The following is a 72,089-nucleotide window of genomic DNA, read 5'->3' as shown; positions in this document are numbered from 1 at the left end:
CTGGTCCATCTTTGTGCTTTTCCATAACTACCTTAAATCTTACAGAGTTATGGTTACTATCCCCGAAATGCTCCCCTACTGACACTTCTACCACTTGTCCGGCTTCATTCCCTAGGATCAGGTCCAGTACCGCCCCATCTCTTGTAGGACTTTCTACATGGCTCAAAAAGCCCCTTTGCACATTAAGAATTCAGCCCTCTTTAAGCCTTGTGTACCAAGACTATCTCAGTTAATATGGGGGAAGTTGAAATCCTCTACTATTATTACCCTATTATTTCACACCTCTCTGAGATTTGCCTGCACATCTGCTCCTCTCTCTCCCCCTAACTATATACAGGCCTGTAGCACACTGCCAGACAAGTGCTGCCCCTGTTTTGTTTTTAAGTTCTACCCAAATGGCCTCATTTGAAGAACCTCATAAGATAGCATCCCTCCTTACTGCAGTAATTGACTCCTTTATCGATGCTGTAGCTGCCTTTGTGCTCACAATTTATATTTCAATCTCCTCTGTCATCCTTCTGTAAAACAGCAGTATGTTTTGTTATCATTATCCAAACTCTTTGCACAGTCTCACTAAGTAAGTTTTCTTCTTTATGGTTTAGAAAATATTAGGTGGAATATTAAATTTGCATCTATTATAAATGACTTGACTTCAATTTTATAAATAAATGATTGCCTGGGGATAAGATCTGTTGTTTTTCCTCTAATATCAGTGGCCTCGGAATTCATTAATATGAGTTTCAGTTGAAAGAATATCAGAAAATTTGCCAAAGCCTATTTTAATTTAATTTGTTTAAAATGTTACGGAAGTGTCTCTATGTTTTGTTAAATATATTTTGTGAGGATTAATTTTGGAAATATTGAAGAAAGGTAAAACTTTGGGGTTTTCAAACGGGGTCATGTAAAAGTCACTTGACTTTGCAAAAACAGTCCCTGGATTTTTTTTTAACAAAAGGGCACTGAGAGGTCTTGTGAGGAAAGTAAGACTTTCCAGGAAACCACTTGACTACCAGCAACAACAACAATTCTTTCCAGGAAACCAGCGAGAAACAGGGCTTTCGGCCCAACGGGGCGATACTGTTGTTTATGAACCTCAACAGCCGCTCTACTTCCTTCAACCGTACCATCATATCCTCCTATTCCTTTCTCCCTCATGTTCACAGCTAAGTTTGACCTTCAATCCATCTATAACATCGGCCTCAGTACTCCATGTGGTATCAGCTTCCACATTCTGTCGACCCTCTGGGTGAAGAACTACCTCCTGATTTCTTTAGTGCATATGTTGAATCTATCAAATTTATAACACGCTGTTGTGAATATGTCACTGGGCATGATTTGAAGAAGAGTGCATTATATCAGGAGGAAATTATAGTTTGCAGGTCTGTTGGCCGACGAGTTAGTGTAGACGACCTAGTCGGTCCCTGATTTCCATCAAGAGGATTACTGACACTGCCAATCAGCTCAGTGCTGCGAGGCCATGGAAGGAAGCACCGGCCAAATGTCGTGACGTGGATCCTTTATATCTGCTCCATGCTGGGAAGTGAGCACGCGTCATCGGAGAGTGCAGTTCTGCCAATATCACCACTCAGGCCTAGCACCCCCCTAACATTAACGTATAATGGAGTGGTGTTTTCGGGGATGGAGTCGAGAGCGTCCTCGGGAGATATGGAGAGAGAAATTTATGTTTTTTTTTAATAGGCAGTGGATATTTTAATACATGTATTTTAAGCCATTACTTTGGTTCTGAGTTACTATCCGAATTGTCAGTGGCTGAGTTCTTGTTTTTTTGGACTGAAACGCCTTCATTGTGAAGCCACCAGCTTCCATTGCGATACAAACGGGCTATTATTGCTCTCGCTAATAGAGGCCATTGTCAGAATATGTTCTGAGTTTTCATTCTCCATTCCAATCTGCTTCTGGATTTAAGTCGCTTTGTGATATTTGGGAGCCTGTGTGTGCTATCTGTAAAATTAAACACTTCTGGTGAATGATTCAGGCAGTCTTTAGCTCGAGGAATCTATGTTAACTCCACTTCCTCTTTCAGTGTGTTGCAGATGAGCACACCTCTGAAATATAGATCTTCACATAGGCGGAGCTAATGTCTTTCAAAACACAATGCTACAGCTCATATTGTGCACAGGATGCATCTCTCAATCTCCATTTACTGCAGTCACAATTCCCACCGTTAATGCCTCCATCCATTCAATAATAGAGCTCTGACACTTGCATTCCAATTCTGTTTTGTGGTGTGGCCTCATGTGGGGACAAGGAAAGCGGTTCATCATTCACACACACACTACACACAAGTGCTTTCCTTTATCTTTCAATGAAGCTTTCCACTCAAGCTTAAACTGAGCCTTTTGTGCATTCCAGCAAAATTCCTGCGAGTTGCTGTCTTCAGCACAGGAGCATTTGTTGATACTTGCCATGGGTTGCTGATTATTATTTACAAATCAGAGAATTACATAACATAAAAGGAGGCCATTCCCTCTTGCACCAGTTCTGGCAATATGAAAGCGTTACCCAATTTAGTCCAGCATCCCAACATCTTACGCAAAGCTTTTCAGTTAGCCCTCTTCAAGGACATGACCAATTATTTTCTGAAACCTCCCACGGCATCTGCTTCTAGCACTCTTTCTGGTGTGCTTTCCGAATCTTAACAACCCTTTAGGGACAATTAATCTGCACATTTCAGTTCTGGTCCTTTTGCAAATTACATGTATGACGTCTGGTTAACCATCGACTTGCCATTGCAAACAGTCCTCCATTGCTTCGTATGTGAAACTCACTACCATAGGATGTGTTGGCACTAAATATCTTAGCTTGCAATGCAGGCTCTAACTTGGCCATCGGCAATCCAACAGGCTCACATATCCTGCTGATGGAAAAAAAACCATACTGGAAATCATGTCCAGTCACAAAATTCAACACGGGGTTATAAAACTGATAGATCAGCAGTTACTTCAAAGTATCCAACAAGGAATTCAGGAGAAACTACTTCACAGAGTAAGCAGAAAGTGGAGCCTGATAGCACATGGGTTAATTGAGATTGGGAGCAGAGATGTCCTTAAGGGGAACGTTAGTTGTGAAGGTGAGGGAGAAAGGAATAGGACGATATGCTGGTAAGGTTGGATGAAGTAGAGCGAGGAAAAGGCGAATTGGAGCATAAACAATAGCATAGACCTGCAGAGTCGAATGGCATGACACTGTGCTATAGAATGCATATCATTCAGTTCAATATCAGGCTGATGGTGACAGGAAATACTGTAAACAGAATTTTTTTTTTTTTAATTTGTGCTTTCAGTTGAGAAGTGCTTCACCAGTGACACAAGTAATTTATCCCTGACAATAAGAAAAGCCAAGTTCTGTTTGAACACATTGAATGCGAATAGATTATGGCAATATTTCTGATATTCTTTCAACTGCAGAAACTGTTAAATCATTCTTGGAAGGACATCAGTTCAGGCCGAAACAGAGGTTAATAAACGTTTAACAAAACTTCCTTGTTTTATGTATTACCTACTTTTTTTTTTAAAGTCCAGTATTCCATACATTTTCGTAACTGCCTTATATAGTGCGGCAATGCAGAGCTATTGGACACAACCTTACATGACTCCCTATAAAGAGAGATATCGACAGAGATGTTATGTGGAATATATAGCAACTTTTTGTACTTGAAGTTCTTTCTTTTGGGCCTCCTTATCTCGAGAGACAATGGATACGCGCCTGGAGGTGGTCAGTGGTTTGTGAAGCAGCGCCTGGAGTGGCTATAAAGGCCAATTCTGGAGTGACAGGCTCTTCCACAGGTGCTGCAGAGAAATTTGTTTGTTGGGGCTGTTGCACAGTTGGCTCTCCCCTTGCGCCTCTGTCTTTTTTCCTGCCAACTACTAAGTATCTTCGACTCGCCACAATTTAGCCCTGTCTTTATGGCTGCCCGCCAGCTCTGGCGAATGCTGGCAACTGACTCCCACGACTTGTGATCAATGTCACACGATTTCATGTCGCGTTTGCAGACGTCTTTATTACGGAGACATGGACGGCCGGTGGGTCTGATACCAGTGGCGAGCTCGCTGTACAATGTGTCTTTGGGGATCCTGCCATCTTCCATGCGGCTCACATGGCCAAGCCATCTCAAGCGCCGCTGACTCAGTAGTGTGTATAAGCTGGGGATGTTGGCCGCTTCAAGGACTTCTGTGTTGGAGATATAGTCCTGCCACCTGATGCCAAGTATTCTCCGAAGGCAGCGAAGATGGAATGAATTGAGACGTCGCTCTTGGCTGGCATACGTTGTCCAGGCCTCGCTGCCGTAGAGCAAGGTACTGAGGACACAGGCCTGATACACTCGGACTTTTGTGTTCCGTGTCAGTGCGCCATTTTCCCACACTCTCTTGGCCAGTCTGAACATAGCAGTGGAAGCCTTACCCATGCGCTTGTTGATTTCTGCATCTAGAGACAGGTTACTGGTGATAGTTGAGCCTAGGTAGGTGAACTCTTGAACCACTTCCAGAGCGTGGTCGCCAATATTGATGGATGGAGCATTTCTGACATCCTGCCCCATGATGTTCGTTTTCTTGAGGCTGATGGTTAGGCCAAATTCATTGCAAGCAGACGCAAACCTGTCGATGAGACTCTGCAGGCATTCTTCAGTGTGAGATGTTAAAGCAGCATCGTCAGCAAAGAGGAGTTCTCTGATGAGGACTTTCCGTACTTTGGACTTCGCTCTTAGACGGGCAAGGTTGAACAACCTGCCCCCTGATCTTGTGTGGAGGAAAATTCCTTCTTCAGAGGATTTGAACGCATGTGAAAGCAGCAGGGAGAAGAAAATCCCAAAAAGTGTGGGTGCGAGAACACAGCCCTGTTTCACACCACTCAGGATAGGAAAGGGCTCTGATGAGGAGCCACCATGTTGAATTGTGCCTTTCATATTGTCATGGAATGAGGTGATGATACTTAGTAGCTTTGGTGGACATCCGATCTTTTCTAGTAGTCTGAAGAGACCACGTCTGCTGACGAGGTCAAAGGCTTTGGTGAGATCAATGAAAGCAATGTAGAGGGGCATCTGTTGTTCACGGCATTTCTCCTGTATCTGACGAAGGGAGAACAGCATGTCAATAGTCGATCTCTCTGCACGAAAGCCACACTGTGCCTCAGGGTAGACGCGCTGGGCCAGCTTCTGGAGCCTGTTCAGAGCGACTCGAGCAAAGACTTTCCCCACTATGCTGAGCAGGGAGATTCCACGGTAGTTGTTGCAGTCACCGCGGTCACCTTTGTTTTTATAGAGGGTGATGATGTTGGCATCGCGCATGTCCTGGGGTACTGCTCCCTCGTCCCAGCACAGGCATAGCAGTTCATGTAGTGCTGAGAGTATAGCAGGCTTGGCACTCTTGATTATTTCAGGGGTAATGCTGTCCTTCCCAGGGGCTTTTCCGCTGGCTAGGGAATCAATGGCATCACTGAGTTCCGATTTGGTTGGCTGTATGTCCAGCTCATCCATGACTGGTAGAGGCTGGGCTGCATTGAGGGCAGTCTCAGTGACAGCATTCTCCCTGGAGTACAGTTCTAGGTAGTGCTCAACCCAGCGGTCCATCTGTTTGCGTTGGTCAGTGATTATGTCCCCCGATTTAGATTTGAGGGGGGTGATCTTCTTGATGGTTGGCCCAAGAGCTCTCTTCATGCCATCATACATTCCTCTGATGTTTCCGGTGTCTGAGGCCAGCTGAATATGGCTGCATAGGTGTTGCCAGTAGTCGTTTGCGCAACGCCTAGCTGTTCTTTGTGCAGTACTTCTGGCTGCTTTAAGTGCTGCGGATGTTAAATCGCTGGGGGCTTTCTTGTAGTTCAAAAGTGCAATGCGCTTAGCGGCTATGACAGGTTCCAGCTCTTCATTATGAGATTGAAACCAGTCTGCATTTCTCTTCGCACTTTTTCCGTAGGTGGTCAAAGCTGACTCATAGATGGCGTCTCTGATGTGGGCCCACTTGGCCCAGTTACTTGAAGTAACTGGAATATAATTCTATTTCTAAATTAATGTATGGAGATTCAGATTGCTTCTGCATTCCAAGTGGTGGTTTTCCCAATCATTAGATGTTTAATTAATCGTTTGAAAAGATGAATAATAAAGAATGCCACAATATACATTCAGTCAATGACTTTATACACATATTTAGTTCTGAAGCACTGTTCTTATGTCAAAGGGATAAATGCCTTTTTGTCTCAGGTGAAGCGCTTCTTAGCTGAAATTGCAGGTTTCCATTTCAAGCACTATCACTCACCGTAAACTGTAATCTGGTGTATTGTCAAATTCTTTAACCATCGGTGTTTAGTTGATCTTCCCAATCCATGCAGCCTTCATCTAATTGTGATGTTTGTGACAGTTGGGAAACTTACTGTTGAAGGATTGGTTTCCAGTGAATTCAAACTCCACTCAATACTAAATATTTAGATGGCACTTCCTCCTTTAATCTACTGAATTTGGACATATCACTGAGACAAGGATCTGGCCCTTGAATAAACAGAGTGCAGCAGATGCCACTTATTCTCAACATTCATCACGTAATCCCGCTGATTTTCAATCACAATTCCTACCCTTAGTCCAGACATCCAGTCCATAAAGGAGCTCCGACGTTTGCATCGACGTTCCATGGTTCACTAATCCTGTACTTCTTTCCCGATTGTTAAGTAGCCGTTGCAGTTACAAACCAGACATTCTTGCTCCAACTATTGTTCTCCATTCTCTGACTATTCTACACTCACCTGGCTGTCTTCCCATCCCGCACCCCAGCAACACCAAAGGATTCCTTAAGTCATTCCATTCGAGATTTTAGCAGCCCACCGCGTGTGGAAAAATTCCCCTAATTTAAACACTAGTCCCATTAACCATTATTATGAATCCTTTAGCTCTGCTTAATGGCCCATCTGCCAGAGGGAGCCCTTTCGACCTAGTTGTTCCAGCAAACGCCTGATAGCTTTAAATCCTTCAGCAGATGTCCCTCTTAAGCTGCTCTGCTCTAAGGAGAACATTTGCATATTGATCAATTTCTCCACATAACTGAAATCTATCATCCCTGCCACCATGGCTTAAATCATCTTGGCACCTTCTCCAAGAGTTGACAGACATCCTTCCTAAAGTGTGGTGCCCAGAACAGGCCACAATACTCCAGATGAGGCCTAACCATTGATCTGCATTTCCTTTGGAATAGTCTCCATTTTCTTTGCACTCTGCACCTTTGGTTTTTTTATAACCAGAGACCCTATACATTTTTCACAGATTAAACAACTTTTCTCACCATCTTGCACTGTTCCTCTGTGCGAAACCTGTTCCTGACTGCCCTGGGATATTTTATCAATCAGTTTATAGCACCTCTACTCATTCGTCCACCTATAATTCATCCCTTCACATTTCTGTACATTTGATGTCATCTGTCATGTGTCTTCCCATTTCAATACTCTGTCTGACCCCACCTGAAATCTGCAACTGACTGATTAATACAATTGCAAATTTATTACATTTCCAACTGTGCTACAAGGTTACTTGCTTTTCAGAGAATATAAATGTGGAAACTGAAACGGAACACAAGAACAGAAGGAGGCCATTCTTCCCCTCAAGACTGTCCACCATTCAGCATGATGCTGGCTGATCTCTGACATTACTTCATATACCCGCCTCTGACCCACATCTCTTAATACCTTTAGTGAACCAAGATGTATTAATCTCAGATTAACATTAATAATTGATCGAACGTCGATTGACAAATGGGGAAGACATTTCTGAACTTCTACCACTCTTTGCGTGATCAGGTGTTTCCTAATTTCAGTCCTGAAAGCCCTAATTTTTAGACTGCGTGCTCGAGTCTTAGATTCAACAAACAGTGGAATTAATTGATCTCTATGTATGATATACGTTCCCATTTAAATCTTGAAAACTTTGAATAAATTGTCCCTTAACCTTCTGGTTTCCAGGGAATACAGTCGTTGTTTGTGTTATCTTTCCTCCCAGGTTAACGGTTGGAGACCAGCTATCAATCTGGTAAACCTACAGCACACTCGCCCAAATGCCATTGTATCATCCTTAAGGTGAGGTGCCCACAACTGCTGACAGTACTGATTAATACAATTTTAAATGTATTACATTACCAACTGTGCTGCAATGTTACTTGCTTTTAAGAGATTATAGATATGGAAACTGAAATGGAAGACAAAAACAGAAGGAGGCCATTCTGCCAGTCAAGCCTGTCCGCCATTCAGCATGATCCTGGTTGATCTCTGACATAACTTCATATACCCACCTTTGACCCATATTTCTTAATACCTGTAGTGAACCAAAATCTATTAATCTTAGATTCACATTAATAATTGATTGAGCATCCATTACAAATTGTGAAAGATATTTCTGAACTTCTGCCACCCATTGGGTGATCAGGTGTTTCCTGATTTCATTCCTGAAAGTACTAATTTTTAGACTGCGTGCCCCAGTCTTAGATTCAACAACCAGTTGAAACAATTTATCTCGATGTACCATATATGTTCCCATTTAAGTATTGAAAACTTCGAATAAATTGTCCCTTAACCTTCTGATTCCCATGGAATACAGTCCTAGCTTGTGTAATCTTTCCTCCCAGGTAAACGCTAAGAGAGCAGCTATCATTCTGGTAATCCGACACTACACTCCCCCAAATGCCACTATATCATCCTTAATGTGCAGTGCCCACAACTGCTCACATTAACTCCATTTATGATCTGCCGACGGCTCTGTTTAGCTTCCTTATTTTACTTTTTTCAGCTCCCCCATTTTAAAAGCCCAATGTTGCATACAATTTCTTAACTGTCTTAGATAATGTGGGAATGCACAAGTAGTGGACATAATCATAAATGTCCCCTTATTGACAGATTGTGGGAATGTATGTGGAATACTTAATAACTTTCTGCACTCGAAGTAACTTCATTTTTTTTCTATGAATATGTGAAGTTATGGCGATTCAGAATACCACTGCAGCCCAAGTGATGGACCTAACTCCTAAAACCTGGAAAAGAAGCCCCTCCCATTTCAAATTTGGAGAAGCCACCCATTCCACGTTTTAAGCCTGAAGAAGCCTCCCACCTCCCCCACATTCACTTTGTTAACCTGGAGGAGCCTCCATTCCCATTTTAAACCTGGAGACGAAACCCTCCAATTATAAACTCGACGAAGAGGAGGCTCTCCTCCTCTTTTTTCACCTGGATTAGCCGCCTCCTATTTCAAACCAAACTAATTCGTTCAGTGAATATCTCCCTCGAATTCCCCCTGGCCCCACAGTAAACACTCTCCCCTTTAGAAATACCCTTCCTTCCCGGCCAAAGCCCCTTCTCTACTAATTTCGACCCTGTATCATATTTCCCGACAACATCCACCACCCCCTCCCACGCTGTGCAACCCCCATTCCAGTGAACAGCCGCCTCTATATTTCCAACCTCCATCACTTTCCTAGGTGCCACTCCGTCTCCCGATAATCTTAATTCACCTCAATTCCAGTCCGGATACACCACTGAAATTCTCTGAAATGGCTTCCAGACCCCTTGGGCATCTTTTTCTCGTGTCTGGCCGAACACAGGACTGGGCATAGAGCATGAACCCCCAGAGGCTAACTGGCATTCTGAGCCTTTAATGCACAGGTAGATTCGAGCCCCAGACACATCACTCCCTGCATCAGGGAATCAGACAGAGGCCGGACACTCACACACACACTGGTTGGCAGATGGACAAGAGGAGTCTATTCAGCCCTTTGAGCCTGTCCCACCAATGCTATAGCATGGCTGTTCAGTCACTTTCCCCAATGAGCCACAAGACGACAGGCGGAGACAATCGGGGAGAAGATGCACAGAGAGGGGAAGAAACACTAGGCTAGACTTGGACTTGGTGGCAATAGTGCAAACCAGGGTCGGGCGGGTTGGTGGTTGTGAAGAGAGAGAGCGGGAGAGCGAGAGAGTGAGCCTAACACAACAGCATTATTCTGGAATTATAAAAATGCTTTGCACCGCTTCACATTTAGGACTTCAATTTCTGACACTCAAAGAATTCTTGTTTTTAAAGTTCTCATCACTGTTGCTATTTTGGAAGCACTGTCGGCCATTTGCTCACAGCAATATCCCACAAGCAGCCGTGTGATAACAGCTGGCTACCCACTTCCAATCCAATTCATTGCATGTTTGCTCACTCGCCTGCGTCTCCCTCCCTCCAGTTACTCTTATTGAGAGAGAAATATGGAGAAAGAGAGAGAGAGAGACAGAGAAATACATTCTCCGAACCTCACTCTCAATTCAAATAACTGCTGCACATTTCCTTCAAATTCACGGCGCTGCCCAAAACACCAGCATTATTCAGGAATTATACAGGCTTCAAACTCAGAATATTAATCCCAGGCGTTCAGGAGAGCTTTAAACGCAATGAATTCAATTCAAAAGTGCAGTCGCTGTTGCAATGCAGAGAATTCTGCAGAAAAGCAAGATCTCAATAACTGTGCCCCTTCCAAATTCAGTTTACCAAGGTTTTGAGTGTAGATTTATTTGTCTCTCTCCCTCTACTTCTCTCTCTCTGTCTTTCACCATCTTTCTCTGCCGTCCACCCACCACCCCACCCCCCACGCACACCCCACACACACACACACACAGCATTTTTAAAATACATTCATGGGATTGGACGTAACCGGCCAGGCAAGCATTTATTGTCCATCCCTAATTGTCGTTGAGAAGGTGGTGGTGAGTTGCCTTCTTGAACTGCTGCAGTTCATGTGAGGTAGGTATACCCACAGTGCTGTTAGGAAGGGAGTTCCAGGATTCTGACCCAGCGATATTGAAGGAACGGCGATATAGTTCCGCATCAGGATGGTGTGTGACTTGGAGGGGAACTTGCAGGTGGTGGTGTTCCCATGCATTTGCTGCCCTTGTCCTTCTAGTTAGTAGAGGTCGCAGGTTTGGAAGGTGCTGTCTAAGGAGCCTGGGTCCACTGCTGCAGTGTATCTTGTAGAAGGTATACACTGCTGCCACTGTGCGTCGCTGGTGGAGGGAGGGAATGTTTGTAGATGGGTGACAATCAAGCGGCTGCTTTGTCCTGGATGGTGTCGAGCTTCTTGAGTGTTGTTGGAGCTGCACCCATCCAGGCAAGTGGAGAGTATTCCATCACACTCCTGACTTGTGCCTTGTCGATGGTGGACAGGCTTTGGGGAATCAAGAGGAGAGTTACTCGCTGCAGGATTCCTAGCCTCTGACCTGCTCTTGTAGCAACGGTATTTATGTGGCTACTCCAGTTCAGTTTCTGGTCAAATGGTAGTCCCTGGGATGTTGATAGTGGGAGATTCAGCGATGGTAATGCCATTGAATGTCAAGGGGAGATGGTTCGATTCTCTCTTGTTGGAGATGGTCACTGCCTGGCACTTGTGTGGCGCGAATGTTACTTGCCACTTATCAGCCCAAGCCTGGATATTGTCCAGGTCTTGCGACATTTCTAAATGGAAAGCTTCAGAATCTGTAGTGTCACGAATGGTGCTGAACATTGTGTAATCATCAGCGAACATCCCCACTTCTGATCTTATGATTGAAGCAAGGTCATTGATGAAGCAGCTGAAGCTGGTTGGGCCTAGGACACAACCCTGAAGAACTCCTGCAGTGATGTCCTGGAGCTCAGATGATTGACTTCCATCAACCGCAACCATCTTCCTTTGTACTAGGTATGACCCAAGCCAACAGAGGTTTTCCCCCCTGATTCCCAGTGACCTCGGTTTTGTTAGGGCTGCCTTGATGTCAAGGGAAGTCACTATTACCTCGCCTCTTGAGTTCAGCTGTTTTGTCAATGTTTGAACCAAGGCTGTAATGAGGTCAGGTCCCTGGCAGAACCCACACTGAGCGTCACTGAGCAGGTTATTGCGAAGCAAGTGCCGCTTGATGGCACTGTTGATGACACCTTCCATCACTTCACTGATGATTGAGAGTAGGCTGATGGGGCGGTAGTTGGTTGGGTTGGACCTGTCCTGCTTTTTGTGTACAGGACATATCTGGGCAATTTTCCAGATTACAGGGTAGATGCCAGTGTTGTAGCTGAACTGGAACAACTTGGCTTGGGGCCCGGCAAGTTCTGGAGCACAGTTCCTCAGTACTATTGCCGGAACATTGTCAGGGCCCGAGGCCTTTGCAGTAACCAGTGCCTTCTGTCGCTTCTTGATATCATGTGGAGTGAATCGAATTGGCTGAAGTCTGGCATCTGTGATGCTGGGACATTCAGGAGGAGGCCGAGATGGATCATCAACTCGGCACTTCTGGCTGGAGATGTTTGCAAATGCTTCAGTCTTATCTTTTGTACTGATGTGCTGGGCTCCCCCAGCATTGAGAATGGGGATATTTGTTGAGCCACCTCCTCCAGTTAGTTGTTTAATTGTCCACCACTAATCATGGCTGGATGTGGCAGGACTGCAGAGCTTAGATCCGAATCGTTGGTTATGGGATCGTTTAGCTCTGTCTATCGCATGCTGCTAATGCAGTCTGGCACGCAGATAGCCCTGTGTTGTAGCTTCACCAGGTTGACACCTCATTTTGAGCTATGCCTGGTGCTGCTCCTGGCATGCCCTCCTGCGCTCTTCATTGAATCAGGGTTGGTCTCTTGGCTTGATGGTAATGTTAGAGTGGAGGATATGCCGGGCCATGAGGTTACAGATTGTGGCTAAGTACAATTCGGCTGCTGCTGCTGAAGGCCCATAGCGCCTCATGGATGCCAAGTTTTGCATTGCTAGATCTGTTCGAAGTCTATCCTATTTAGAGCGGTGGCAGTGCCACACAACATGAAGGAGGGTGTCCTCAATGTGAAGGCGGGACTTCGTCTCCACAACGACTGTACGGTGGTCACTCCTACCATTTCTGTCATGGACAGATGCATCTGCAGTAGGCATATTGGTGAGAACGAGGTCAAGTTTGCTTTCCACTCTTGTTGGTTCCCTCACCACCAGCTGCATACCCATGCTGGCAGATATGTCCATTAGGACTCGGCCAGCTCGGTCATTCGTGGTGCTACTGAGTCACTCTTGATGATGGACATTGAAGTCCCCCACCCAGAGTACATTCTGTACCCTTGCTTCCTCCAAGTGCTGTTGAACATGGAGGAGTACTGTTTCATCAGGTGAGGGAAGGCGGTAGGCTGTAATCAGGAGGTTTCCTTGCCCATGTTTGATCTGATGCCAGGAGATGTCATGGGGTCCAGAGTCGATGTTGAGGATGTATGTTCTGCACTTTGGAACTTTGGTCCTTCTGATGAGTATGGGTGCCACTTATGCAATGTTACTTTCGACCTCAGCTGAGCAGAGAAAGAAGGATCATGAACAGGACCAGCAGGAGCAGCACCAGCAGGAGCAGCAACAGCCTTATCCTCACCGACGTACAGCTCCATAGGAGTGAGGGCATCAGTAGAGATGTACAGCTCACAGGAGCCCATACCCAGCACAGGGACAAGAGGTGGCCATCCAGCCCTTTGAGCCTGTTCCACCAATGTTAGATCATGGCTGATCTGTCCCTTCGCCCATTGAGCCACAAGAAGACTGACAAAGGCAGTCAGGGAGTAGAAACAAAGAGAGGGGAAGAAACAGTGGGCTGGACTCCCCAGACAGAGGGACAGAGACAAATAAAGCAGAGATCCATGGATTAGGCGAGAACTGAGTGAGGGAGAGAGAGAGAAATAAATGGAGAGGCAGATGGAGAATGACAAAGAGGCAGGGTGTCAGAAACCAGTGAGAGAAACAGAGCTGAGAGCAGAAATACTGAGATAGATAGAGAGATGGAGAAGTACAGGGAGAGAGCTGGAGGTGTAGAGAGAGAATGCAGCAGCGATGTACATATTGAGAAAGATCCCAGGCAAGAGAAATAAGCAGAGTCAGAAAGATGTCGAGGAGCAGAGATACAAAGTTAGATGTAGATTCAGAATAGAGAGGGTGTCTCGGAAGGGAGATGCAGAGATAATCTAGCAGGAAGGGAGACGCGGAGATGGGCAGATTCAGTGATTTGGAACTGAGTCAGAGTGAAATGAACTGAGAGGGACAGATAAAGATGCAGAGAATCGCAGAAAAAAGAATGAAAAGAGAACCTTGTGAAACGAGAGAGAGAGAGAGAGAGACAGAGATATAGAGGAAGTTGTGAAATGGAGAGTTCAAGGACGATGAAAAGAAACAAAGATATGAACACAAAGGAAGATGCAGCAAAGAAATTGCAGCAAGAGATGGTGAGAGGTAAATCTACGGGATTACATTGATTGTTCTGGAGCAGCGCTTCATAAACTATTTGCTTCAGAGGACCCTCCATCCCTCTACCTTGTGGTAAAAGGGCCCCCCTAAAACACAAAATCAAAATACTGTGGATGTTAGAAATCTGAAACGAAAACTATGTTGGAAATACTGAGCATTTCCAGCACTATGTTTTTATATCAGCCCCGAAAACACAAGCTCTTCTTTTCTGTATCTAAAAATAAATTGGACAATAACACATATGTATTCATTATTTTCCTATCTGGTTGAAGCTCTTTTTCTGAGAATTCCACGTCTCAAAATATTCTCCCTTTACATCATCAACGTTGCAGCTTCTGAAAAGTTTCTCCTTGGGAATAAGAGCAATAAAATTGATTGAAACAAAGCAAATCATTTTTGAACATAAATAAAACAAAGCAAGAGCCCAGGGCTCTTTCTCACATTCAACAATCTCTCAGTGACCCCCACCTTACAAACACATGCTCCCATACAGAGCCAGAGAATGGGAAGTGATTGGAATGTGAGACTGGGTTTCAGGAGCTGAGAACCTGCCCATTGTCCTGTTAATCCCGGTAACAGAGACAGCTCTGAGCAGAGACATGACAAGGAGCTGCTTCCTGATGACCTGCAAACTTTTCACTCCAAACCCCATTGTGAATAACATTGCTCCAATTTACAGACAGACATTTGCAGCAATCAGCTCCATTCTGTTCCCAAACACTGTGAAATTCTCTCTTTAAACTCAGACGGAAATGCCAACACTTAATCACTGCCCCAGCATATAATTTAATTAAAAGTCAAGACACCCTCATGGGTGGGAGATGTGATTGGGCAGGATGGGGGGTAAGCTTCTCTACAGGGGCTGGGATCTGGGCAGTGACTAAACACTGCAGCTCCCCCACCCACCCCCAGCACCTGCGTTTCTCCCTCCATGTATACCCTGTTTTTTTTCCAGCAGTCTCTCACTCTCTCTCCATTTATCTGTGTGTCTCGCTGCATCTGTTTCTGTCTCATAGTAAAAACACACAAACACTGTTGACCCCCAGTCCCTCTCCCGTAGAAAGATAGATAGAAAAATCCACATTCTGGTCCCTGAAAATCTGATTTCAAACGGCATTTGTTGCAGTTAACTGTCAAATTCATCCCACAGCCTAAAACACCAGCATTATTCGGAAATGATAACAAGCCTTTACAGATCTTCACATTTCAGCCTTTTAATTGCAGATTCACAGAAGCATTTGTAAAAGAGTAAATTAAGTTTTAAAGTGGCCGTCACTGTTGCAATGTTGGAAATGCTGTCGGCCATTTGTAACTGGAGACAGGAGCGGCAGCAGGTGGACCTGGCAGGAGACGCATCCTGAGCGGGACCTGTAAAGGAGAGAGCGGGGCTCTAGGCCCTTGCCTACCTGAGGACCGGAGTATTGAGGACCTTAGATTGTAGTGGGTAGTGTTTGGAGTAAAACAAGGCCTCTAGTGCAATTAGTTCTTTTTCTTTTCTTTTGGGCCTCCTTATCTCGAGAGACAATGGATACGCGCCTGGAGGTGGTCAGTGGTTTGTGAAGCAGCGCCTGGAGTGGCTATAAAGGCCAATTCTGGAGTGACAGGCTCTTCCACAGGTGCTGCAGAGAAATTTGTTTGTTGGGGCTGTTGCACAGTTGGCTCTCCCCTTGCGCCTCTGTCTTTTTTCCTGCCAACTACTAAGTCTCTTCGACTCGCCACAATTTAGCCCTGTCTTTATGGCTGCCCGCCAGCTCTGGCGAATGCTGGCAACTGACTCCCACGACTTGTGATCAATGTCACACGATTTCATGTCGCGTTTGCAGACGTCTTTATAACGGAGACATGGACGGCCGGTGGGTCTGATACCAGTGGCGAGCTCGCTGTACAATGTGTCTTTGGGGATCCTGCCATCTTCCATGCGGCTCACATGGCCAAGCCATCTCAAGCGCCGCTGACTCAGTAGTGTGTATAAGCTGGGGATGTTGGCCGCTTCAAGGACTTCTGTGTTGGAGATATAGTCCTGCCACCTGATGCCAAGTATTCTCCGAAGGCAGCGAAGATGGAATGAATTGAGACGTCGCTCTTGGCTGGCATACGTTGTCCAGGCCTCGCTGCCGTAGAGCAAGGTACTGAGGACACAGGCCTGATACACTCGGACTTTTGTGTTCCGTGTCAGTGCGCCATTTTCCCACACTCTCTTGGCCAGTCTGAACATAGCAGTGGAAGCCTTACCCATGCGCTTGTTGATTTCTGCATCTAGAGACAGGTTACTGGTGATAGTTGAGCCTAGGTAGGTGAACTCTTGAACCACTTCCAGAGCGTGGTCGCCAATATTGATGGATGGAGCATTTCTGACATCCTGCCCCATGAAGTACTTTTTTTTAATTAAAGGGAATAACTCGCACCCATGATATGTTCCTCCAACGCTTCCTGTGTCCCTGACAACCATGTTTGCAGGAAGTGTATCCATCTGCAGCGACTGGATACCCACATTACAGAGCTGGAGCTGAAGGTGGATTCACTGTGGAGCAGCCGCGATGCTGATATTGTCGTGGATAGCATGTTTAGCGAGGTGGTCACACCGCAGGCAAATGTAGCAAAGGCAGAAAGGGAATGGGTGACCACCAGGAAGAGTAGAGGATGGCAGGTAGTACAGGAGTTCCCTCTGGCCATCCCCCTCTCTAACTGATATACTGCTTTGGATATTTGTGGGGGAGATGGCTCAGGGAAAAGCAGCAAGAGCCAAGTTCATGGGACCATAGTTGGCTCTGCAGCACAGGAGGGGAGGAAGAAGAGTGGCACGGCTATCGTGATAGTGGATTCAATCATAAGGGGAATAGACAGGCGTTTCTGCGGCCGCAAAAAGACTCCTGGATGGTATTTTTCCTTCCTGTTGCTAGGGACATTCTGAGGGGGGAGTGCAAGCAGCCAGCTGTCTTGGTACATACCGGTATCAAAGACACAGGTAAAAAAAAATACACCGTCCTACAAACTGAATATAGGGAGTTAGGACGAAAATGAAAATGGAGGACGTCAAAGGTAGTAATCTCAGGATTACTACCAGTGCCAAGTGGTAGCGAGAACAGAAATAGCAGAATATACCAGATGAATACGTGGCTGGAGAAATGGTGTATTGGGGAGGGCTTCAGATTCCTGGGACATTGGGACCTGTTCTGGGGAATATGGGACCAGTACAAACTGGACAGGTTGCATCTGGGTAGAACTTTTCGAAGACCTCCCTTCCTCCCCTTTCCCACTCATCACTTCCCACCTTCAGCATTGCTCTTTAATCCAAGCCCCTCCTTTCCCATTTTCCACCTCGCTCTTCCCCCTCATACCAAACTTCACCATTCAAAACATCCGCACCCCCTCCTGCTACCTTCCAAACCTCTTCTTTTCTCCATTCCAAACTCCTCACTCCTCATCGACAAAATCTTCCTTTCTGCTTATTATCCATCCCTTCTCCTCCATCCACATCCATCACTTCCCCTCCATCGACATCCCTCCCTTCCCCTCCATCACATCCCTCCCTTCTGCTCCATCGACATCCCTCCCTTCCGCTCCATGCACATCCCTCCCTTCCCACCTTCTGCACCTCCACTCTCCCTCCTGCCACACCACCCCCTTCAGCTCCTCCACAACCCTCTCTATGCCTTTCAAAAATCCTACTTTCCCCTCATCCAAACCCTGCCATTTATGTCCTTGCACATCCAAACTACTGACAACCACTTTCTCCTCCTTCCAAATACCATCCTTCCACTTCTTCTAAATCCCACATTTCCACTCATTCCACATTCCTCCCTTCCACTTCGTCCATATTCCTTTCTACCGTCCACTACGTTCCTGTAAACCCAACCTGTGCGTATTCCAGTTCGGAGGATATCCCCTCCTATCCTCATTTCGGACCACGTTATAACATTACATTCTGTCCGAGACTTTGTGTTATTTTTATCGGTCTGTGTTGTAGACACTGCACCTTGGCTCTGAGGATGTGATCAAGATTTATGGGCTACGAGATTGTGAAGCAGTGTCTGAGCCACGAGGATGGGCACCAGTGTCTCGGCCCCGAGGATGTGACACAGTGTCTGGGGCCGGAGGGTGTCAGCCAGTTTCTTACTCAGTTTCAGTGAACCTTCGGCAAATGTCTGAGAAACTGGGACTTTGCACCGTGCGAACCAAGGCTTTTACATTCCATTTATAAACATTGGGTCCCTAACGGGAACACTGAAGAAGAGAAGGAAATTGTTCCTCTCCCCGCTGAACCTCCCTGGTGCCCCTCCTTTTTCCCTCCAATTTCCGTCACGCAGGCCCGCGTCTGGTCCTCGACCGCAGGCGATCTGCCTGTGGAGGCACAATAGGCCGCAGTGTCTCCACTCCACTGTTAAACTGTGCTCTGAGGCCAAGTTCCAGATGAGCCTCGGACTGAGGGGCTGCAAAACTGTGACACATTCAATTCTGAGGACTTCTCTGCTTTGAGCAAACAGAGTAAGACAGAAATGTAACCAATACCAAAGTACAGCCCACCACCCCGCCCCCATTATGGTTTTCGTAATACTGGGACTCAGATGCAAGATTCTTTCACGTGTTGGAATGATGGAAACACAGCTATACTGTAATACAGTAACGATGAGGGTGGAATTCAGACCAATGCGTGCAGAGGTCAATAGATTCGCGGTCCAACTACTTTAAACCCTCAGCCATCTGAAGCAGTGTGTGCTTATGTGGTAGCATGGCCGAGTGGTCTAAGGCGCTGGATTTAGGCTCCAGTCCCGTTAGGGTCGTGGGTTCGAATCCCACTGCTGCCACTGTTTTGTGAGGTTACTTGAGAAGGTCGTGAAGAACAAATGCAGCAGTTCAGCCTCCGAAACTGCGTTTCGTCAAAAGAATCCTTCTTTCACGAGTAATAAAAGCAGAAAGTTCTGGAAATACTCAGCAGGTCAGGCAGCATCTGGAGAGATTGGTGCAGCGTTAACATTTCAGGTCCCTGACCTTCTGAAGAATCGTCACAGATCTGAATCGTTACTCTGCTTCTCACACAGAATAACAAACACATGAGTTAAGAGCAGGAGTTGGCCCATCGAGCCCGTTCGCCATTCAATCAGTTCATTGCTAAACTGCTTACTCCACATTTCCACCTACCCCCGGTAACCTTTCACCCACTTGCTTATCAAGAATCTATCTTCCTCTGTCTTAAAAATATTCAAAGGCTTTTCTTCCATCGCCTTTTGAGGAAGAGAATTCCAAAAACTCACGATCCTCTGAAAGAAAAAAAAATCTCCTCAATCCTGTCTGAAATGGGCGACCCCTGATCTTTAAGCAGTGACCCCGAGTTCTAGATTATCTCACAAAGGGAAACATCCTTTCCACATCCACCCTGTCAAGACCCCTCAGGATCTTATATGATTCAATAAAGTTGCCTCTTACTCTTCTAAATTCCAGCGGATGCAAGCCTAGCCTGTCCAATCTTTCCTTATAAGGCAGCTCGCCCTTTCCAGGGAATAGGCTGGTCAACCTTATCTGTCGCTCCTGCAACGCATTTACATCCTATTTTAAATAAGGAAACCCGTACAGTACACAGTACTCCAGATGTGGCCTCACCAATGCACTGGATTGCTGAGGCATAACCTCCCTGCTTTAGTATTCAATTCCCCTCGCAATAAATGATAACATTGTATTAGCTTTCCTAATTACTTACCTCACAGGCCTTGCCAACATAAGATGCTATTGCATTTTGAGGGAGTATTGCAATGCAATGTGGTATTGTATTGCATGTGGCTATTGTTCTCCAAAGGACTAATGCACTGCATGAAGCTGCACAAATGCATGGGAAATTGCATTGCAAGAGGTTATTGCAGTCCAAATTGCTATTTCACTGCAAGTGGCTATTACATGGCAAAAGGCTTTTGCATTGACACAGACTGCTCTATTCAAAGGACAATTGAATTGCTCTGAGCTATTGCATTGCAATTCGATTTGGCAAATCAAGGCACTATTCGACAGCAACTGGCTCTTGCACTGCAAGGGGCTGTTGCATTTTACGAGGGTTTGCATTGCAAGGGATCTTGCATTGCAAGGTGCCATTGCATTGCATGTGGCTCAGTACAAGGGACGATACGCTGCGTGGAACCTTTGCACTGGAAGAGCAATTGCACTGGAAGAAGCTCTTGGACTCAAAGGAGCAGTTGCACTGCAAGAGCCTGTTGTATTGCAGGATGCTTTTGCAATGCCGTGGTCTGTTGTGTTTATTGGGCTATTGTATTACTTAGGGATGTTACAGTGCAAGAGGATGTTGCATTTTTTAATTCCTTTCTGGGATGTGGGCATCGTTGATTAGGCCAGCATTCATTGTTCATCCCTAATTGCCATTGAGAAGGTGTTGGTGAGCTGCCTTCTTGAACTGCTGCAGTCCATGTGGGGTAGGGACACCCACAGTGTTGTTAGGAAGGTAGTTCCAGGATTTTGACCCAGTGACAGTGAAGAAATTGTGATATAGTTCCAAGTCAGGAATGTTTGTGGCGTGGAGGGGAACTTGCAGATGCTGCTGTTCCGATGCATCTGCCGTCCCTTTCCTTCTAAGGTGGTCGAGGTCACGGGTTTGGAAGGTGCTGTCTAAGGAGCCTTGGTGAGTTGCTGCAGTGCATCTTGTAGATGGTACACACTGCTGCCACTGTGCTTTGGTGGGGGAGTGAGTGAATGTTGAAGATGGTGAATGGGGTGCCATCATGCGAGCTACTTTGTCCGACATTTTGTCGTGCTTTTTTGAATTTACTTCGAGCTGCACCCATCAAGACAAGTGGCTAGTATTCTATCACACTCCTGACTTGTGCCTTGTCGATGGTGGACAGGTTTTGGGGAGTCAGTAGGTCAGATACTAGCCACAGGATTCCTTGCCTCTGACCGTCTCTTGCGGGAGTAATTTGTGGCTGGTCCAGTTTAGATTCTGGTCAATGTTATGCCCAGGTTGCTGATAGTGGGAATTCAGTGATTGTAGTACCATTGTACACCAAGGGTAGATGGTTACATTCTCTCTTGTGTGAGATGGTCATTGTCAGACACTTGTGTGGCATGAATATTACTTTCCTCTTATCAGCTCAAGCCTGGATGCTGTCCAAGTCTTGCTGCATCTGAACATGGGCTGCTTCATTAACTGAGGAGTCACGACTAGTGCTGAATATTGTGCAATCATCAGCGAACATCCCCATTCTGACCTTATGTTTGAAAGAAGGTCATTGATGAAGCAGCTGAAGATGGTTGGGCCTAGAACACTACCCTGAGGAACTCCTGGAGTGATGTCCTGGAGCTGATAGGATTGATCTGCAACAACCACAACCATCTTCTTTTCTGCTAAGTATGCCTCCAACCAGCAGAGAGTTTTATCCCTGATTTCCATTCACTTCAGTTTTGCTATGGCTCCTTGATGCCATACTCAGTCAAATGCTGCCTTCATGTCAAGGGCAGTCACTGTTACCTCACCTTTTAAGTTCAGCTCTTTTATCCATTTTTGAACCAAGGCTGTAATGAGGTGAGAAGCTGCGTGGCCCTGTCAGAACCCAAACTGAGCTTCAGTGAGCAAGGTACTGCTGCGCAAGTACCACTTCATAGCACTGTCTCCTTCCATCACTTTGCTAATGATCAAGGGTAGATTGATAGGGCAGTAATTAGCCGGGTTGGATTTGTGTGCAGGCATACTTGGGCAATTTGCACATTGTTGTATTGTAGCAGTGCTGGAACAGCTTATCTAGGGGTGTTAATGTTGTACAGCACAAGTCTTCAGTACTATTGCTGGAATATTGTCAGGTCCATAGCGTTTCCCGTATCCAATACCCTCAGATGTTTCATGATGTCACGTGGCATGAATCTGATTTGCTAAAGACTGACAACTGTGATTGGATGAGGAGGCATAAAAAATTACCAGAAAAAGCAAAGGAGGACAAAGATGTTTATGAAGCGGGGGAAGACAGCATATGAGAGTGAAATTGCAGGGAACATAAAAACTGACTTTAAAAGCTAATATAAATATGTGATGAGAAAAAGATTAGTGAAGACAAAGGTTCCTTACTTTCAGAAACGGGGGAAATTATCATGGGGAAGAAAGAAATTGCAGAACAATTAAGCACATACTTTGGTTCTGTCTTCACAAAAGAGGACACAAATAACCTCCCAGAAATATTAGGGAACGAAAGGTTTAATGAGCGGGAGGAACTGAAGTAAATCAATATTAGTAAAAAAAAACTCGGAAAATTAACGGGGATAAAGGTCGACAAATTCCCAGGGCCTGATAATCTACATCCCAGATTACTAAAGGAAGTGGCCATGGAAATATTGGATGCATTAGTGGTCATCTTCCTAAATTCTACAGACACTGGAGCAGTTCCTACAGATTGGAATGTGGCAAATGTAACCCCACTCTTTAAAACAGGAGGGAGCGAAAAGAAAACAGGAAATTTCAAACCAGTTAGCCTTACATCAGTAGTGGGGAAAATGCTATCGGCTATTATAAAGGATGTGATAGCAGACCCCTGGAAATCAAAACCGGGATTGGACAAAGTCAGCATGGGTTTTTGAAAAGGAAATTATGCTTAACAAATCTACTGGTGGTTTTTTGAGGATGTAACTAGCAGAATAGATACTGGTCGATCAGAGGATATGGTGCATTTGGATTTTCGGAAGGCTTTTGATAAGGTTCCACATCAGAGGTTAGTGTGCAAACTTAAAGCACATGGGATTGGGGGCAATATACAGGCATGGATTGAGAATTGATTGACAGACAGGTAACAGAGAGTAGGAATAAATGGGTCTTTTTCTGGGTGGCTGGCAGTGATTAGTGGGCTGGCAGGAATCAATGCTTTGGCCCCAACTATTCACAAAAAATATTAATGGCTGTGATGTAATGACAAGTTATCAACATATAATGGATTTTATTGTAGTCGTCGGTCCACATGTCAGTTGTCATTCCCACATTCACATCCTTCAGTATGTCAGTAATCTGAGTAATTAGTTGATTTCTCTTTCCTTCGTCCACATCACGACACCTTCTTGAAACTGTACTTGGATTTGGTAACACACTTGATGCTGATACTCGACCGTATGTCGCACCCACATTGATAAGCTCTTGTGCGAGCTCAACAAACCCTTCACCAGTGACAGCTCAGAAATGTCGAATATCCTTACAACAGAGATTTGTAATTTCAGATTTCTTTTGAGCATGTATTTTTTTCCCGCTCGTCTGTGTAAATGAAGTTAGGTCCAACTGATATGGCCTTGCTGCGGGTTGAGTACAACATTTATCAGTGTGCTGCTTCCAAAATGAATTTCCAATCTTTTTGCTGTCATATTTTTGTATAAGTTTGTAAGATTTGCAATGTACAAATCCACTTGCAATTTTACTATAACGAAAAACAACAAAATTAATATGTTTCCCAATGGAAGATTTACTTTTTCTGGCGACAGAAATTTCCACTGCTAAGCATTCTCCAGTAGACAGCTTTCGTTTTATATCCATAGTGTATTGTAGTGTGGAATCACCTTTCCATGCATGGAAGCAACAGCATGAGCGTGCGATGACGTCATAGAATCGCTCGCTGGCTCACTGCAGAGTGCGGAGTCGAGACTGCACGTTTCCCACCTTGACCTGAATGTTCAGTTAAATATTACTTCCCAGAGCAAGGCAGCACTGTACACGTCCATAATAATAAAAGCAAAATACTGTGGATGCTGGAAATCTGAAATAAAAACAAGAAATGCTGGAACCACTCAGCAGGTCTGGCAGCAACTGTGAAAAGAGAAGCAAAGTTAACGTTTCGGGTCAGTGACCCTTCTCACGTCCAGCCGCCACGACCCGAGCCCAAATGCTGGACTCGAAAGACAGACCCAACCCGAAGCCGACCTATTTCGTCGGGTCTGGTCAAGTAGCCAGGCTTTAATCCAAGCCTCCCTTCTCCAAGGAAAACATCCAATCTTTCTTCATAACTGATGTTCCTCATCTCTGGAACCATTCTTGGGAATCTTTTCTGTACTCGCTCCAATACCCTCACATCTTTCCTAAAGTGTCTAGCCCAGAACTGGACGCAATACTCCAGATGAGGCCGAACTGTTATCTTATACAAGTTCAACATAACATCCTTTCTCTTGTACTCTATTACCCTATTAATATAGGCCAGAATATCAAATGCTTTATTAACTGATCTCCCAACGTGTCCTGCCACCTTCAATGATGTATGCACATATACACCTAGGTCCCTCTGCTCCTGCACCCACTTTAGAATTGTACCCTTTATTTTATATTGTCTTTCCATGTTCTTCTTACCAAATTGAATCACTTCCACATTTCTCTGTGTTGAAGTTCATCTGTCACCTAACTTCCCATTCCACCTACTTGTCCACATCCGTTTGCAGCTCTACATTATTCTCCTCGCAGCTCGCAATGTTTGGAAGCTATGCATCACCCACAAACTTTGAAATTGTGCCAGAGGTCCAGATTATTAATATATATCAGGAAAATCAAGTCGTCCCAATACTGATCACTGGGAAGCTCCACTACAAACCTTCCTCCAGCCTGAAAAAAACATCCTTTAACTCATACTCCTTGTTTCCCATCACTCAGGCAATTCCATTTTCATGTTCCTACTTTCCCTTTTATTCCATGATCTATAAGTTTGTTCACACGTCTGTTGTATGGCATTGTATCAAATTCTTTTTGAAAGTTCATGTGCACCACATCAACAGCATTGATCTCATCAACCCTCTATGTTACCTCATCAAAATCTCCAGCAAGTTAGTTAAACATGATTTTTCCTTCAGGAATCCATGTCAGGTTTCCATAATTCACTCACATTTTTCCATGCGACGATAAATTTTGCCCTGAATTATTATTTATTGACGTTTCCCCACCACCTAAGTTAAACTGAGTGGCCTGCAGTAGCTAGGCCGATCTTTGCACCCGTTTTAACTCAAAGATGTAACGTTTACAATTCTCCAGTCCTCTGGCACCACCCCGAGTCTAAAGGAGACTGAAGATTTATGGCCAGTGCCTTGAAATTTTTCACTCGCACTTCCCTCGTTATTCTTGGATTCTTCTCATCCTGCCCTGTCGTTTTATCTACTTTAAGTACAGACAGTCTATCTAATAATTCCTCCCATCAATTTTAAACTCCAGTGTCTGAATTATCTCCACTTTCACCATTCCCTGAATTGTATCTTCTTCCTTGTGTTATGAACAAGGCGGGAAGAGTGCACTGTTAATTCAGTTGCACTTCTCCACAGGTCACAACGTAAAAAAAAAAAACACCTACTGAAACAGTCAATAGGATACACTATTTTCCCGAGAACAGAACACACTAACGAGATGTATTTAAGAAACAACAAAATTAACAGTTTGTTATAAAACAAGACTTAACTAGCTGCAAAAGAAAACACCAGCACACAGATCAAAATTTTAAAAATCCAGCAATCCAGTCCCCTTTCCATCTTAACCAAATTTTAAAGTTCCTTTTTACCTTAGTCCCTTCACACACATATATACACAGGTTAAGCGAAAACAGCTTTAAAAACGGGATTTTTTTTTAGATCAGAGCTCTGTTACAGTAAATAGCATTTGGGTTAACTACTTGCTCATTTTTGAAGGAAACAGCAGATGAGATGTGTTTTTCCAAACAGGCATACAGTTTGACGTCTGAGCACACACGGACAGGTTACCAGACAACAGTTCTCTTCAGGCGACATTGAGAATTATTTTTAACAGGCTTTCTTCAAATACAGGAAACAAGATGAATTGGCACGGTGGATTTCACAGTGTCTGTTGTAGAATTTCTGGAAAGCGAGCTTGGTTGTGGTCTTCTCATCTTTCTTGACTTTTTCTTCATCTTTATCTCCTTCCAGAAGGTAAAACCACACACACACTGACCGATACACAGAATGTTTGTCAGTTTTTCTGCCCATCCCATGTGTACTCTGTTACGACTGGGCCTGTCAAATCAAAAGAGCGCTTGTCACTTTTCTGCCTCTGTTACCAGGGATACAGCTTCATCTCCAACTCGAGCCATGTGACACCCACCAATGCAGCTGCCAATCCGTCTCTCTCTCAGTGTTTGACACTGGCCAGGACCTGGTGGACGTCAATGCTTCCTGTCCCCAGCAACCCCCCACCCACCCCCCACATGTCAGTCTTTATACCCTCTATCGTGCTCTTGACCAGAATGATCTGCTTTTTCTCTTGTTTTAACTTCATGGAACCTGAGGCCAGGAGAACTTGTTTAAGGTCATTCCCTTCCAATTCAGAGTACGTGGCTTAAAAAAACACTTTGGTATAATATCGAAAGAACTGTTGCTGATATCCACCATTCCCAGTTCATGCTTTTCAGCCCTTTCATCAACGGGGTTAAGGGACCTATGTGTGGTTATGGTGGTGACATCTCCCTCACTGTTGCTAATGTTGTCCCCTTGTTTAAGAAGGGTAGCAGGGATAATCCAGGTAATTATAGACCGGTGAGCCTGACGTCAGTGGTCGGGAAGCTGCTGGAGAAGATACTGAGGGATAGGATCTATTCCCATTTGGAAAAAAATGGGCTTATCAGTGATAGGCAACATGGTTTTGTGCAGGGAAGGTCATGTCTTACCAACTTAATAGAATTCTTTGAGGAAGTGACAAAGTTGATTGATGAGGGAAGGGCTGTCGATGTCATATACATGGACTTCAGTAAGGCGTTTGATAAGGTTCCCCATGGCAGGCTGATGGAGAAAGTGAAGGCGCATGGGGTCCAAGGTGTACTAGCTAGATGGATAAAGAACTGGCTGGGCAACAGGAGACAGAGAGTAGCAGTAGAAGGGAGTTTCTCAAAATGGAGAAGTGTGACCAGTGGTGTTCCACAGGGATCCGTGCTGGGACCACTGTTGTTTGTGATATACATAAATGATTTGGAGGAAAGTATAGGTGGACTGATTAGCAAGTTTGCAGACGACACTAAGATTGGTGGAGTAGCAGATAGTGAAGGGGACTGTCAGAGAATACAGCAGAATATAGATAGATAGGAGAGTTGGGCAGAGAAATGGTAGATGGAGTTCAATCAGGGCGAATGCGAGGTGATGCATTTTGGAAGATCCAATTCAAGAGTGAACTATACAGTAAATGGAAAAGTCCTGGGGAAAATTGATGTCCAGAGAGATTTGGGTGTTCAGGTCCACTGTTCCCTGAAGGTGGCAACGCAGGTAAATAGAGTGGTCAAGAAGGCATACGGCATGCTTTCCTTCATCGGACGGGGTATTGAGTACAAGAGTTGGCAGGTCATGTTCCAGTTGTATAGGACTTTGGTTCGGCCACATTTGGAATACTGCGTGCAGTTCTGGTCGCCACATTACCAAAAGGATGTGGATGCTTTGGTGAGGGTGCAGAGGAGGTTCACCAGGATGTTGCCTGGTATGGAGGGCGCTAGCTATGAAGAGAGGTTGAGTAGATTAGGATTATTTTCATTAGAAAGACGGAGGTTGATGGGGGACCTGATTGAGGTGTACAAAATCATGAGAGGTATAGACAGGGTGGATAGCAAGAGGCTTTTTCCCAGAGTGGGGGATTCAATTACTAGAGGACACGAGTTCAAAGTGAAAGGGGAAAAGTTTAGGGGGGCTATGCGTGGAAAGTTCTTTACGCAGAGGGTGGTGGGTGCCTGGAATGCGTTGCCAGTGGAGGTGGTAGATGCGGGCACGATGGCGTCTTTTAAGATGTATCGAGACAGATACATGAATGGGCAGGAAGAAAAGAGATACAGACCCTTAGAAAATAGGCGACATGTTTAGATAGAGGATCTGGATCAGCGCAGGCTTGGAGGGCCCAAGGGCCTGTTCCTGTGCTGTAATTTTCTTTGTTCTTTGTTCTTTGTTTGTTAGTGACTGTGTTTGGTTGCTCACTGACCTCATCTATGTCAGTCTTGTTTTTAGAATAGCCTGTAGCTCTGTTCCCGGTTGCAACACACCCTAATGTTTTCCCAGTTATCTTTCTGTTTCCTTTATGGAGGAGGTGAAGCTGAGGTTGGGAGGCTCTCGAACACGTCATCCCAAAAAGAAACGAGGATCCCACTTTGTGTTTGGAGACAACAGACACTTCTCCCCACTGTTGACTGATTGCATCTGAAACTGTCGGATTTCAACTAAACCACGGACGTGGTCAGCTTCAGGGGAGGCAGAGCTTTAACATTGGTCTAATTCTCTCAAAGCCCCTCCTCCGTTCTTCTACCTCCTCGTCTAGTCTGATGTCTTATGTCTATAACTCAATGTTTTGGTCCAGTATTTGTTCTAATTTCCTCTGCTGATAATGTCGTCCATCATGTGGCTCCTGTTCCCAGAGTAAGTGATTGTGCAAGATACAAATGCTCTCCTGACAACCTTTGCTTTCATTCTGCACCTTGTTCACCTCTTTCAATTCTTTGTGTCTTTTATTTACCCATCGTTCACACAGGTGCGCCTCATAGCCCAGCTTAGCATTGCCTTTTTGTAGCTTAAGTTAGAATTTCTGGCCGTCCTCATACATTCTATCGAGAATTAAATCGCAATTCCCTTCATACTCCTTTAAATTCTTGAGGCTGTCCGTCTCCCCAGACGCATTTTTTGCTTGTTTTTCTATGCCAGGTTATCTGTTGCCTGTGATATTCTAATGACATTGTGCTTCTGGCATTACTATTTCAAAACCAGCTCAAAGTTCCCAACCTTTCTTAGCGATGAACAGGCACTTTTGACCAAGATTAAGCTCCCTTTCTGTCGAGACATTCCCTAACCAGTCCAACGAAGATCACACGTGTTTGAGTATACATTCTTTCCCTCTGTCTCAACTTCCTTGCTTGTTTTAGCAATAACCACAAGCGTTTGACAGATGATAAACGTTATCTCTGTTTCCAAATGTCCTATTGTTCCCAGAAATGATAGCTCATGGCCAACTGAGTTTATTATTTCTCATAAACCAAGCTCTGATCCCGCCCTGTGTGTTCCCTCTCCTACACCACTGTAAGGTCTGACCTAGGGTCACAGATTACCCAAAATGAGGTCGAGGGGTCACAAGCAGTGTATTGGAGCGACATGTCAAATACTGCCACTGCCCCTTTAATCCATAGAGCTCAGTTTTCCTAACCTGTCTATTGAATGTTATTTGATCAAACGCCTTTTGAATGTCGATATATATAACTGCAATCACACCACCCACATCAACCATCTCCATTGTTTTCTCAAAGAATGATATCAGGTTTACCTCACCACGACCTCTCTCCACTCCTCTACTGTTGCTAAATCCAATACTGGATGAGCAGAAATTCCCTCCAATAAAATATTGGGATGACTGAAGCCATTGTTTTCACTACCTGATATAAACTCCATTCCCTTGCTATCGATTCCATTCCTCTCCCTGGTAACAATCTGATATTAAGACAGAGAAACAAAACGTGCTGGAAATAAAAAACTCAGCAGGTCTGGCAGCATCTGTGGAGAGAGAAGCAAAGTTGACGTTTCATTTCTGTGACCCATCATCAGAAGACAGTCTGTTTGCAACCTTGGTGTCTTATTTGACCACGAAGTGAAATTCTACCCATATATTCGTACCATCACTGCAGCCACCTTTTTCCACCTCAGTAACAGTGCCCGACTTCCCCCTGTCTCAGTTCATTTGTTGCTGAAACGCTCAGTCGTGTTTTTGGTACCTTTAAACTTGACCATTCCTTTTTTTAAATCAAATGTGTTTCATGAAATGTTGGTGTTGCTGGCAAGGTCTGCATTTGGTGCCTGTTCCTAATTGCCCTTGACAACTGAATGTCTTGCTAAGCCATTTTAGAGGGCAGTGAAGAGTCAAACACGTTGTTGTGGGTCTGGAGCTGGAGTCACGTGCAGGCCAGACCATTTAAGAACAAGAGATTTCCTTTGCTAAAGGACATTAGTGAACCAGACAGTGTGTTACAAAAAAATACTGATGGTAGTTTCATGGCACCATTAGTGAGACATGTTTTCAATTACAGATTTGAATATACTCCTGGCTGGTCTCTCACATTCTGCTCTTGGTAAACTTGAGGTCATCCAAAACGCAGCTGTCCGTATCTGAACTGATCCACATTGGCTTCCAGTCAGGCTATGACTCGAGTTTAAAATTCGAAATCTTGTATCTAGATCCCTTCATGGTATTGCTCCCTACCTATCTCTGTAATCTCCACCAGTCACACAATCCTCCAAGGTATCTGCACTCCTCTAATGCTGGCCTGTTCTGCATCCCTCATATTATTTGTTACACCACTTGCCATCGGGCCTTCAGCTGCCCAGGCCCGAAGTTTTGCAACATCCTCCCTTTACTTGTCAGCTTCTCCACCTCGCTACCCTCCTTTAAGACGCTCCTTCAAACCTACTTCTTTGTCCACGCTTTTGACCATCTGACTGAATATCTCCTGTTGTGTCTCGCTGGCATACTTTGTTTTATAATGCTCCTGTGAAGCACCATTTGATATTTTATCATGTTAAATGCGCTATATAAATATAACTGGTTGTTCATGTTTGCAGACAAGATTTGACATTAGCATATCTGTGTTGTTTGTGAGTTATTATCCCATGTTTATTGAACCAACAAATACTTTTCTCTGGGTTGTGACCTCCGGATTTTTTCTCAATGGAGATGTTCGACTGACGAGGCTCTCATTGGAGGGGTTACCCTATCTCTCCTTTTTAAACAGAAAATGCGTGTTACATTTCTAACCCTCCAGTTCCCTGTCAACGCTCACACATCCAAAGAGGATTGACAGATTCTGGCCACTGCCTCCGCTATTTCCACCGTTCTTGCTCTCAAATATTCCATCCGGAATGGATAATGTTCTACTTTGTCATGGTGCAAAAAGTGTTGGATTATAAGGGGTTAACTGAACCTGTTTGTTCAGTGAATGTAACTAATGTCAGCCTCCATGGACCTTAATTATGTCACTGAAGTGTTTTTCTCTTCTATTAATAAGAGACTCCTTTCTATGTGCTATGCCATGGTATCAGCCGAGCATCAACACCAGCACTAAAAGGGATCCGCAGGTCCAGGGAGAGAGAGAGAGAGAGAGAGAGAGAGAGAGAGGATAGATCAGAATCTGATCATAATAGTTTTGAATGCTACAACAATGGATCAGAATCTGAGAACAATAGATTGGAATGTTACAACAATGGACAGGAGTTTTGTTCCAACAATAGGCAGGACTTTATCCTGGGATCTTTATATTTTTTCTAAATATCATGATCAGCTTTCATTAGAATATCGGATGCAACTCGCACTTCGGATTATTCAATACTTTTACTATCCCATCCTCGCTATTGTTGGTGTCCCCGGTAAGTCTCACTCGATCCAGCTATTAATTTCATAAACCATGTGTAACGGCATTACTGTCCTGGTCAATTACATTGTCCTCCTTGTTGCTGCCGTTATTCCTCGAAAATCTTTATATCCAGATCTAATTTCTATAAAGCATTGCTACATGTATTGGAGCCCTTTGTATTTACTCAATCAACTCTGCTGCTTTGCTGCCCTGGTAACTCTTTATTTCCAGCTATGAGAGTTGTAAGTCCTGATTCATCGCAATATTGTACTTGTAATTTCAAATTTGGGACGGCTGTAGTCAGTGTAGATGTAGCACATCAAGGGGTAGAGTCAAGCCAGAACAGTATAATAGTAACATGGGAAATGAAGGTCAGACCATGGCAGGAACGGAGAGAGAGAAAACTCAAATCTTATACAATGCTAACAGTCAAAACTAGATGTTACAATGATGGCAAAAAAACGCTAAAGACTGTGTTCTGAATGCACTTAGCATTCATAAAAAATAGATGCACGTGTACATTGGCGTAAATAAATATGATCTGAAAGCAATTATAGAGACATAGCTGCAAGACGACAAGTGTTGTTTCCTAAATATTGAGGGTGATATGCCATTAAAGAAGAATATGGAGCGACGTAAAGGTGGAAGGGGAGCACTGTTAATCAAAGATGGCATTGGTGCCATAGTTAGAGGTGACCTTGGTTCATGAGATCAGAATGTAGAATCGGTTTGGGTGGAAATGAGAAATGGCAGGGGAAAAAGTCACTAGTGGGGGTGGTATACAGGCCTCTAACAGTAATCCCACTGTAGGGCAAATTATACATGAAGAAATATTGGTTGATTGTGATAAAGGAATGGTAATAATCATGGGTGATTTTAATCTACATATAAACTGGAAAAATCAGATCAGCAATAGTAGCCTGGATGATGAGTTCATAGAATAGATTCAAGATAGTTTCCTAGTGCAGCACGTTCAGCAACCAACCAGAGACCAGGTTATATTAGACTTGATAATGTGTAATGTAACAGGATTAATTAATAGCCTCAGAGCAAAGGCACCTCACGGTAGGAGAGATGACAATATGATTGAATTTGCCATCCAGTTTGAAAGAGAAAAGAGTGGGTCTAAGGCTATTATTTTAAACTTAAATAAGGGCAACTATGTGGGCATGGACGCTGAACTAGCTGAAGTGAACTGGGTTATTAGACTAGGAGGTAGATCAATAGAGAAGCAGTGGAAGACATTTAAGGGGATTTTTCAAAATGCTCAGCACAAGTTTATCCCTATTGGGAATATATATTCTGAGAGGAAGACCCACCATCCATGGATAACTAATGAAATTAAGGAAAGCATCGAACTTAAGGGGAAAAAAGCATATAATTGTGCAGATTGGTCAGAATATAAAGCACAACAGAGAATGACTAAAGGGTTAATCATGAGAAATATATTAAAGTATGAGAGGAAACTCACTTGAAATGTAAAATCAGATAGCAAGAGTTTCTACAGGTATTTGGAAAAGAAAAAAAGTAAGTAAAGTGATTGTTGATCCTCTGGAGAGTGAGAATGGTGAGTTCATAGTAGATAATAAGGAAATGGGGGATAAAATGAACACACATTTTGCTTCTGTCTTGATTACAGAACAAACATTCCAGTAATAGATATAAATCAGGAGGTGGAAGAAAGAGAGGAACCTGGGAAAATTACAGTCATCAGTGAAGTGGTACTCAGCAAACTGATGGAGCTGCGGATTTAAAGGCACCCGGGTCCTGATGGGCTGCAGGGTCTTAAAAGAGGTGGTTAACGAGGTCGGAGATGCGTTGTTGTTATTTTTATCAAAATTCGCTGGATTCATAAAAAGTTCCATTTGATCAGAAAGTAGCAAATATAACGTCTCGATTAAAGAAGTTGGGTCGGGAGGGGGGGGTGCCGGTGGCGGAGGGTGGGGGGTGGGGAGGTTGGGGGGTGGGTGCAGAAACACTGTAACTATAGGCCAGTTAGTTTGACGTCTATCGTGGGAAGTTATTAGAATCGATGATTCCGGAGGCTAGACCTGGGCACTCAGGAAAAGTCAAGGTAATCGGGAATAGTCGGATATTTGTGAAAGGGAAATAAACTAATTTATTGAAGTTTTTTGAAGGAGTAACATGCGCTGTGGACAGAGGGAAGCCAGTTTATGTACGGTTCTCGGATTTCCAGAAGGCATTTGATAAGGTGTCCATCAAAGGTATTGTGCAAGGTGGAGCTCATATGTCAGGGGTAACCCATCAGCATGGAGATAAAATTGGCTGGCTGGAAGAAAATAGAGAGTACATGTAAATTGGGCCTTTTCTGATTGGTCGGGTGTGACCAGTGGAGTCCCGAAGGGGTCTATGCTGGGGCCTCAATCTTTTACAATTGATATCAATGACTTCGGAGAGTGATGCCATGGTAGCTAAATTTGTAGATGACACAAATGTAGGGTGGAAACGTTGCTGTGACGAGAATATAAGGAGGTTGCAGAACGATACAGGTTGAGTGAGTAGGTAAAAATCTGAAAGATAGAATATAATGTGGGAAAATGTGAAGTTGTTCACTTTGGCAGGATGGATAAAAAGGCGGTGTATTACTAATATGGAGAACGAATGCACAATTCCGAGTCGCAGAGGGATCTAGGTGTTCTAGTACTGGAGTTGCAAAAAGTTAGCATGCAAGTACAGCAAGTCATAAAGAAGGCTAATGGAATGTTATCCTTTATTACGAGAGGAGTTGAAAATAAAAATAAGGATGTTATGCTTCATGTATACAGGGCATTGGTGAGACCACATCTCGAATACTGTGTGCAGTTTTGATCTCTTTATTTAAGGAAGGATGCAAATGCATTGGAGGTGGTTCATGTGAGCTTTACTGGATTGATACCTGGAATGAGCGGGTTGTCTTCTGAGGAAAGGTTGGATAGAATGGGTTTGTTTTGACTGGAATTTAGAAGATTGAGGGGAGACTTGCTAGAAGTATATAAGATCCTGAACGGTCTTGAAAAGGCGGATGAGGAAAGGATGTTCCCTCTTATCCAGAACTAGAGGGCACTGTTGTAAAATTAGGAGTCGCACACTTAGGACAGAGATGAGGAGATTTTTTTTTTCTTTCAGAGGGGTGTGCAGCTTTGGAACTCTCTGCCTTAGAAGGTGGCGGAGGCGGGTCATTAAATATTTTTCAGGCGGAGGTAGATAGATTCTTGTTGGGCAAGAGAATCAAAGGTTATCGGGGGTACATGGGAGTGAGGAATTCGATACACAAACAGATCTTCTTGAATGGTGGAGCAGGCTTGAAAGGCTGAATGGCCTACGTCTGCTCCTAACTCATATGTTCTTGTGCCATTGGACTCCATCACCAAATCCACGACCTACCCGTGAACTGCATACACCAGCCTGGCAAAAGTCTGAGGCTGAATTAGACTGTAAGCAACCTGCGTATTCTCCCACCCATCTCCATCTGTGCCTCAGCCCATCTGCTATATAAGCCCTTATCCATGTCATTGTTAAATCCACACTTGACTGTTTAAGTTCCTCCACGGCCTCATCTCTCCAATTAGTCCCACTCACCTGTCAATTTCCGATATTCCGACAATTCTTTTGCCTTCAACATTTTTTTTCCATTTCTCTTTCAAAGTGAATTTCTTTTCCTCTGTATCCGACCCTTGTCGTGATTGTCACCTCCATGGTACTACCGGTGCCAGAACTCTGGAAAGCCTGGATCAATAAAACAGTACGAGTTGATCTGCCAGCCACCTCCACCCTGTAACTTTCCAAAACGATTTTCTCTTTCCCTTTCTATCTTCCCCGCGTGTGATTTTTGGCAGTACGGGGCCCCTGGTGCCGATACTGTGGAGGCCTGGATCCATAAAATGAGTGCATCTACACAGCCGTCCACTGCTAGTGCGACCTGCACAGTGTCCCATGCTGGGCATAGCTCTAGCCTGGACATAAAAATCATGTGTTGTTAGTGTGAGGAGATGTTTGAACGTGTCATCAGTGCACTAGTCTGAAAACTTTATTGCACCTCTTTGTAACTTGGTCTGTGTGTGTCCACTGACTGACTGTGTTAGTCACTTTCAGCTGAACCTTTGCTCAGCAGCACGAGGATCACCTCCAGCGTTATTTAAAAGGATCTGACAACCAACTTGTAGGTGAGGAGCATTTGAATTATTTCTACTATTGTAAAGTGAGTGGAGCTGCTGTGGATGTTTTGCTGGAGGTTGAGTTATGAGCTGCTGCAGATATTCAGGGAGGTCAGGGGATTTGGTGATCCAACTCTGGACGAGGTATGGGGACTGTAGTTACATGTCTCTGGGTCTGACACATGGCCACCAAATGGAGAAGAGGCTGCAGAGAGGGGAAGCTCTGTAAAGAGGGAGGAAGAGGGGGGCTCTGCCGCACCCATCCAGGGCTCTCCAGGGAACGTTACTTACCGACAGCTAACCCAGGAGCAGTGTGTGAGACAACTCTGATTCATATCCATGGAGAGTCATTTTGTCATACAATCATTTACGTTACAGAACGAGACCATTCAGCCCATCGAGTACATGACAGCTCTCTGTGGAACAATTCATCAAGTCCCACTCCCTCGCTCCATCCCCGCAGCCTTCAGGTGCCCATACGTTTCCTTTTGAAAACATTGATTTTCTCCCCCTGCACCACACTCATGGACAAAGAGATCAAGGTCGTTACCACCTGCTGCATGAACAAAAATCTTCCTCATATTCTCTCTGTATCGCTATGTCCAACCTGACAATCTATGACCCCTACTCCATGTGCAATCGGTTAATGAGGAAGTGGTGGTGAAGTGGTAATGTGATTGGACTAGTAATCTAGAAACTCCTGGCCGTGCTCTGGGGAAATCTGTTCAAATACCACGATGGCAGAATTCAATTGATGCATCTAGAGTTATAAAGTTATCCTAATGTGAAAATGAAACCATTCTCAATGGTTATACAAATCCAACGAGAACAGCCATGCCCTTTCGGGAAGGAAATCTACTTTCCTTACGTGGTATAGCCTGCATTTGATTCCGGACCCACAGTAAGTGGTTGACTCTTAAATGGCTGAGCAAGTCACTCAGTTCATCGGCAATGCTGCCCTGTTTACACTCATGAAAGTATCAAGAATGAGAGGGCACAGATCTAAGGTAATAAAAAATATAAAGTGCTGGGAAAACTCAGGAGGTCTAGCAGTATCTATGAAGGGAGAAGAAGATCTGCTGAGTATTTCTGGCACTTGCTTTTTACTTTCAGATTTCCAGCATCGAATGTATTTTGGTTTACAGATTTAAGGTAATTGGCAAAAGAAAAAATGGCAACATGAGAAAGTAAATCATGCAGTGAGTGGTTAGGATATCGAGAGTGCGATGGAGTCAGCGTCAATCGAAGCATTCAAAAGGGAATGACATAGTTACCAGAAAAGGAAGAATGCACAGGAATATGGGGAGAAAGGGGCGAAATACCCCGAAGTGAAATGTTCACTTGGAAAATCGGACCAGACACGGTGGGCTGAGAGGACAGCAGGTTCGTGTTACACGGAGCCACTGCCACTCCCATGGGGTGACATATCAGCAATCCTCGTAATCTACTCGATCACACATTGCTGGATTGTTGTCAGAGCCTGAAAACCCCTTTGAGCAATGAGATCCACAGCCACGATGGCAGCCGCAACGATCCTGCATGGCAGCAAGCATGGATCTCATGACTTCAGTCACATCTTCTACTGCAGCACTAAAATGTTGGGTGTCTGCCATCTGTGCTGCAGTGAAAGCTGAGACAATGGCCACCAGACGCTTTATCATGGCTGGGTCCTGTCATGTTGTCATGGAGTTACCGACCACTTCCACAGGGGAAAGAATGGATTCAAACTCTGTGCAATGTCCTGTATCATGTTGGAGCCGGACTCCTCCATGCTCCTTGACAGTGACAACAAACTGTCTGAGAGGCCTGTCAATGCATACAACATCTTAGTGTGCACGCCCGTTAATATTCTCCTGTTTGCTGCTCCAGCAATGATCTCATCTGAGGCCCGTGTATTATAACTTTTATCTGACCTTGCCTCTGTTGAACGAGTGTATGAAGTACACTTTCCCTCGACCTGTCCGCAGCCCATTAGTGCTCGGCGAATCTCACGTGTAAATTCAGCCTCGATACCCGTCTCTCAGGTTCACGCAGTGTGAATCTTAGAGCTGATGGCTGCGAATGTCAAACCAAATGATGGGGCTTCACCATCAGTGCTGTGCTGCTGCTCTCTGCTCCCTCTCTCTGTCTCCTGGAGCTGCTGTGACTAGAAAGTGGAACAGTTTTTGGATATCATTGGACAGTATAAAATCATAAGAGGAGAGTTGAGGTGTGGGATTAGGGTGGGATGGAAAGCAGAACGTCCATAGTCCCACCATCTGCAGCTTCCACATCATCCCAGAAAGCAGGATGAGTGTGAGATTGGAGTTCAGAAAAGGCATAAAGCAGGAACATAGCGTCTTCCTGAACAATCTTGGTGATGCCAGATGCTACGAGCCAGCCTCATACGCAGTTAGGCACCTGTTGAGTCTACTGGCAGTAGGCAGAACAAGTCACCAAGGGCGGCATATGGAATCCATGGAAATGAGGAGGCAGCATGAAGATTGTCTGTCATCTGACTCAACAGGAAAAGGCGCAGGAAAATCACGAATCACAATCCATAGGCTTGGATAGAAGCACAAACATGCCTTTCCCTCCTTCTCTATTTTCCATTCTCTCTTTTGTCCCCTCACCCTCTAGTTTACATTTTCTGTCTCGTGCTCATAAAAAACAGAGATTAGTGCAACACAGAATGGGTTGTGGTTATTGAGGGTTAACCATCCAGGACAACACGGTAAGATTTCTTCAGGTTGATGTCCTGGGCACAACCATCTTCAGCTGCTTCATCTATGAGCTTCCTTCAATCATAAGTTCAGAAGTCGGGATGTTCGCTGATGATTGCACAATGTTGAGCACCATTAGCGACCGCTCAGATACTGAAGCAGACCGTGAGGAAATGCAGCAAGAACTGGACAATATCCAGGCTTGGGCTGATAAGTGGCAAGTAACACTCGCGCCACACAAGTGCCAGGCAATGACCATCTCCAACAAGATCGAATCCCACCATCTCCTCTTGTCATTCAATGGTGTTACGATCGTTACTAATCCCCCAATATCAACATCCTAGGGGCTAATATTGACCAGAAACTGAACTGGAGTAGCCATATAAATACCATGGCGACACGAGTAGGTCAGAGGCTAGGAATCCTGCGGCGAGTAACTCATCTCCTGACTCGCCAAACCCTGTCCACAATCGACAAGGCACAAGTCAGGAGTGTGATGGAATACTCTCCACTTGCCTGGATGGGTGCAGCTGCAACAATACTCAAGAAACTCGTCACCATCCAGAACAACGTTTGATTGACATCCCATCCACTAGCATTCACTCGGTCCACCACCGACGCACAGTGGCAACAGTGTGTACCATCTAAAAGATGCACTGCAGCCACGCACCAAGGCTCCTTGGACAGCACCTTTCAAACCTGCGACCTCTACCAAATAGAAGGACAAGGGCAGCAGATGCATGAGAACACCACCAGCTGCAATTTCCCCTCCAAGTCACACACCGTCCTGACTTGGAACCAAATCGCCATTGCTTCATTGTCGCTCGGTGATAAGCCTGGAACTCCCTTCCTAACAGCACTGTTGGTGTAACTACCTCACAGGGACTACAGCGGTTCAAGAAGGCAGCTCACCACCGACTTCTCAAGGGCAATGAGGGATGGGAAATAAATGCTGGGTTGGCCAGCGTTACCCACATCACATGAATGAATAAACCAAATACTCAGAACTGATGAAAGACCACAGATCTGAAACATTACTTCTGTTTCATTCTTTACAGATGCTGACAGAAATGCTGACTATCTCCAGCACTTTCTGTTTGTATCTCACGCACTTGTTGTGCCAATTAAACATTGAGCAGATTTCAACTATTGTGTTCAGTCCACATTCTCTAACTAACGACTCTATCGCTCTTCCGGAGAACTGTGTGAGACCAAACCAGACTCTTCGCAAACTTGGTGCCATATTTAACCCCAAGATGAGCTTCTGACCACATATCTGCACTTTCACAAAAATGGGCAATTTCCAGCTCTGTAACTCCTGTGAGTTTACTCCTGTCTCGGCTCCTCTGCTCAAAACCCTCCTTCATGCTTTTGTTACCTCCAGACTGGACAATTCCAATGCCCTCCTGCTGATCTCCCACAATCTACTCCCTGTAAACTTCAGGTAACCCAAAATTCCGCTGCTGTTCTCTTAACTCACAGCAACTCCCGTTCATCAATCACTCCTGTGCTCGCTGCCCTAGCTTGACTGTCGATCAAGAAACGTCTTGATTTTAAAACTCTCATCCTTATTTTCAAGTTCCTCCATGACCTCCCCACACCCTGTCCATGAGGGTCCATTGTTGCTCGACCGTCAAGTGATCTTGCTGGGAGCTGAAGGGGCCGAAGATGACCTTCCAACCGACAGGCCAAATGAAGACAATAAGGTCCTCCCCCGCCCCTGTTGGGATCTAACCAGTGTTGTGGGTCGTGGGGTGGGGGGGTCTCTGCCACGTGGGGAGGGTGAATTGTAAAATAGGGCATGGGGGGTTTCCCTCATCCATTGGCAATTTGCGGCCCGCGGAGGCCCTGCCCAGGAAACACCGAACTTCTCAGGACTTCTCTCCCCTGGGCGTTATAACCAGCCCTCCAATTCCCCTTGCCCGGGCCTTCCAGATTGGCCCTGGTGACGTTGCCTCGCTCACCTTTGGGTCCGGGTTCCAGCGTTGGGCCTGGTCCAAGACCTGTGCAGTACCGGCAGTGGCCACCAATCCAACTGATGGCGCTGAAACTGTGTCTGCAATGGCCATCAGATCATACTTAGTTATTTCTATTTGCACTCTCAGTTCAGCTGTTTTGTTTCAAATACTTTGTGCATTCAGATACAGAGTCTTTTGTTCTGTCATTTTATTACTTTTGTAACCTCTAGCCTTATCTGTTGATTTAGTCTTAGGTTTGCCTAATCCAGATATTATTACCTTTGAGGTTCTGCTTCTTAATTTGGTGCCTAGTTCCTCATACTAACTATGCAAAACCTCTTTTCTTGTCATACCTATGTTTTTGGTACCGACATGGACCACGACGGCTGGATCCTCCTCTCCAGCCCTGAGCAAATGTCCCAAACCCTGGCACCGTGCAGGCAACATTGCCGTCTGGGCTCTCGCTCTTTGCTGCACAGAACAGTTTCAATCCCCCGAACAATACTGTCCCCTACTACTACTGAATTCCTTTAATCTCCCTCCACTTGAATGGCTTCCTATACCATGGTGCCATGATCAGCTTTCTCATCCACCCTGAATTCCCCCTCTCTTCCAAACAAGCTGAAAGAACCTCAAACCTGTTGGACAATCGCAAAGGCTGAGGCTCCTGCACTCCGGCCCTCTGGGTCCCCTGACCTGCCTCAGCTGCAGCCACACGCCCTTGTCCCTGACCACTGACCAAATCAGAAGACCCTATCCTAAGGGATGTGACCGCTTCCTGGTGCAAAATGTCCAGGTAACTTACCCCCTCCCTGGTGTGTCACAGTGTCTGCATCTCGGACTCCAGTTCAATAACTCAGAGCTGAAGCTTTTCGAGCTGCAAACAGTTACAGCAGACGTGTTTGCCCTGGATCACACTGGCATCCAAGAGCTCCCACATGCTGCAGCTGTGACACATCACCTGTGCTAACATTCTTAATGTGTTTCAATTAACTACTTAATTATTTTATTCAATAATTTAATTTATTTCCCTTTTTTAATATATTTTATTATATATTTTATTAAGCTTACCACTAGTTCCACTACTATATTAAACGTTAGGAATAAAATGGACCTAAATCTCTTCGGGGGTATTCACCAAACAGGTAGTTTCTTCCCAAACCAATCATCTACCTGCTTGCCTATGATGTTTGATTCTCTGTTTGATTTAAATCAAATTCAAGTGAAAGCTTACCTCTACACGTACCCCAGTGGCTCTCTGTTTCCCTGCTCTCACTGCTGATTGTGACCACACTATGATGTCACCTTTCAATATTTTCCTGCTCCGCTCCCGCTGCTGGCGCCATGCTCCCCTCTCTCTCCGATCCCGCTGGGCTCCTCTCTCTCTCCGATCCTACTGCTGGCACCCTGCTCCCCTCTCTCTCCACTCCCGCCGTGCTCCTCTCTCTCTCTCTGATCCCGTTGTGCTCCTCTCTCTCTCTCTGCTCCCGCCATGCGCCTCTCTCTCTCTGATCCCGTCGTGTCCTTTCTCTCACTCTGCTCCCACCAGGCTCCTCTCTCTCTCTCTCCGATCCCGCCGTGCTCCACTCTCTCTCTCTCTACTCCCGCCATGCTCCTCTCTCTCCCCCCGATCCCGCCGTGCTCCTCTCTCTATTTCTGCTCCCGCCTTGCTCCTCTCTCTCCCCGATCCCGCCGTGCTCCTCTCTCTCTCTACTCCCGCCATGCTCCTCTCACTCTCCCCGATCCCGCCAGCCTCCTCTCTCTCTCTCCGATCCCGCCGCGCTCCTCTCTCTCTCTCTACTCCAGCCAGGCTCCTCTCTCTCCCCCCGATCCCGCTGTGCTCCTCTCTCTATTTCTGCTCCCGCCGTGCTCCTCTCTCTCCCTGATCCCGCCCTGCTCCTCTCTCTCTAGCTCTGTCTCCGGTCTCAGTCTCTGGGAATTTGGCGTTTTTTTAAACCTCCACTCCCGCCGTGCTCCTCTCTGTCTCGCTCTGTCTCCGGTCTCCCGGAGTTCAACTGAGGCCTTTAAGTGGAATTACACAAGCGATTGGTGGAAGCCCCACCACTTATGCAGGCTACCCAGTAAAACAAGGCAGCCACCCTTAGGGAGTGGGAGAGTCGTCCTCCGTGTGTAATCTATGGCCTGTGGATGGGCCCCTTGCAGCCAAGGCCAACTCTTCGTTAAACACCCCTGCGCTGACCGACCACCCTCACCCACATTCCAAGGGCGACGGACTGGCGCCTGTGACCCACCACACTTATCTGGGGTTTGGGAATCCAAGGCTTCTCCTGGTCCCAGTCCTGGTGTAGTACCCAGCAATGGCTCCCGCTCCCTGACTGGCCCTTTTAATCAATCTCAATTGTGGTCTGTGGCTCCAGCGATGACCATGCACCCAGGAAGGTGCACTGTGGGCAGTTTCTCCTCCTCTGTGGCTATCTCAGTTGCCCTGACACAGAAACCTGGGGTGTGGTTCTCCAGGATGGCAATGGTCTCACACCTATTCTTGTACTGGCAGTGCCCACCCCACACTTCCTTACAGGCCCAGGAGACAGTGCCACACTGATCTTTGTTGTGGGTGTCCAGCGATGGTTATGGTCCCATCCAGCTGAAGTACGTCAGTGGCCCCCATTCCCTTACTGATCCCGGTTAACCCACCATACTTATCTGAGATACTACCCAGGTCTTGGGTAGTACTGACAGTGGCCGCCGGTCTCTGACTGGTCCTGAAGCCTCGCCACACTTACCTAGGGTGTGGGGCTCCAGCAGTACATCTGGTTCCAGGCCTGGTGTAGCACCAGATGTTGGCCCCATTCCCTGACTGCCACCCCCCCACCACCGAAACCGCTACACTGCTCCGGGGTCTGGGACTCCAGGATAGTCCAGGTCCCAGAACTGTAGTAGATCTGGAAGTGGTCCCCACTTGATGACCGGCCCCAATGACCCCAAAACACCTTTCTTGGTTCCATGCTGTGGAAAAGTGGGCGCAGGTTCGGGCCTGGTGTAGTACCAGCAGTGCCTACCCCTTCCCTCGTAGCTACCCCATTCCCTGACATGCCCTGGTGACCTCGCCAACTTACTTGGGTTATAGTGAACCTGCAGTGCTCCCAGACCTGCTATAGTACAGGCAGCATCACACGCTCCCTGACTGGCTGCCACATCCGTCACCACACATATCTGAAGTTCAGGTATCCCTCACAGGTCCTGGTCCCAGGCTGGCTTATTACTGGCAGTAGCCCCCACTGTCTGACCGGCCCCTCTGTCCTTATCACACTTACCTGGGTTACATGAATCCAGCGATGGTACTGGTCCCAGGCCTGGTGTGGTCCCAGCTGTACCCCCCGCCACCCCCACCCCCATTTCCACTCGCTGACTGGCCCCGGTGTCTTCGCCACACGTACTTGAGTTCTGGGGCTCCAGCGATATTCCTAGTCCAGAGCCCAGTGTGTTACTGGCAATGCCCCCCCCCCCACTCGTTGATTGCCCTCAGAAACCGCATCACACTTACCTGAGGTCCAGGAACTCCAGCAATGTTCCTGCCCCCAGTTCTGGTGTGTTGGTGGCAGTGACCCCACTCGCTGACAGGTTCCAGTTTTGTCGCTACACTTGCCTGGGGTCTGGGTCTCCAGTCATGGCTCTGGTCCGAGGCCTGGTGTATTACTGGCAGTGGTCCTACTCCCTGACCGGCTATAGTGTTCTTGCCACACCTACCTGAGTTGAGGCTTTGCAGTCACAGTCCTGCCCTGGCCTCAGGCCGAGTGTGTTACCGGCAGCGACCCCGACTATCTGACTGGCAGTGGTGTCCACACTTACCTCGGGTCCAGACCTCCAACGATGTTCCTGCACCCAGGCCTGGTTTAATACTGGCAGTTGCACTGCTCCCGGTGGCTTTGCTGATACTACTGAGCGGCTGGCCCTCTGCGTGTTCAGCAGCCGTGTCAGGCGGGGTCCCCATCCTTAAAGTAATGTGGACCACGGCACCAGGCAGTAAATGGCTTGAACACCATTGAATTACGCTGGTTCCGGCTTCTGAATTGCCAAGGTGTGGTCCCCCTCACAGCTTCGTCAGTAACCCGGCTGGCTCTAGTAACTTCAGCTCCCTGTCTCCAGCAGAAATCCCGGTCTCTGCCATAATCATTAGATGCATACTGAAAGCAGTAACAAATGTGCACATATCACCCCGAACTCTTTCCAACAGTTGTTTTCACTTCCAACCTAATGTATAATTTCATGATCATTTACCTTGTTTACAGCTAACTTAGTGACGATTGAGATTATTTGTTTCCAAGATGTTTCAGTGGACTCATTTCCAATTATTGTTTGAAAATAATAGAATTCCATGTTGCCTGTCACAGGTGAGGGTGTGTCTCAGTCAATTGCACATTTAGGTTTCTACACAAGAGAAAGGTGCTGCAGAACCTGCAAATCTGAAATAAAACCAGAAAATGCTGGAAATATTCAGCAGCTCTGGCAGCATCTGTGGAGAGAGAAACAGATTTAATGTTTCAGGTCAATGACCCTTCATGAGAACTGGGAGAGATTAGAGACGGAACAGTTTACAAACCAGACAAGGAAGGAATGAAGTGGAGGATCATGATCAACATTAAGTTTAACAATTTTAATGTCATTTTTTGTCATTTAATCTCTCTAGGCTTCCACCGTATGACAGACCTTCCCGCTTGTTCTTTGACATCCAATTATTTCAGTGCATCACTGGTTACAGGAACACATTTGTTAATCTCAATATGTCCTCAATCAAACTGGTAAGTTGCATCGAGCCTGATATTGAATTGTTCTGTTTATTTCCCTTCCTCACAGTTAACTTGCTGGCGATCGGAATCCTGTCTCGGGAAAAGTGTGGTCTCTCCAAATGTGTCACTCGCTACCTGGTGGCCATGTCTGCGGCGGATCTACTGACCATTATCCTCGACCTGATATTGAGGCACATTCCAATTGTTTATAAGAAACAGTTTCAGTTCCTGATGTTTTCCGTCCGGACTTGTAATATCCACGCCGTCCTGCTTTATGCAGCCACAGACTGTTCTGTCTGGTTCACCGTCACTTTCACCTTTGATCGATTTGTGGCCATTTGTTGCCAGAAGCTGAAAAGTAAATATTGTAGCGAGAAAACGGCGGCTGTGGTTCTGGGAACAGTGACTGTGGTGAGCGGTTTAAAGAACATCTTTTGGTATTTCATGTTAACAGATTGGTATTGGCTGTATAACGAACCCTGGTTTTGTGCGATAGCAGGGGATGTTCGATCCTCTCTGATCTGGGGAACAATAGAGTTCCTCCACAACATTTTAACCCCGGGGGTCGCATTTGTACTGATTTTGCTGCTCAATGCTGTCACCGTCAGATACATTTTAGTGAGCAGCAGATCACGCAGGAGACTTCGGGCTCACAGCAGTGGGGAGAGTCGCAGAGATCCAGAGATGAAGAGCCGAAGGAAATCTATCATTTTGCTGTTAGCTATCTCGGCCAATTTCATGCTGTTATGGGCAGTGTTCATGGTGTATTCGATATGGTGGCGGATGTGGTGGTTTGGGTATAGGTCTGTAATACTACCTAAGTTTCTGCGGGAATTAGGCTTCATGCTGCAGCTCCTGAGTTGCTGCACAAACACTGTGATTTATGCCGTGACCCAGACTCAGTTCAGGCAGCAATTGAAGATTGCGCTGAAACATCCATTTCAGCTGAATCATTGCCTATTTCCAGCAGCTGCGAAACGGTGCCTGCCGCTATGGTGACAGATCGGGGCGGGGCCTGTCGCTATGGTGACAGATCGGGGCGGGGCCTGTCGCTATGGTGACAGATCGGGGCGGGGCCTGTCGCTATGATGACAGACCATGGCGGGGCCTGTAGATGTGGAGACAGAGCGGAGACGTGTTCTGTCACTTAGGTGATTCCACGGAGGAAGGGGGCGGACACAATGTTAAGGGGCAGAGGGGCATGAACTCTTCCCTTGGTGGCGAGCAGCCTGTTTCCACAGGGAGACTGCAGTCGGGGACTGTTCCACATGCTGACGGGATAGTGGAGGTGGAGCCTGTTCCCCATAATTACCGTGATGTAGGGGCAGGGGCTGTTCTCAGGGAGACGGACAGTGGGGCCGGAGCATGTTCTGCAGGCTGACGGGGGGTGGAGGCGGAGGCTGATCTCCATGGTGATGGTAATGTGGGAGCGGGGCCTGTTCCATATCGTGACATGAAGCCGCAAACAGAATTCGTCATAATTCTTTATAATCTTTATAATACCATCATAATACTTTGCATCCCTTGTATTTCTTTACAACAAATTATAATAATTTGTACCCCCCCCCCACCACACCTTTAATGCTATAATTCCTTAAAATACTCCATTGTCCTTTTAGCTGTTTTTCATCCTTTATAATTCTTTACAATATGTTATCATTCTTTTTAATCTTGTATATCCCTTTGCAATCGTCTGTAACCCTTTATAACCCTTAACAAACATTTACTACTCGTTTGTAACCCATGACATCTCATACATTCACTGCCGTTGATAGGTAATGCTTAAAATACCACCAAAGAAGACTCCTATTTTAAAATGGCTGCAGTGCATGTCACATAAAATGCCACAGTGAATCATTTAACTTGACGTGAACGCATGGCAGTTAAAATTGCGGCCGTGCAAATCAATTTAAATGGTCGCAGTGCATGTAACTTTAAATGCCCACGCATCAGATTTAAAATGGCCCCAGTGCATAATATAATGGCCACAATGCATATCACTAAATATGGCGGCAGTGCTTGTCACTTCAAATGGCCACATGGCATATCATTAAAATGGACACGGTGCATGTCACTTGAAATGGTCGCACTGCATGTCGATTAAAATGGCCGCAATGCATGTCAATTAACGTGGACGCAATGCTTGTCACTTAAAATGGCCGCAACGCATGTCACTTTAAATGGCCTCAGTGCATATCAGTTAAAATGGCCGCATGGCTAGCCACGTAAAATGTCCGCAGTGCATTTCTGTTTAACTAGTCGCAGTACATGTGAGTTAAAATGGCGGCAGTGCATGTTACTTTAAATCGCCGCAGTGCATGTCACTTAGATGGTGGCAGTGAACATCACTAAATTTGGCCCATGGCAAATTACTTAAAATGACCACACATCATGTCACATAAAATTGTCGCAGTGCGTAGTACTTCAAATGGCTGCCTAGCATATCTGTTAAATTGGCCCCATGGCAAGTTACTTTAAATGGAAGGCGTGCATGTTACTTAAAATGGCCCCATGGCAAGTTACATAAAATGGCCACATGGCTTGTCATATAAAATGGTCGCAAGGCATAACATTTAAAATGGATACACTGCATATCACATACAATGGCCGCAGTGCCTATCACTTAAAAGAGCCACAATGAATGCCACTTGAAATGGTCACAGAGCATAGCTCTTACAATGGCTGCTGTGCATGTCACTTAACGTTTCCACAGGGAATGTCACCTAAAGTGGCTGCAGTGCATATCACTTTAAATGGCCATACTACATACTACTTAAAATGGTTATATCTCATTTAAAATTGCCACAATGCATGTTACTTAAAATGGTCACAGTGGATGTCACTTAAAATGCAGGTATTGCATGACACCTAAAATGGTCGCACTGTATATCACTTAAAATGGCCACAGTGCACAAGATTTAAAATGACAATAACAATATCACTTAAACTAGTGGGACTGCATTTCACTTACAATGGCCACGCTGCATATCAGTTACAATGTTTGCACTGCATATCACTTAAAAGCGTTCCACTGCATTTTATAGTAAATTACATCACGACATATAACTGCTGGTGAATTAAAATGGCCGAGTGCATACCACTTAAGTGGCGGCAGTGCACGTCACTTTCAATAGTCGCAATGCATGTTGCTTAAAATGGTCGTGCTGAAGATCAGTTAAATTTGCCCCATGGCAAGTTACTCGAAATGTAAAACACGGTATCTTACTTAAAATGATCGCAGTAGATAATCACTTAAACTGGCCTCAACGCATTTCACTAAAAAAATGGTCATGGTGAAGATCATTTAAAATGGCTGCAGTGCTTTTCACTTAAAATGGACACATGGCATGTCACTTCAAATGGTGTCAGTGCCTATCACTTAAAATGGATACAATGAATATCACTTACAACGGCCGCAATGCATACCACTTAAAATGGCCGCAGTGAAAGCCACTTGAAATGGCCACAGAGCATAATCCTGACAATGGCTGCTGTATATGTCACTTGAAGTGCCCAGGCTGCATGAAACTTGAAACGGTCGCACTGTATATCATTTAAAATGGCCACAGTGCACATCATTTAAAATGACAATAAAAATATCACTTGCAATGGTCGCGCTGCTAATCATTTTAAATTGCCACACTACTCATAAGTTAAAATGGTCGCAGATGATATGACTTAAACTGGTCGCACTGCATGACACTTAAAATGGTCGTACACATGTCACATCAAAAGGCAACAGGCCCATTCTATCATGGATTAACAAGCTTGTGTCACATTGAAAGGTCAGGTCTGAATCAACGAAAGCTTTCAAACACTTTAAAACTCAAGGGACTCAACAGGAAATGTTTAACTATAGCACTGAACCCCACAGTGCTGAAGAGGAAATTCATCCCCAGTGTAATAAACAGACGCAAATGCACAGAGTCCCATTGGATGCTGCCTCAGGGTGAAGGCCTCTGCCCGAGGAAGAGGAAGATGCTGTCCAATAGAATTCCTCATCCCAATCCTCACTCATTCCCATTATATCTTATCATTGCAGTATTCAAAGTAAAAGCAAATGTCCCCTGGAGGAGAGGGAAAGCAAAGGAATTGGGTAAATCAAAGCAAAAGATTCATAAGCAAAAGTACAGAAAGATCCCAGAGCTTCCCCTCTCAGTTACAGTTCCATTCTCTCAGAAATATCCCATTAGAAACAAATTCCACTTAAAAAACAGAAGATTGAAAGTGATAAAGATTGAGATAAAAAACATTGAGAACACATAACCCAAACACACCAGAGTGAGGGCGATGTCCCTTCCTCTGAAGAGAGAAAGAGAGGGAGGAGGGTTTGGGATTGGGACAGAGTCCCCTCCCACCCAGACACACATCAGGTCAGCAGTTTGCACCACCCACTGAGTCTGTAACACGTTGGAATGTCTCTCATTCTGTTCGCTGGTTTCCTGTCCATTGACACCTTAATGCAGGACAACCCAACACTTTTTGTCTTCCTTTCAGGTGTTAAGGAATGTGAGCTCCACCAACTCATGGGTACCAACACCCGTCCAGATCTTTCTTCCACTTCACTTCCCTTTGACCCTATCCCTTCTTCTATCTCACCCCTTGACGTGTATTCACAATACCGTTTGGCCTTCCCCTTTCTGATGATGAATGATCTATACACAGCAAAGTACTCAGTTTTAGCCCCTTTCACACCCATCTCAATGAATTTCACTTTCAGCCGAACTTTGATCTCTTCTTCCAGCGCCTTCACCTCCGGCTCACATCTTTGTCCAGATATCCTCACCCGACCAGCAGACTCATTCACCCACCTCCAGTATTCTTCCTTCATGGACCCCTCCATCGGGGCTGTTACACACTCTTGATCTTTTCTTTGAGAACTGTGAGCATGACATCGTCTGTCTCAATTTCTCCACTCCGTCGCTCTCTCTCGTCTCCCCCTGAACTTGCTGCAGTGCGTTTACTCAGGTCTAACCTCGACATTGTGATCAAACCTGCTGACAAATTTTGTTGTTGTCTGGTGTACCAACCTCCACCTTGCAGAGGCTGAGCACCAAATCTCAGACACTTCTTCCTACCCCCCACTACCCCCCCGACCCGAAGACCATGATTCCACCACAACACTTCAAGCTACTGTCCACTAGACTGTCAATGACCTCATCTCCTCCAGAGATCTTCTCTCTACAGCTTCCAACCTCATAGTCCTGCAACCCCGGACAGCCGGCTTCTACCACCTTCCCAATATCCACTAACACGACTGTCCTGGGAGACCCATCGTTTCAGCCTGTTCCTGCCTCACTGAACTTATTTCTTCCTAACTTGACTCTATCTTTTTTTCCCCTGGTCCACCTACATCTGTGACTCTTCTGACACCCTACGTCATATTGACAATTTCCCGTTTTCTGGCTCTAATCTCCTCATCTTCGCTTTGGACGTCCAATCTCTCTGCACTTCCACCAAGATGGTCTGAGGGCTCTCCGCTTCTTCCATGAGCAGAACCCCAACGAGTCCACCACCGCCACCCTCCTCCACCTGGCTGAACGTCTTGTCACAGTGAACGACTTCTCCTTCAACTTCACTCACTGCCTCTAAATAAAAGATGTCGCGATGAGTACCCACATGGTCCTAGTTACACTTTTTTGTGTGATATGTCGAACATTCCTTGTTCCAGACTTGCACAAGCCCTATTCCTCGCCTCTTTTTCCAATACATTAAGGATTGTATTAGTGCCGTTTCCTGCTCCTGTCCCAAACTGGAAAACATCATCAACTTCACTTCCAATTTCTACCCTTCTCCCACCCTCATATGTTCCATCTCTGACACTTACCTTCCCTCTCTTGACTTCTCTGCCTGCATTTCGGGGAAAGAATGACATTCGGCAACATTTGGGTGGCACAGTGGTGCAGCGGCTGGCACCGCAGCCTCACAGCTCTAGCAACCTGGGTTCAGTTCTGGACACTGCCTGTGCAACGTTTGCAAGTTCTCCCTATAACCGCGTGGGTTTCTGTCAGGTGTTCTGGTTTCCTAACACAGCCAAAGACATGCAGGTTGATTGGTAAATTGGCCATTGTAAATTGCCCCTCGTGTAGGTAGGTGGTAGGGAATATGGGATTAATGTAAGGTTAGTATAAATGGGTGGTTGTTGGTCGGCACAGCCTCAGTGGGCCGAAGGGCCTGTTTCAGTGCTGTATGTCTCTATGACTCTAATGTTTCGACTTTTCACCTCACATCCCCACGTCCGATACTCTGCAGCCAGTGGGAAAAGTTTTACTCTATCAGTTTCCATTATGTTGAAACCTTTGATCGAATCATCCCACAACCTTCTAACTTTCAAGGATACAGAGTCAGGCTCCATCTACACTTTCCCATTAAACAATGTACAAGCCAAGCAGTGTGGGGTCATACACAGAGTAATTTTCCCTCTGCACTGTCCCATCAAACACTCCCAGGGCAGGGGCAGCATGAGTTTCGATGCCAAATTAAAAACACGACCGATTGTATTATAAACAGAAATGGATCTGTGCAGAACAAACTAAGACTTGGTGAAATGTTACATAAACAGAGACATGTTCTAGTGGAACAAGCTTAGTCATTGCCTAGTAAAGTACGAACTGAGAGAATGGCTAGTGCAGTAATAATTGAAACAGTCTGTTCGTGCTAAACAGATGAAGACAAGGCTGTTCATCGTAGGGCTAAGTGTGTGGAGGATGTTCAAAGGACCAGAATTAAAGGATGTCAGAAATCTGCCGACGCTGTCGGGGTGGAACAGTTTAAAGGGATGGAGAGGTGACAGGCCAGTTCAGGATTTGAACTAAAAGATGAAAAGTTGTAAAATCCAAGTGTTGTCGAGTTTGGGAGCCAATGTACATCAGCAAGCTCAGGTGTGATGAGGAAAGTGGACTTGGGGTGAGGACTGAAAAGTGGTAAAGCACAGAGAGACGGAATAAATGGGATTTTTGCAGGTTGGTCGGCTAAAATTAGTGGGTGCATCAAGGATCAGTGTTGGAGACGCAGCTACTTACAATGCATATCAATGATGTAGTTGCTGTGATCGATGGTAATATATCCAGCTTCCTGAGGCCCACACACTCACATTCAGTCTGCAGCCTAGTGCTGAGCTGGTCTGATCCCTCACCCACCCCCTCCCCCACCCCCCGAAAGTGGCACTAAGATAGAGTTCTCACCGCTTGGTGTAATATTAAAGTTTATGCTGTATGTTATGATGTCTTAAAATGCATACGCTTATTTAGAAGTGATTATGATAGATATTAATGCTTGCAAATATTGTTAAAGTAACCAAAATATGTGTAAGGTCGGTTACACATGGTACGACGCTGTCAAAAAAAGGATAATAGCCCAACCTGATGTTAAAAGCAAAGCAAGGAAGATGTTGAGGCAAGGTTATGCTCAAAATAAGCTGGCAACCAGGAAAGTAACCTAGGGACAATATGCAAAGAATGTCGTGATAATGAAAGACAGAACATCAATTAAGTTACAATTAAAAAAAGTTTACAGTTTCTGAGATCTGTTACCACCAGAGTAACAGATATTGCTACAGCTTATGTTCCAACTATTTATATGAAGTTCCTAGATAAGGAATAACTAAGTTACAAGAAAATGGACCAACGTGAATAGATGAGCACCAACTGTAAATTGTATTGTGTGCATTGAAGCATTAACGTCAAGCACTATTTTATTCAGCATGTTAAGTTCTAGCTGTGTTCCAGTTCTTAAAATGGAGGAGAAAGATCATGGGACAGCAACTTGAAGGCGTCCAGTTATCGGACCCAGGAAGACACATTATTCAGCCTATCTGGATTTGAAACTGTAGGGTACCGCACGTTTTCAGAAGTCATAGCTGCTTCATTCAGTTTAGCACCCGAACTGTCTTCTTTACAATCCTCCCTGAAACACAGTCTGCAAGAAGCCAGAAAATTAAAGAAGACGAGGTCTGCAAGAAGCAAGGAAATTAAAGTAGACAAACCGCAAAACCAGAAGGGAAACTTTATTTCTACGAGTGTCCTCCCTGTCTAAGAGACGAAGATGACTGGAGCAAATTAAGCTGCCTCCATTTATATCTGAAAGTGCAAGAAGAACAGATTTGTAAGAGAAGAGGCATTTCCAACAGATCCTCCTCCATTCGGTGTTTCCAGTTTGTTCCGAACTTTTGATAATTCAAGATGAAGCCAGTTTTAACTGAAATTCATGTTAGTTTATAGTTCTATTTTGTAACTGTCTTGCCTTTAACCTTTCCTTGTACGTTTGTAAGTGCAATTCGAAGTTAATCGCCCTTCCCACAGTTTAGAGAGTGTGTTAATAAAAGCTACTTCTTTGTTTTAACTTTCATTATGTTGTTGTTGTCGTCATTTGCAAGTCAGAGTTTAAAGAGGGTAGAACATTCAAACAATAATCTGTTTACAGACAGGTGGTTGGAATATGAGGGTTTTTTAAAAAGAAAAGATCAATTAAATACCTCGTAGCATAGTAATTGGGAGCTCATGTCCGCGATAGACCCACGAAAGTCCAAATCTAAGGAGGGAGCTTCACCAGAATTTCAAATAAACGGATTGGAAGCTAAAAGAGGAAATTCGGATAGCCGATAAGATTGTTAAAAGAAATAAACGACCGCAGCAAAACCTTTTTACTCTAACACTGGAAAACAGAACATTTTCATCCAAAGATGTATTTGGAGTAAGGTGATGTCATTGCTGAAACGCAGTCACCCCAAGTGCAGAGCATCTTAAAGCTAGAGCTGGGGAGATTCCAGTGAAACTGCCTAACATGATGAAACGAACTGAGGTCCGAAAGGTGCTGGATGAGCACCTGGGACACAGTCCCATTCCGGAACAGGTAGATGAGGAATTAATCCTGAAACTGACCTATCTCCCATGGCCAGAATGGAACCGGAAAAATTTAGGATATAACTGGATTTTCAGGAAGGAGAAAGAGAGAGAGAAAGTGTTTTCCAAGCTGCAAAAGTTGGAAATGGAGCTGAAGGCTTATGAAGAGAGAGAAGCAAGTCAGTTGAAGGCTGCTGGAAAAGTCTTTCTTCAGCCTATAACTGCCTAAATCTCCCTAACCCAGAATCAGGCTTTGAGGCTCGAAAATGTGCTGAGTCTGTAACAAAATTTGAAGAAAATGAGGTGGAATCCTTTTTAGCCACTTTTGAGGAGGTGGCGGTCCAGCCACGATGGCCAATAGAAATGTGGGCCCTCATAATTCAGTGTTAGCTAACACTGCGGAAGGCTCAAGAGGACTATTCTATGCTGACCCCTGAAAAGACTGCTAATTACGAGCAGACCAAAGCTGCCATCATTAGTGTTTATGAGTTGGTCCCAAAGGCATACCGACAGCAATTCAGGACTGCTCGAAAGAAACCCCTGCGCCGTTATTTAGAATTCTACAGGTGAAAGCAAAACGCTTTCGACCGTTGGATATGCTCTGTAAAACCACAGCACACATATGATGAATTGTGTGAGCTAATATTGCTAGAATAATTCAAACATTGCCTACCCCGTAACCTGAAAGTGCACTTAGAGGATCAGTGTGCTTCCAATGCAACAAAGTGAGCACCTTCAGGCTTTATGCTGGAGGCTAAAATGAGAAGCCAGTGGGTCTAATATATCTCTACAAGGGCGTTCCCAAGGGGGATACCCCAGTACCCAATCCAGAGCGCAGCACGACCAGCAGAGACCCTCATTGTAGAGTGAGGGTATTGCCATATTTGTTGCTGGACCATAAAATAATCACGAGAGTTAAAATAGTTTTATCCTGGAAGGGACCATGCTCCCCCACTTCCCTTCGCAAGAGTTTATCAAGTCCATTGTACTGCTCAGACATACAGGGGACACTCAGTCCTTAATGTGACACAACAGCCTAAGCCTCTCCCCGAAATCTCCATGTCAGCCAAAGCCCTGATCAGTGGAGTGGGAGAAGGTTACCTATCTGTTCCCTCCATTGAATCCACCTTCAGCACAACCTAGTCTCAGTCCTTATCATCGTAGGAATTATCCCAGAGTTACGGGTAGCAGGGATAGACTTGCTACTAGGGAATGACGCGGCCAGCAGCAAGATAATGGCAACCCCTATAATCTTTGACAAGCCCAGAAAAAATAGGGAAATCGAACAACTACAGGAGCAAATACCAGGGATCTTCCCCGATTGTGTTGTGACTTAGTCCCAGACAAGAAAGGCCAGGTTAGTTGAGAGGGAATTAGTGTCCCAGCAGGATGAACTGGAAATCTGTTCAGCTGAAACTTAAGGACTTCAAGGATCTGTCCGAAGGGGATGAGGTGCTCAGCCGAGCCTCCCTGAGGAACGCCCAGCAGACAGATCCTGAAATAAAGCACAAAGCACAGACTGCTTGTTCTGAGGCAGAGCCACATCGATCCCTGAGTTTTACTACATACCAGATGGGGAGTAAGGCGAATGTGGCCACCTCTCGGGAGACCTGCGGAGGAGGAGTGGACAGTGCTCCATCTGAATGTAGTGCCCTCAAAGTACCAGCCAGAGATATTAAGGATAGCCCATGCTATCCCGATAGCTGGACATGTCGCTACTCAGAAAGCTTTAGCCTGAATAAGCAAACACTTGTTCTGGCCTTGTCTCCGGTCTGATGTGGCCGAATGTTGCAAAACATCCCATGCTTAACATGTTGCAGACTAAGCCTGGGCCAAAATTAAACTGGCCCCTTCAAACCCTTTTTGGCATTTGGCAAACCCATTGACTGAATATTGATAGACTGTGTGTGGCCACTACCCAAAACCAACACCTGCTATCAGCACCTACTTACCATAATGGATTTAACCGCCTGATTCACAGAAGCCATACACCTCATGAATGTAACAACAAAGGCCGTGGTCGAAGGACTAACCCAGCTCTGCACATGGTACAGTCTGTCGAAGGAGATCCAATCAGTCTAGTTATCCAACTTCAGGTCCCGAGTATTTCAGCAGGTTATACACGGCTTTGGAATCACCAAACTGAAGTCTTCGGTGTATCACCCTCAAGCCAAGGGACCGCTGGAGAGATATCACCAGACTCTGAATGCCACGATTCGCATCTACTGCTCTGAGTGTTCACATGACTGGGACAAGGGTTAATGGTTCTTGCCTTTTGCCAGCAGGGACACCTGAAATGAGTCCATTGGCTTCAGCCTCTTTGAATTAGTCTACAGAATGAGGTGTGGTTCCCCTTGAAACTCCTGAAAGAGAAATCCCTGGGACACCAGGAGGACAGCTCCATGTGGGAGTATTTTTCCACCTTCCAGGAACGTCTCTTCAATGACTGCGTAGTGTCCAAAGAACATTTAAAACCTCTCAGCAAATCAGGAAACAAAAAGAAAACAGGTATGCCCAAGCCCGGAACCCTGCAACCAGGACACCAGGTCCTAGTTCTACTATCCGTACCTACTGACTCTTTCCGAGGCAAATTCTGTGGCTGTATCAAGTGGCCAAACGGGGTCAGCACTCTAAATTACTTGACCCACATCCCTGAGAGGAGGAAGGATCACTGGTTATGCCATATGACTATGCTTAAGAAATATCACAGCTGTAATTTTGTTTACCGCAATCAGGTCACCCCTCAGCATTCTCTGCTCTGAAGAAAACAACCCTAGCCTATCCAGTCTCTCTTCAAAGCTGAAATGCTCCAGCCCAGGCAAAATCCTGGTGAATCTCCTCTGCACCTTCACCAGTGCAATCACATCCTTCCTATAGTGTGGTGACCATAACTGTACACAGTTCTCCAACTGTAGCCTAACTTGCGTTTTATACTGCTCCATCATAACCTCCCTGCTCTTATATTCTATGCCTCAGCTAATATAGGCAAGTATCCCATATGCCCTCCTAACTACCTAATCTACCTGTGCTGCTGCCTTCAGTGATCTATGGTTAAGTACACCAAGGTCCCTCTGATCCTCTGTACTTCTTACGGTCCCACCACCCATTGCCTATTCCTTTGCCTTGTTAGTCTTCCCAAAATACATCACCTCACACTTCTTGGGAGTAAATTCCATTTGCCACTGCTCTGCCCATCTTACCAACCCATCGACATTGTCCTGTAATCTAAGGCTTTCCTCCTCACTACTTACAACACCAACTTTCGTATCATCTGCGAAATTACTAATCATACCTCCTCTAATCACGTCTAAAAGCAGAAGAGAGGGAGCTAGGAAATAAGTTGAAAAGTACGGCTTCAAAGGATTACTACCAGTGCTACATGCTCGTCAAAGTAGAAATAGCAGGATATATCAGTTGAATGCGTGGCTGAAGTGATGGTGTGAGGGGGAGGGTTTTAGATTCCTGGGACATTGGGACCTGTTCTGGGGGAGGTGGGACCAATACAAACGGGATGGGTTAAATCTGGGCAGGACCGGGACTGATGCCCTAGGGGGAGTATTTGCCAGAGTGGTTAGGGACGGTTGAAACTAAAATAGCAGAGGGATGGGAACCTTTACAACGAGTCAGAGGAGGGGGGATCAAACACAAGAACAAAATACATTAAGGGGAATAAAAAAGTTATAGGCAGAAAAATCAAAGGCCAGAATCAAACAGGCCACATTGAAAAAAAGTGGGAAGGCGACAAGTAATGTTAACAAGACGAGCCTTGAGGCTTCGTGCCTTAATACGCAAAGCATTCACAATAAAGTGGATAAATTAGTCACGCAAATAGATGTAAATGGGTATCATATAATCGGTATGAGGGAGATATGGCTGCCAGGTGACCAGGGATGGGAAATGAACATCCAGAGGTATTCAGTATTTAGGAAGGATAGACAAAAAGCAAAAGGCGGTGGAGTTGCATTGCTGGTTAAAGAGGAAATTAACGCAATAGTGAGGAAGGATATTAGCTCTGATGATGTGGAATCTGTATAGGTAGAGCTGAGAAACACTAAGGGGCAAAGCCGTTAGGTGGGGTTATTTATAGACCCCCAAACTGTAGCGTGATGTTGGGAATGGCATTAAACAGGAAATTGGAGATGCATGAGATAAAGGAACATCTTTAATTATGGATTACTTTAATCTGCATATCGATTGGGTAATTCACATTGGTCACAATACTGCAGTGGAGGAATTCTTGGAGTGTATAGAGGATGGTTTTCTGGACTAATACGTGGAGGAACCATCTAGGGAACAGGCCATCCTAGATTGGGTATTGTGTAATGAGAGAGCAATAATTGACAATCTAGTGGTGCGAGACCCCTTGGAGATGAACTACCATAATATGATAGAATAGAATTCAAGATGGAGACTGATGTATTTGATTCTGAGACTGGGTCCTGAATCTGAGTAAAGGAAACTACGAAGGCATGAGGCAAGAGTTGGCTATGATGGATTGGGAAATTTTATTGAAAGGGATAACGGGGGATAGGCATTGGCAAACACTGAAAGAGCACATGGATGAACTGCAACAATTGTTTATCCCTGTCTGGCGCAAATTAAAACAAGACAGTTAGACAAACCATGGCTTACATGGGAAATTAGAGATAGCATTCGATCCAAGAAAGAGGCATATTAATTTGCCAAAAAAAAGACCTGAGGATTGGGAGCAGTTTCGAATTCAGCAAAGGAGGACCAAGGGATTGATTAAGAAGGGGGAATAAAGTGTGAGAGCAGGCTTGCGGGGAACATAACAACCGACAAAATGTTTATATAGGTATGTGAAGAGAAAAAGATTGGTGAAGACAAATGTAGGTCCCTTACAGTCAGAAACAGGGCAACATATTATGGGGAACATAGAAATGGCTGACCAACTAAATGCATACTTTGGTTCTGTCTTCACAAAGGGCGACACAAATATCATAGCAGAAATGTTGGGGAACACAGGGCTTAGTGAGAAAGATGAACTGAAAGTGATCAGTATTAGTAGAGAAATGGTGTTGGGGAAAGTGATGGGATTGAAGGCCGATTAATCCCCAGGGCCTGATGGTATGCATCCCAGAGTAGTTAAGGAAGTGGTGCTAGATATAATAGATGCATCGTCCAAGATTCTATAGACTCTGGAACAGTTCCTACAGGTTGGAGGGTAGCTAATGTAACCCCACAATTTAAAAAGGGAGGGAGAGCGAAAGCAGGGAATTATAGACCAGTCAGTCTGACGTCGGTAGTGGGGGAAATTCTCGAGTCCATTATCAAAGATTTTATAGCAGACCACTTAGAGATCAGTGGTAGAATCCGACAGAGTCAGCATGGATTTACGAAAGGGAAATCATGTTTGTCAAACCGACTAGAATTCTTTGAGCATGCAAGTGGTAGAGTTGATGAGGAGGAGCCGGTGGATGTGGTTTATTTGGACTTTCAGAAGGCTTTTGATAAAATCCCACATAAGAGATTAACGTGTAAAATTAAAGCACATGGGATTGGGGGTAGTGTATTGCGTTGGATAGAAAATTGGCTGGCAGACAGGAAGCAAAGACTTGGGATAGATGGGGCTATTTCCAAATGGCAGGGAGTGACTAGTGGGGTACCACAGGGATCGGTGCTGGGACCCCAGCTATTCACAATATATATTAATGATTTAGATGAGGGAACTAAATGTAACTTCTCCAAATTTGCAGATGGTGCAAAACTGGGTGGGAGGGTGAGTTGTGAGGAGGATGCAGAGAGGCTTCATGGTGATTTGAATAAATTGAGTGAGTGGGCTAATGCATGGCAGATGCAGTATAATGTGGATAAATGTGAGGTTATCCAATTTATTAGCAAAAATAGGAAGGCAGATTATTATCTGAACAGCTATAAACTGAAAGAGAGGAATATGCAGCGAGACCTGGTTGTTCTCGTACACCAGTCGCTGAAGGTAAGCATGCAGGTCCAACAGGCGGTAAAAAAGGCAAATGGTATGTTGGCCTTCATAGCGAGAGGATTCGAGTACAGGAGCAGGGATGTCTTGCTGCAATTATACAGGGCCTTGGTGAGGCCACACCTAGAATATTGTGTGCAGTTTTGATCTCCTTATCTGAGGATGGATATTCTTGCTATAGAGGGAGTGCAGCGAAGGTTTACCATACTGATTCCTCGGATGGTGGGACTGACGTATGAGAGGACATTGAGACGGTTAGCATTATATTCGCTGGAGTTCAGAAGAGTGAGGGGAGACCTCAAAGAAACCTATAAAATTCTAACAGGACTTGACAGGGTAGATGTAGGAAGGATGTTCCCGATGGTGGGGGAGTCCAGAACTAGGGGCCATCGTCTAAGGATACGCAGTAAACATTTCAGGACTGAGATGAGGAGAAATTTCTTCACCCAGAGAATGGTGAGCCTATGAAATTCGCTACCCCAGAAAACAGTTGAGGCCAAAACATCGTATGTTTTCAAGAAGGAGTTAAATATAGCTCTTTAGTCTAAAGGGATCAAATCTATGGGGGCAAAAGCGGGAACAGGTTACTGAATTGAATGATCAGCCATGATCATAATGAACGTCGGAGCACCATCGAAGGGCCGAATGGACTACTCCTGCTGCTATTTTCTATGTTTCCATGGTTCTATCATTAATATACACTGCAAACAGCAACGATCCCAGCACCGATCCCTAGGGTACACCACTGGTCACAGAATTTCAATCGCGAAAACTACCCTTGACCTTCACCCTCTGCCTCTTGCCACTAAACCAATTTTGGATCCACTTTGTCAAATTGCCTTACATCCCATGGGCTCTTCCCTTCTTAACCAATATACCATGTGGGATCTTATCAAACGACTTACTGACGTCTACGTAGACTATACCAATTACTTTACCCTCATCCACATTTCTGGTCAACTCCTCGAAAAATTCAGTCAAGTTTGTTAGACATGATCTCCCCCTATCAAAGCCATGCTGACCATCCCTGATTAACCCCTGCCTCTCCAAGTAGCGATTAATCCTGTCCCTAAGAATTTTTCCAAAAGTTTCCCTACCACTAATGTTAGGCTCGCCGGCCTGTTTATGACCCCTGTTAACCTTCTTGAACAATGGTACCACATTCGCTGTTCTCCAGTCCTCTCGTACCACTCCTGTGGCCATAGAGAATTTGAAATTTGGTGTCAAAACCCCTGCTATCTCCTCCCTTGCCTCACATAACAGCCTGGGATACATCTCATCTGGGCCTGGCGATTTAGCTACTTTTAAGCCCGCTAAAACCGCTGACACCTCCTCCCTGTCATGTTAATTTGTTCCAGTACATCACAACCACCGCCCTACTCTCTACACCTACATCGTCCTTCTGCAAAGTGAACACAGATGAAAAGTAATCATTTTAAACCGCACCTACGGCCTCTGACTCCACATACAGATTGACAATTTGGTCCCTAATGGCCTTACTCATTTCCTGATTATCCCCTTGCCCATTATATACTTACTAAATGCATTGGGATGTTCCTTTATCTTGACCATCACCGTTTTCCCATGTCCCCTCTTCGCTCTTCTAATTACTTTTCTAAGTACCACCCTCCCCCCACAACGCTTTCTGTACTCTTCTAGTTGCCTTCACTTTTTCCTACCCTCTGAATCTGCCAGAAGCCTCGTTTTTTTCCTGATCCAATCCTCTATATTCCTTGACATCATTGGTCCATCCCTTCACTTTTACGGGAGCATGTTGGCCCTGACCGCTCACTATTTCCATTTTGAATGACTCCTACTGGTCTGATGTAGACTTTCCGACAAGTAGATGCTCCCAGTCTATTTTTGGGCAGATCCTGTTTCATCATATTAAAATCGGCCTTCCCCCAATTCAGTACCTTTATTTCTGGTCCATCTTTGTGCTTTTCCATAACTACCTTAAATCTTACAGGGTTATGGTTACTATCCCCGAAATGCTCCCCTACTGACACTTCTACCACTTGTCCGGCTTCATTCCCTAGGATCAGGTCCAGTACCGCCCCATCTCTTGTAGGACTTTCTACATGGCTCAAAAAGCCCCTTTGCACATTAAGAATTCAGCCCTCTTTAAGCCTTGTGTACCAAGACTATCTCAGTTAATATGGGGGAAGTTGAAATCCTCTACTATTATTACCCTATTATTTTACACCTCTCTGAGGTTTGCCTGCACATCTGCTCCTCTATCTCCCCCTAACTATATACAGGCCTGTAGCACACTGCCAGACAAGTGCTGCCCCTGTTTTGTTTTTAAGTTCTACCCAAATGGCCTCATTTGAGGAACCTTATAAGATAGCATCCCTCCTTACTGCAGTAATTGACTCCTTGATCAATGCTGTAGCTGCCTTTGTGCTCACAATTTATATTTCAATCTCCTCTGTCATCCTTCTGTAAAACAGCAGTATGTTTTGTTATCATTATCCAAAGTCTTTGCACATTCTCACTAAGTAAGTTTTCTTCTTTATGGTTTAGAAAATATTAGGTGGAATATTAAATTTGTATCTATTAGAAATGACTTGACTTCAATTTTATAAATAAATGATTGCCTGGGGATAAGATCTGTTGTTTTTCCTCTAATATCAGTGGCCTCGGAATTCATTAATATGAGTTTCAGTTGAAAGAATATCAGAAAGTTTGCCAAAGCCTATTTTAATTTAATTTGTTTAAAATGTTACAGAAGTGTCTCTATGTTTTGTTAAATATATTTTGTGAGGATTAATTTTGGAAATATTGAAGAAAGGTTAAACTTTGGGGTTTTCAAACGGGGTCATGTAAAGGTCACTTGACTTTGCAAAAACAGTCCCTGGATTTTCTTTTAACAAAAGGGCACTGAGAGGTCTTGTGAGGAAAGTAAGACTTTCCAGGAAACCACTTGACTACCAGCAACAACAACAATTCTTTCATGGAAACCAGCGATAGTCAGGCCATTCGGCCCAACGGCGCGATACTGTTGTTTATGAACCTCAACAGCCGCTCTACTTCCTTCAACCGTACCATCATATCCTCCTATTCCTTTCTCCCTCATGTTCACAGCTAAGTTTGACCTTCAATCCATCTATAACATCGGCCTCAGTACTCCATGTGGTATCAGCTTCCACATTCTGTCGACCCTCTGGGTGAAGAACTACCTCCTGATTTCTTTAGTGCATATGTTGAATCTATCGAATTTATAACAGGCTGTTGTGAATATGTCACTGGGCATGATTTGAAGAAGAGTGCATTATATCAGGAGGAAATTATAGTTTGCAGGTCTGTTGGCCGACGAGTTAGTGTAGACGACCTAGTCGGTCCCTGATTTCCATCAAGAGGATTACTGACACTGCCAATCAGCTCAGTGCTGCGAGGCCATGGAAGGAAGCACCGGCCAAATGTCGTCACGTGGATCCTTTATATCTGCTCCATGCTGGGAAGTGAGCACGCGTCATAGGAGAGTGCAGTTCTGCCAATATCACCACTCAGGCCTAGCACCCCCCTAACATTAACATGTAATGGAGTGGTGTTTTCGGGGATGGAGTCGAGAGCGTCCTCGGGAGATATGGAGAGAGAAATTTATGTTTTTTTTTTAATAGGCAGTGGATATTTTAATACATGTATTTTAAGCCATTACTTTGGTTCTGAGTTACTATCCTAATTGTCAGTGGCTGAGTTCCTGTTTTTTTGGACTGAAACGCCTTCATTGTGAAGCCACCAGCTTCCATTGCGATACAAACGGGCTATTATTGCTCTCGCTAATAGAGGCCATTGTCAGAATATGTTCTGAGTTTTCATTCTCCATTCCAATCTGCTTCTGGATTTAAGTCGCTTTGTGATATTTGGGAGCCTGTGTGTGCTATCTGTAAAATTAAACACTTCTGGTGAATGATTCAGGCAGTCTTTAGCTCGAGGAATCTATGTTAACTCCACTTCCTCTTTCAGTGTGTTGCAGATGAGCACACCTCTGAAATATAGATCTTCACATAGGCGGAGCTAATGTCTTTCAAAACACAGTGCTACAGCTCATATTGTGCACAGGATGCATCTCTCAATCTCCATTTACTACAGTCACAATTCCCACCGTTAATGCCTCCATCCATTCCATTGTAGAGCTCTGACACTTGCATTCCAATTCTGTTTTGTGGTGTGGCCTCATGTGGGGACAAGGAAAGTGGTTCATCATTCACACACACACTACACACAAGTGCTTTCCTTTATCTTTCAATGAAGGTTTCCACTCAAGCTTAAACTGAGCCTTTTGTGCATTCCAGCAAAATTCCTGCGAGTTGCTGTCTTCAGCACAGGAGCATTTGTTGATACTTGCCATGGGTTGCTGATTATTATTTACAAATCATAGAATTACATAGCATAAAAGGAGGCCATTCCCTCTTGCACCAGTTCTGGCAATATGAAAGCGTTACCCAATTTAGTCCAGCATCCCAACATCTTACGCAAAGCTTTTCAGTTAGCCCTCTTCAAGGACATGACCAATTATTTTCTGAAACCTCCCACGGCATCTGCTTCTAGCACTCTTTCTGGTGTGCTTTCCGAATCTTAACAATCCTTTAGGGACAATTAATCTGCACATTTCAGTTATGGTCCTTTTGCAAATTAAATGTATGGCGCCTGGTTAACCATCGACTTGCCATTGCAAACAGTCCTCCATTGCTTCGTATGTGAAGCTCACTACCATAGGATGTGTTGGCACTAAATATCTTAGCTTGCAATGCAGGCTCTAACTTGGCCATCGGCAATCCAACAGGCTCACATATCCTGCTGATGGAAAAAAAACCATACTGGAAATCATGTCCCGTCACAAAACTCAACACGGGGTTATAAAACTGATAGATCAGCAGTTACTTTAAAGTATCCAACAAGGAATTCAGGAGAAACTTCTTCACAGAGTAAGCAGAAAGCGGAACCTGATAGCACATGGGTTAATTGAGATTGGTAGCAGAGATGTCCTTAAGGGGAACGTTAGTTGTGAAGATGAGGGAGAAAGGAATAGGACGATATGCTGGTAAGGTTGGATGAAGTAGAGCGAGAAAAAGGCGAATTGGAGCATAAACAATAGCATAGACCTGCAGAGTCGAATGGCATGACACTGTGCTACAAAATGCATATCATTCAGTTCAATATCAGGCTGATGGTGACAGGAAATACTGTAAACAGAATTTTTTTTTTTAAACTTGTGCTTTCAGTTGAGAAGTGCTTCACCAGTGACACAATTAATTGATCCCTGACAATAAGAAGAGCCCAGGTTCTGTTTAAACACATTGAATGCGAATAGATTATGGCAATATTTCTGATATTCTTTCAACTGTAGAAACTGTTAAATCATTCTTGGAAGGACATCAGTTCAGGCCTAAACAGAGGTTAATAAATGTTTAACAAAACTTCCTTGTTTTATGTATTACCTACTTTTTTTTTTAAAGTCCAGTATTCCATACATTTTCGTAACTGCCTTATATAGTGCGGCAATGCAGAACTATTGGACACAATCTTACATGACTCCCTATAAAGAGAGATATCGACAGAGATGTTATGTGGAATATATAGCAACTTTTTGTACTTGAAGTAACTGGAATATAATTCTATTTCTAAATTAATGTATGGAGATTCAGATTGCTTCTGCATTCCAAGTGGTGGTTATCCCAATAATTAGATGTTTAATTAATCGTTTGAAAAGATGAATAATAAAGAATGCCACAATATCCATTCAGTCAATGACTTTATACACATATTTAGTTCTGAAGCACTGTTCTTTTGTCAAAGGGATAAATGCCTTTTTGTCTCAGGTGAAGCGCTTCTTAGCTGAAATTGCAGGTTTCCATTTCAAGCACTATCACTCACCGTAAACTGTAATCTGGTGTATTGTCAAATTCTTTAACCATCGGTGTTTAGTTGATCTTCCCAATCCATGCAGCCTTCATCTAATTGTGATGTTTGTGACAGTTGGGAAACTTACTGTTAAAGGCTTGGTTTCCAGTGAATTCAAACTCCACTCAATACTAAATATTTAGATGGCACTTCCTCCTTTAATCTACTGAATTTGGACATATCACTGAGACAGGGATCTGGCCCTTGAATAAACAGAGTGCAGCAGATGCCACTTATTCTCAACATTCATCACGTAATCCCGCTGATTTTCAATCACAATTCCTACCCTTAGTCCAGACATCCAGTCCATAAAGGAGCTCCGACGCTTGCATCGACGTTCCATGGTTCACTAATCCTGTACTTCTTTCCCGATTGTTAAGTAGCCGTTGCAGTTACAAACCAGACATTCTTGCTCCAACTATTGTTCTCCATTCTCTGACCATTCCACACTCACCTGGCTGTCTTCCCATCCCGCACTCCAGCAACACCAAATGATTCCTTAAGTCATTCCATTCGAGATTTTAGCAGCCCACCGCGTGTGGAAAAATTCCCCTAATTTAAACACTAGTCCCATTAACCATTATTATGAATCCTTTAGCTCTGCTTAATGGCCTATCTGCCAGAGGGAGCCCTTTCAACCTAGTTGTTCCAGCAAACGCCTTATAGCTTTAAATCCTTCAGCAGATGTCCCTCTTAAGCTGCTCTGCTCTAAGGAGAACATTCGCATATTGACCAATTGCTCCACATAACTGAAATCTATCATCCCTGCCACCATGGCTTAAATCATCTTGGCAACTTCTCCAAGAGTTGACAGACATCCTTCCTAAAGTGTGGTGCCCAGAACAGGCCACAATACTCCAGATGAGGCCAAACCATTGATCTGCATTTCCTTTGGAATAGTCTCCATTTTCTTTGCACTCTGCACCTTTGTTTTTTTATAACCAGAGACCCTATACATTTTTCACAGATTAAACAACTTTTCTCACCATCTTGCACTGTTCCTCTGTGCGAAACCTGTTCCTGACTGCCCTGGGATATTTTATCAATCAGGTTATAGCACCTCTCCTCATTCGTCCACCCATAATTCATCCCTTCACATTTCTGTACATTTGATGTCATCTGTCATGTGTCTTCCCATTTCAATACTCTGTCTGACCCCACCTGAAAGCTGCAACTGACTGATTAATACAATTGAAAATTTATTACATTTCCAACTGTGCTACAAGGTTACTTGCTTTTCAGAGAATATAAATGTGGAAACTGAAACGGAACACAAGAACAGAAGGAGGCCATTCTTCCCCTCAAGACTGTCCACCATTCAGCATGATGCTGGCTGATCTCTGACATTACTTCATATACCCGCCTCTCTTAATACATTTAGTGAACCAAGATGTATTAATCTCAGATTAACATTAATAATTGATCGAACGTCGATTGACAAATGCGGAAGACATTTCTGAACTTCTACCACTCTTTGCGTGATCAGGTGTTTCCTAATTTCAGTCCTGAAAGCCCTAATGTTTAGACTGCGTGCCCCAGTCTTAGATTCAACAACCAGTTGAAACAATTTATCTCGATGTACCATATATGTTCCCATTTAAGTATTGAAAACTTCGAATAAATTGTCCCTTAACCTTCTGATTCCCATGGAATACAGTCCTAGCTTGCGTAACCTTTCCTCCCAGGTAAACGCTAAGAGAGCAGCTATCATTCTGGTAAACCGACACTACACTCCCCCAAATGCCACTATATCATCCTTAATGTGCAGTGCCCACAACTGCTCACATTAACTCCATTTATGAACTGCCTACGGCTCTGTTTAGCTTCCTTATTTTACTTTTTTCAGCTCCCCCATTTTAAAAGCCCAATGTTGCATACAATTTCTTAACTGTCTTAGATAATGTGGGAATGCACAAGTAGTGGACATAATCATAAATGTCCCCTTATTGACAGATTGTGGGAATGTATGTGGAATATTTAATAACTTTCTGCACTCGAAGTAACTTCATTTTTTTTCTATGAATAAGTGAAGTTATGGCGATTCAGAATACCACTGCAGCCCAAGTGATGGACCTAACTCCTAAAACCTGGAAAAGAAGCCCCTCCCATTTCAAATTTTGGAGACGCCACCCATTCCGATTTTAAACCTGGTGACGAAACCCTCCAATAATAAACTCGACGAAGAGGAGCCTCTCCTCCTCATTTTTCATTGGAATAGCCGCCTCCTATTTCAAACCAAACTAATTCGTTCAGTGAATATCTCCCTCGAATTCCCCCTGGCCCCACAGTAAACACTCTCCCCTTTAGAAATACCCTTCCTGCCCTGCCAGGCCCCTTCTCTACTAATTTCGACCCTGTATCATATTTCCCGACAACATCCACCACCCCCTCCCACGCTGTGCAACCCCCATTCCAGTGAACAGCCGCCTCTATATTTCCAACCTCCATCACTTTCCTAGGTGCCACTCCGTCTCCCGATAATCTTAATTCACCTCAATTCCAGTCCGGATACACCACTGGAATTCTCTCAAATGGCTTCCAGACCCCTTGGGCATCTTTTACTCGTGTCTGGCCGAACACAGGACTGGGCATAGAGCATGAACCTCCAGAGGCTAACTGGCATTCTGAGCCTTTAATGCACAGGTAGATTCGAGCCCCAGACACATCCCTCCCTGCAGAAAGAATTATCACCTGCTCTCCACCACCCCTCCCCCCACCTCCGCATCAGGGAATCAGACAGAGGCCGGACACACACACACACTGGTTGGCAGATGGACAAGAGGAGTCTATTCAGCCCTTTGAGCCTGTCCCACCAATGCTATAGCATGGCTGTTCAGTCACTTTCCCCAATGAGCCACAAGACGACAGGCGGAGACAATCGGGGAGAAGATGCACAGAGAGGGGAAGAAACACTAGGCGAGACTTGGACTTGGTGGCAATAGTGCAAACCAGGGTGGGGCGGGTTGGTGGTTGTGAAGAGAGAGAGCGTGAGAGCGAGAGAGTGAGCCTAACACAACAGCATTATTCTGGAATTATAAAAATGCTTTACACCGCTTCACATTTAGGACTTCAATTTCTGACACTCAAAGAATTCTTGTTTTTAAAGTTCTCATCACTGTTGCTATTTTGGTAGCACTGTAGGCCATTTGCTCACAGCAATATCCCACAAGCAGCCGTGTGATAACAGCTGGCTACCCCCTTCCAATCCAATTCATTGCATGTTTGCTCACTCGCCTGCGTCTCCCTCCCTCCAGTTACTCTTATTGAGAGAGAAATATGGAGAAAGAGAGAGAGAGAGACAGAGAAATACATTCTCCGAACCTCACTCTCAATTCAAATAACTGCTGCACATTTCATTGAACCTTCAAATTCACGGCGCTGCCCAAAACACCAGCATTATTCAGGAATTATACAGGCTTCAAACTCAGAATATTAATCCCAGGCGTTCAGGAGAGCTTTAAACGCAATGAATTCAATTCAAAAGTGCAGTCGCTGTTGCAATGCAGAGAATTCTGCAGAAAAGCTGTGCAAAGCAAGATCTCAATAACTGTGCCCCTTCCAAATTCAGTTTACCAAGGTTTTGAGTGTAGATTTATTTGTCTCTCTCCCTCTACTTCTCTCTCTCTGTCTTTGACCATCTTTCTCTGCCGTCCACCCACCACCCCACCCCCCACGCACACACACACAGCATTTTTTAAATACATTCATGGGATTGGACGTAACCGGCCAGGCAAGCATTTATTGCCCATCCCTAATTGCCGTTGAGAAGGTGGTGGTGAGTTGCCTTCTTGAACTGCTGCAGTTCGTGTGAGGTAGGTATACACACAGTGCTGTTAGGAAGGGAGTTCCAGGATTCTGACCCAGCGATATTGAAGGAATGGCGATGTAGTTCCGCATCAGGATGGTGTGTGACTTGGAGGGGCACTTGCAGGTGGTGGTGTTCCCATGCATTTGCTGCCCTTGTCCTTCTAGTTAGTAGAGGTCTCGGGTTTGGACGGTGCTGTCTAAGGAGCCTTGGTGCACTGCTGCAGTGTATCTTGTAGAAGGTATACACTGCTGCCACTGTGCATCGCTGGTGGAGGGAGGGAATGTTTGTGGATGGGTGACAATCAAGCGGCTGCTTTGTCCTGGATGGTGTCGAGCTTCTTGGGTGTTGTTGGAGCTGCACCCATCCAGGCAAGTGGAGAGTATTCCATCACACTCCTGACTTGTGCCTTGTCGATGGTGGACAGGCTTTGGGGAATCAAGAGGAGAGTTACTCGCTGCAGGATTCCTAGCCTCTGACCTGCTCTTGTAGCAATGGTATTTATGTGGCTACTCCAGTTCAGTTTCTGGTCAATGGCAGCCCCAAGGATGTTGATAGTGGGAGATTCAGCGGTGGTAATGCCATTGAATGTCAAGGGGAGATGGTTAGATTCTCTCTTGTTGGAGATGGTCATTGCCTGGCACTTGTGTGGCGCGAATGTTACTTGCCACTTATCAGCCCAAGCCTGGATATTGTCCAGGTCTTGCTACATTTCTAAATGGAAAGCTTCAGTATCTGTAGTGTCACGAATGGTGCTGAACATTGGGCAATCATCAGCGAGCAACCCCACTTCTGACCTTTTGATTGAAGCAAGGTCATTGATGAAGCAGCTGAAGCTGGTTGGGCCTCGGACACAACCCTGAAGAACTCCTGCAGTGATGTCCTGGAGCTCAGATGATTGACTTCCATCAACCGCAACCATCTTCCTTTGCACTAGGTATGACCCAAGCCAACATAGGTTTTCCCCCCTGATTCCCAGTGACCTCGGTTTTGTTAGGGCTGCCTTGATGTCAAGGGAAGTCACTATTACCTCGCCTCTTGAGTTCAGCTGTTTTGTCAATGTTTGAACCAAGGCTGTAATGAGGTCAGGTCCCTGGCAGAACCCACACTGAGCGTCACTGAGCAGGTTATTGCGAAGCAAGTGCCGCTTGATGGCACTGTTGATGACACCTTCCATCACTTTACTGATGATTGAGAGTAGGCTGATGGGGCGGTAGTTGGTTGGTTTGGACCTGTCCTGCTTTTTGTGTACGGGACATACCTGGGCAATTTTCCAGATTACAGGGTAGATGCCAGTGTTGTAGCTGTACTGGAACAACTTGGCTTGGGGCCCGGCAAGTTCTGGAGCACAGTTCTTCAGTACTATTGCCGGAACATTGTCAGGGCCCGAAGCCTTTGCAGTTACCAGTGCCTTCTGTCGCTTCTTGATATCATGCGGAGTGAATCGAATTGGCTGAAGTCTGGCATCTGTGATGCTGGGACATTCAGGAGGAGGCCGAGATGGATCATCAACTCGGCACTTCTGGCTGGAGATGTTTGCAAATGCTTCAGTCTTATCTTTTGTACTGATGTGCTGGGCTCCCCCAGCATTGAGAATGGGGATATTTGTTGAGCCACCTCCTCCAGTTAGTTGTTTTATTGTCCACCACTAATCATGGCTGGATGTGGCAGGACTGCAGAGCTTAGATCCGATTCGTTGGTTATGGGATCGCTTAGCTCTGTCTATCGCATGCTGCTAATGCAGTCTGGCACGCAGATAGTCCTGTGTTGTAGCTTCACCAGGTTGACACCTCATTTTGAGCTATGCCTGGTGCTGCTCCTGGCATGCCCTCCTGCGCTCTTCATTGAATCAGGGTTGGTCTCTTGGCTTGATGTTAATGTTAGAGTAGAGGATATGCCAGGCCATGAGGTTAGATTGTGGCTAAGTACAATTCGGCTGCTGCTGCTGATGGCCCATAGCGCCTCATGGATCCCAAGTTTTGCACTGCGAGATCTGTTCGAAGTCTATCCTATTTAGAGCGGTGATAGTGCCACACAACATGAAGGAGGGTGTCCTCAATGTGAAGGCGGGACTTCGTCTCCACAACGACTGTACGGTGGTCACTCCTACCATTTCTGTCATGGACAGATGCATCTGCAGTTGGCATATTGGTGAGAACGAGGTCAAGTTTGCTTTCCACTCTTGTTGGTTCCCTCACCACCAGCTGCATACCCAGGCTGGCAGATATGTCCATTAGGACTCGGCCAGCTCGGTCATTCGTGGTGCTACCGAGTCACTCTTGATGATGGACATTGAAGTCCCCCACCCAGAGTACATTCTGTACCCTTGCATCCTCCAAGTGCTGTTGAACATGGAGGAGTACTGTTTCATCAGGTGAGGGAAGGCGGTAGGCTGTAATCAGGACGTTTCCTTGTCCATGTTTGATCTGATGCCAGGAGACGTCATGGGGTCCAGAGT

The 72,089-nt window shown here is 45.1% G+C and overlaps 1 protein-coding gene and 1 non-coding gene across 2 annotated transcripts; both read left to right on the top strand.

Annotated features, from left to right (window-relative positions):
- Positions 1–18,975: 18,975 nt before the first annotated feature.
- On the top strand, positions 18,976–19,057 carry trnal-uag (transfer RNA leucine (anticodon UAG)). The gene has a single exon. It is a non-coding gene; the product is annotated as a tRNA-Leu (tRNA).
- Positions 19,058–31,366: 12,309 nt separating this feature from the next.
- On the top strand, positions 31,367–46,119 carry LOC137356426 (probable G-protein coupled receptor 139). Its single transcript, XM_068022318.1, has 2 exons — positions 31,367–31,571; positions 45,188–46,119. The coding sequence occupies exons 1-2, from the start codon at positions 31,367–31,369 to the stop codon at positions 46,117–46,119; spliced, it is 1,137 nt and encodes a 378-aa protein (XP_067878419.1).
- The last annotated feature ends 25,970 nt before the right edge of the window (positions 46,120–72,089 follow it).

The sequence above is a fragment of the Heterodontus francisci genome, chromosome 45 (genome assembly GCF_036365525.1).
Source record: "Heterodontus francisci isolate sHetFra1 chromosome 45, sHetFra1.hap1, whole genome shotgun sequence".
Lineage (NCBI taxonomy): Eukaryota > Metazoa > Chordata > Chondrichthyes > Heterodontiformes > Heterodontidae > Heterodontus > Heterodontus francisci.
This window is presented reverse-complemented; position numbering and strand designations above follow the sequence as displayed.

What these genes read in the sequence shown, in the direction of transcription:
- LOC137356426 (XM_068022318.1), top strand. Translation starts at nt 31,367, where the DNA reads ATGGATCAGAATCTGAGAACAATAGATTGGAATGTTACAACAATGGAC. An exon ending in CGCTATTGTTGGTGTCCCCG is followed by an intron (nt 31,572 to 45,187) that starts GTAAGTCTCACT and finishes CCTTCCTCACAG; the next exon opens with TTAACTTGCTGGCGATCGGA.